The following is a 72,089-nucleotide window of genomic DNA, read 5'->3' on the forward strand; positions in this document are numbered from 1 at the left end:
AGGGAAGGACAATGTAAGTAACAAATGCCCACAATGTATATATATATATATATATATATATATATATATATGTGACGTATCAAGTGATGGTTAGTAGAGGTCGATAAGGAAGAAGTGCAGAACGGAATAAACAAGGCGTATGAGCCAGGACACGTCTCCCGCATCTAGCGTCACACGAGTCGACAGGATGAAGACCTCGCAATCACTTCATCGCCCGGCCATCATCATCGAAGACCTCAGCGAGACGCAGTGACCGAACGCGGACCACAGAAGAACACGGACCCACAAGACCACCAAGCATCATGACAGCAGCATCAGATGACCTTCCCATTCCCAAGTACACCGGAGCAGCGGACGATGGACCTGTGCAGGACTGGTTCGTCCTGTTCAAGCACCACGCAACCGCTGCATCTTGGTCGGAACGGGAAATGGTTACGAACTTCAGCGACTACGTCACCGGTGAGGCATTTATATTTTACCTCACCCACATATTCGACAACGATGAGTCTTGGCAAAAGATAAAACAAGAAATGATCGTTCGGTTTAAAATATACGATGACGACTACGACGAAGACTTGCTTGTAACCCACCATCCACAGACAACTGCACTCAGTCGTCAATTTTACAGGCAGTCTTCAACCATTCGAACGCACAACAAGATTCGACCTCTGACAAAAGACGAAGTGGCACACGAGTTCAGTGGCAGACGGCAACGCGTATTTTGGGAAAAACACAGCCATCGAGCACGCCTCCCGTCTGCACGAAAGTCAGAATTTGCGAAGTCATCGCTTCAGCATATGACCCAAGACGTTGCCCAACCACCTGATGCCATTCACTCTTCATCTGGCATTCGTGGTCCACCACCTGCGTTTTCATCACGCGGTTCTTCAAGCGCTCCTAACGCTCACCATTTGCCTTATAAGGACGCCGTATTTATGGTAGATGACCTGGCGCATCGGGAAAATACCCTGTCGAGCCATGCTCCTTCCACACGGGTGCATGCATCGCCATCCAGTCCATACACACTCGACAGTGGAAGAAACATCGAAGGCTCCAACGCATCGAACGTCGCACGCTGCAATGCGCAAGAGCCTCTTATAGTGAACAGGGTAGAAGAAGCTTCTGAAGAACTTTCTACCAATTCTGAAGCATTATCTTCATTGCCCGAAGTGCATGACAACAGCCCACAAACTACCAGCTGCCGACTGGGCCCCACATCAAGTTGTGAAGAAAACGAGCGTGATGTTCGAGAAGGAACCTCACCGCAATGCGTTCCACAGCAACATCAGCAACGCCAGCAAAAGCAAGTCCAAGAATCGCAGACACTCCAACGGATACACCAACAAGGATGACAACGCAAAGTCTGCCTCTTAAAACAAATTCAAGACGTCAGGCATCTTTGCATAAGGGATCGGCGCCAGAAACGCATTTGGCACAAAATATCAAGACTTCGCCTAAGATTACAGCTTCGAAACCTCAGGAAACACGGAACAAGACAAGAAGTCACCAGTTCTACAAGGCAAAGATTCAGACACCATCCCATCAGTTCACGACAACGGAGCCGACGCCACAGAAAATACGAAAGAGACTGAACGTTATAATCAGTACAACGCATGAACATAGACATGATTCCTTGAACTTCAGTTCTTGTATACGCAGGCTGGAAGCACTAATTGTGTCTCAGCCGCGACACCGAATACAGCGCGTACGACAGAGGATTCTGCGTCTACGACATTCGACCTTGAAATGCTCCAAGGACTTCCAACCTTGTTCGTCCCTCGCAGCTGCTCAAGTCACGTCATGGTCATTGCAGTTTTGCAAGACGCGGTTACCTTCTCCAGAACGCCACAGCCAACCTCGCCCACCAGAACTCCCCCATTCAATGGACTGCTGCACTCTTTTCTGAAGTTTTGCGAGTTTACGGAACACCACGGCGCCATGAAACCAATTGTGCATTTTGACAGTTGTGACTTCCCAACCTCTCCTTGTTTACTTTTTCTTGTGCGTAATTCATGCCTTCTTTCGGGGGGAGGGGGAATCGTGTGACGTATCAAGTGATGGTTAGTAGAGGTCGAGAAGGAAGAAGTGCAGAACGGAATAAACATGGCGTATGAGCCAGGCCACGTCTCCCGCGTCTAGCGTCACACACACACACACACACACACACACACACACACACACACACACACACACACATATATATATATATATATATATATATATATATATAATATCAGCTGCTGATTGAGGTAAATTTGCCTCTCCACTCGCGCAAGAGTTGGTACGCCACTGGCAGCGCAAGGTCTGTGCCGCAGCCGTTATGCTCGACATTTACGGTCACCTGTCCTTTCAGCTTTACGGGCTGTCCTGTAATAGTTTTGAACGCAGCCTTCATTCTCTCTCTGGCTTGCTATTTGCAGAAACCATCTTGAACGTACTTTCAGGCATCCTTGTGACAGCTGCGCTAATATCCAAAAGCATAAAAAATAGGCTTTCTTTCATTGAGAAAAAATACTTTGTAGATTTGTTTTCAATCTATAGCACACATCATAATGTTATATGTCTGAAAATCGTGCAATTCCTTGCCTGTCGCTTCAGCGTACTTTACAGGATGGTTTTTCTTTTCTCGGTACATCACTTGCAGATGCGCTGTCTTAGAAAATGCGGGGCACTTCGTCTTGCGATATCAGAACTTCTCTGAGTCGTGCCCTTTCCCGTAGCGATGATAGGTGGTCTTCACTTGACCCCTTTTGTTGTTACGTGATGATCGTCCTGTTTTCGCTGCTATTTTTCTTTGAACCACAGTACTATAGTTCGAGTATTCTGCTTGAGATTGTAGTTTCATGGTCTTCTTGGCAGCAAGTTGCTTTTCAAAAGCAATTTTGCATGGTTTTGCAAGGGTTACGTTTTCCGTTGCGAACAAAATCTTTTATGTCTTGTGATCGCGTAATCCTGCCACTGGTCGATTCCTGAGCGCATTGTTTAGAAACGGCTTGAACTCGCAAAACACACCGAATGTTGCAGTTCTGTCATGAAGTTTTTGACGCATTCTCTTTCCCTCTGCATGCGATTGTTGAACTTGCAACGCTCGGCGATTATAGAACACGCAAGATTGTAGCGACGTTGTAGAACTTTCTGTATTTTTGCTAAGGTTTTCTTTGTAGGCCTGTAAGAGACTAAACTTTTCTGTAGCTCCCCGCTTTCTGCACTTCCTACTACGTTGAAGAACAGTCTCAGCTTTTTCATGTCCAAACTTCATTAGGTGCCACAAAGTTCTCAAACCTCCCGAATTATAATTTGATGTCATCAATTCTTGGGCTAAACTCTGGCACGCTTTAGAAATTTTGCGAAGCTAGTGGAACCACCATTTTGAAAGGCTTGCTTTCTGTTATTGGCCAGTCGTCCGTTCCGCTTCAACCGCTATGCCGGTACTTGCTTCAGGATCGTACTATCAGTCCCATCTTCGTCGCCAGTTGTTCTATCGCTGGCAAAAGAACGACACGAGCGCAGGAACCAGGAAGCAACGAGTGCCTCTTTATTCAGTAAAGGCTTCGCTTTTATAGTGCTCATCATGAGGATGGCCTTACATCATAGCTCGTTTGATAATTGATATACCGGCATTGTTTTTGTACTTTTTTTATTTGCAGTAGCCCCTTTTTCTTAATACTTGTCCTAATCAACGTTTTTCAAAGTAGTTATTGCATGAGCGTGTATTTCTTCAGAATGAACTACCTCAAGCACTAACGTGTAACAAAATAAATAAGCAATAAAAGGCTCAATCATTACTGCTTCTAAGCCAACTGCGCTTTCACGTACACTGACAAAAATAAAAGAAGGTCGACGCATTTACTGAATATACAGGCCCGTGCGAATGTCCAGAGGCCACTGAAGGTGATGTACCTGGAGATGTCACTAAGTTGACTACGTGCGTACCAGGCTTGCAGAAATTCTCTTTTTTCCTGTTCTGTTGACAGGCCAGCGTTCCATTGCCCAGGACACAACTATGTCTCAGCAGTGTTGGTGTGAAAAAGATAGAAAGAAGGGTTTTATTCTAAGAGAGGACGTGAAGGCGAACATTTGAACAGGTTTACCTCTATGGTCGGGAAAAGACAGCTCCCATCTTCTGCCCCCCCCCCCCAGAAACTGCAGTCTGCCTGTAGCAGTAGGACTGAAAAGAAAAAAAAATGCAGCAGCAGGTTAGTACTGTCTCTCATCATCAGCACAGAAAATAAGGTTATATTTCGAGAGGATGTTCTCTCTTTTCTCTCTTTCTTTCACTTCCATGTCCCCTCCATCTTGCAATGTTGAGCCAGGCTGCCGAATGGGTTATCCCCCACTTCCACAGAAATGTCGACTGCCTCACGACTCGTTTTGCAAGCAATCCTCCCACTTCTCTTGCATTCCTCGTCCCTAGTCTCATCAGTTCCCTTTGCCCCTCTCTTTTTGTGTCCTGAAAGCACCACTTCACTCGAAGAACCGAGTATATTTCTAGATTAATATCTGACATACCGCTTATACAATGAAAACAACTTTTTCATCAATAGGGGCCTTAGGATTGTACGTGTACTTTTTGACGTTATCATGTTACCGGATACCGGCTAAAATATGCGCATGCGCGGGTCTTTGCAAAACACAAACTTTTACGTTTCTTGCCAGGTCGGGCTTAAAAAATTACGTTTCCCGCATTATAGGCTTTACGTTTTCCGTCTTATCTCGCAAATCCACCTATTTAGTAGAAACTCGTGGTATGCGCATTGCAGGAACTCGACCGTCGAGTTGAAATGCGCCGAAGTGCGAGCACCAATACCCATTACATTGTTTCAGTGGTATTACCAAAGCTAGAAGGGCCTAGGACATAGACACCGTAAACTTGCAAACTACCAACAAGGTGGATAAGTAGCGCCATCTAGCGGTGCAATATTGAATTAGGTGACCACAAAGTTTTAATTGCAGAAACATCGGGCATTGTACTCTTATGCAAGAGCTGCGCAGTGGGGTTATTGCAAATCAATTACCTTTCGAATAACTTTCACCTCAAAAACATTACCCGTAAGCCAACGTGTTCATGACTGTGGTTGCATGAAGTGTCACAATATGTCGAGACCATCGTTGCAGTAGCCTTGTATATTTCACCCTTTCGCGCATACGAGAATACTGTGCGTGATAAAAAAACGTCTCGTGATTTCGCCACAATGATGGTTCAATCATATGGAAGGTGAAGGCAGTTAATATGCAGTTAGCATCACCATTTATAGTTTGCGAAAACATGAAGGTATACGCTTTTACGTACGCACGTAAACGTTTACGTACGGGGAGCTAAAGCTTTGAAAGATAATCGTTCCGGTCAGACGGTAAACGCAGACGGGTATCCGGTAACATGTTAACGTAAAGTAAACGTACTCTCTGATATGAGTGCGTGTAATCGTTCTAAAAGTCTGTACCAAGAACATTGCCTTACCTCAATTTATATAAAGGATGATAATATTTGATCTTTAGTGGTTCAAAGGCCATTTGATCGCCAAGGAGCGCCTTTTCTTAGGAATAAAAATGTGGACAATGATTTCTATATATGGCTGTATAAGGGTGTTAAAATTCCTCGCAGTAAGGCAGGTAAAAATATAGAAGTAATAAAATCATGACCACGACGTGAAATGCCTGTAGTGTGAATGGACGACGAAAGTTTGGGATGACCAAAGTGCACATGTATGGCATTAGCACAAGTGCCTCGATCGTCCACGTCCTTGCATCGAAGGACCGCGAGGCAAGTGCTTTGCTTAGTGTAGCCACCACAGCGAAGACCTCTCTGGAGAGGTTGTGCCACGTAAGGCCCAGGTATAAGGCATGAAGGGTACGGGCGTCTGTCAAAAAAGCCAATGACGATTAAGGTGAGAAAAGTGGTTCCCCACCGACGAACATTGCAGGGTGAAATAGTATGCGTTGTCAGTTGGTTGATGGGAAATGTTGTCTTTGAGCGCGTCCAATTACTTACGCTGTACTAAAATGTAAACTACGTTGAGTGCTTCTCCACACCTGTCGCACAAAGGTGGATCACCACCAGATAAAAAAAATGCATCTGCAGCATTTGTTTGTCCTGTTCTTAACCTTGTGAGTATTACTTCTGTGTGGTGTGAATTTGTTACTTCGGCCAATGACGAAGTGGTGGCTTGATAAAATATATTTATTACATGTGTGCGTGTCCCATGTGCTTTGCCAATAACCCCTGCTCATGACGAAACAAGCGCTGAAAATACACACACTCAGAGAAGACACAGACAAGCGCTTACTAGCAACTGAAAATTTTATTTCGAAGCGAACACTAATAAATACATCCACGTATGTACGTCATTCCCAACTTCCCCTGTCAACATCAACAACGTGATATAACAAAATATGCACTCCCATATTCGATGGCACCTAACCGCAAACACGTGTCAAGAACTAAGAAAAAAAAACGTAAAACAGAAAAAAAACAGAAAAAACTGAAAAAACGTAAAACAAAAAAGCACTTGGTTATGTGACGCCCAAAAAAGCAAATTCCGCATCTGTCAGTAGAACTGACGCTTGACTGACACAACTGTCCCCTTCTTTTCTTATTCTTGCTTTTTTTCTGTTTGACGTTCTTTTCTCTTTTTTTCTATTTTAAGTTTCTTTTTTTAGTTCTTGACACGTCTTTGTTTCCGGTTGTGTGCCATCAAATATGGGAGTGCATATTTTGTTACATCACGTTGTTGATGATGACAGGGGAAGTTGGGAATGACGTACATAAGTGTAATGTATTTATTAGTGTTCGCTTCCAAATAAAATTTTCAGCTGCTAGTAAGCGCTGGTCTGTGTCTTCTTTGAGTGTGTGTATTTTTAGCGCTTGTTTCATCATGAACCTTTACCAACACGCCCTACTGGCAGTCCTTCTCAATAACCCCGGAGCTTTCGTTTTAGAAAATGCTTCAAGTCAAACACAGGAATGGGTATCAATGTATCGGCAGTGGTTTCGTTGGTGGATTCAGCTAGGTGGTCCACTAAAACGTTGCCTTGTATTTCGCGGTGCTCTGGCACCCTGCAGCCTACCACATGTTGTTGGGATGGGAATACAGTGCATAAAAGCGAGTAAAGTGAGACAAGAATAGAGTTTTTGTGCTTTTTGAGAGTTTTCATAGCTTTCACTATGTTAGGAAACCTGTGTATAATATTGCTTTCTGTAGTTTTATTTTTTATTGTGTTGATGGCCGCAACTGTCGCGAAAGCTTCGCTGGGGAAAATGCTTGTACCAGAGCGCAGAACGTCACATTCCGAAAAGGATGGGCAGAAGGCTGCGTACGACACAGAAGTGTTGGACTTTGAGGTATCCGTAAAGAACTCAGGACATGTGTATTTATGTTGTAGTTCCAGGAAGTATGCCTGAATATTTGCAATGGGCACGTGTTTCGTAGCCTCTAAACAAGACACGTCGCAATCTGTCGCCTGCTACTAACACAGTGGCAGGCATGCTGAGGAAGCCATCAAACAGTGTTCCAGTGCCACTCCGGTTTCCCTCGCTGGGCCCCTTACACTTACGCAGTACGACTGTCTCTTGGAAGGCCGGTTTTTAAACACAGAATAACTTAATAAACAATTGTATCGGGCCAGTTGGTAAGGATCCATCTTGCTAGGAAGCGCAGCCACTATTACAAAGAAAGCACAACACAAGTGCTTAACTTCAACTAAACGTTTATTGCAAACGTCAGAGTTTATAAAGGGGGTGAAAAGAGAAAAAAAAGGTAGACAACAAAAAACACACGTGCCAGTCCAGTACATTACTATCCGTTATCGTCTATCACACCATCCAAAAACATAGTTCTTTCCGAATGAGCGAGATAGAGGGTGCACTAACAATATAAAAATCATCGCGTGTCATTTAAGCCGCTTCTACTATCAAACGGGCTAACAAATCTCTGTCCCGATACAGCACGCACGTGTTATCAAAATAAGGCACACAACCACGCTCTTTACAGTGGATCGCTAAGTGACCATCACTACCCTTCTGCACTTTATTTGGTGCTCTTGTCGCCTCTCATTAATGCATCTTTCAGTTGTTCCCGCATAAACAAGACCACATGAGAAGGGCAGTCTGTAAACAACCGACTGCGCACACTCAACATATTTATTGCGATGCTTAATTTGGCAACATTTCTTTTCTTTTGAAACAGGACAACTTTGGTGACATATTCTGGACAGTTTTTCAGGAGCAGACATAACCACTCAGACGGCTACCTTATTAGCAATATTTTTAAGATTGTATGCCACACTATGGATATAGGGGACAACAGCCGTTTTACGCTGCTGCAGGGAAGTGTTAATACGATGCCTATTTTGTTTCTTTAGGTCCCTATGTAGCGATTCAGCGACGCTTATAACCATTCGTTGCGGGTAGCCTGCTGCCTTCAGTCGCAAAACATGTTGCTCAAAGGTCTACTTTATGAGGTGGAAACAGGACTTCTTCAACGAATTAAAAAGGCACATTCGTGCAACAGACCTCTTCACTACTTTGGTATGGGCAGAAAAGAAAGGCAACAACGGCTTTTTTCTCATGGGCTCATAAGGCCAACAAACGTGGTCATCTTGAAATTGCAACGACGATCTAGAAACCTGAGCGTATCACCATAGGGCACTTCATGTGTTAGTTTCAGAGGCTGACAAACTGTCTCAAATTCTCCAAGTGTCAAAACAGCAACACTTTGAAACTCTTTGGCATTAACGGATAACGGATAGTAATGTACTGGACTGGCACGTGTGCTTTTTGTTTTCTACCATTTTTTTCTCTTTTCACCTCCTTTATAAACTCTGACGTTTGCAATCAACGTTTAGATGAAGTTAAGCGCTTGTGTTGTGTGTTCTCTGTAATAGTGGCTGCACTTCCTTGCAAGACAGAATAACTTGACAAGTCACTAATTGTAAAATGTAAAGGGTGTTCCTTGTCTGCGTTCACCTTGATATAATATTTATTAGACATGTAACCTCTCTGCTGGTAAAGTGACTATTCCTTCGGTTCTATGTACAGGCCTTCCACAGGGCTAGCGCAGAAAGCTCCCGTAGAGGGCGGATGCCTATATGATGAACAGGATCAAGCATCCTCAGGGTAGTAGGTGTCGCAGACTGATATGTTATTGCCCCATAGTACAGGCGAGTACGGGTGGGGCTTTTATACAAGTTCATCCGAAACCCCTTGTCACTTCTCCACGTATTTTGTGACAACACCTTTAGAGAATTCGTGGCTTTTATGCACTTGTTTTTGAATACTTTATGTGTGGTAAAAAGTAGCTAATAGTTTCCAAGATTAGGCCTAAAAATTATGTTCAGTATTAGCAGAAAGATCTTGCCCATGCACCTAAAAATCAGGTTCGAAACGAATGCCCCTCCTCCTGATGAAGACGACGCACGCACTTTTCTGTGCATAAAGTTGGAACACGTTCTCTTCTCCTCAATTGCAAACACTGTTCAAACGGAGCTGAACCTGCCGCTCACACAAGACCAGATTACAAGACTTGAAACCAAGCTGGACGTCATCGACATATGCGCAGTCAAACGTACTGCGAGGGATAGATAGGCGCAAAAATTCATTTTGATAATGAAAGGTGTGCAACTAAGTACACCATCTGGCGGCACTCCTGTTTTTTGGACAAATGTTTGGGAAAAAACGTTGACACTTGGACAAGGAATGTCCGGCTTGACAAGAAACTTTTGATAATGGTAAACGTTGTGCCACGCAAGCCAAGTTGGGACAAGTCTTTTAATATTCCGAAGTGCCATGTTGTATATTTGCCTTTCTCGTATAAAGTAACAAGAAAAGAAAGTAGTTTTTGTGGACAAAAGCGTCTCCCATCTACACTTATATACAAACAAGGTGGTCGATGACAGGCCTACCCTCTCAAAACTCGCAATGGCATTGGTCGAGCAAATTGTTTATTTCAAGTAATTCCGTAAGTCGGCAGTTCATGAGTTTTTTTTTTCAAAAAGTTTGCGCAGGTAAGTGCAATGGGCCTATAACTCGGAACTGAAAAAGGGTCCTTGTCCTGTTTAAAAATTGGAACAGCAATAGCGTTTTTCCAAGAATTAGGGATAGCGCCAAAAATTACATAGGTTTGTACAAGCAAAATAAGATTGTTTGCGTTTCAAGTGTTAACTTTTTACCATTTCATGCTCCACATGGTCAGTACCTGGGTGTAATCGCTGCAAAAGTTCAGTGTTGTTGGAGCTCAGCTAAGCTGAAAGCTTGGTTGTATGCCTCGTACCTTGTACATTTGTGTCCAAATTTCTGTTTTTGATTTTTGTTTTGCATTTTTGGAAAGCTTCGGTATAGTGTGAAGAACTGGACACACGTTTGAAGCGCGGGCCGAGCAAGCTCGCCTGACATTGCAAGCTGTCACGCTGTGTGTTTACAAGTGGGAGTTAGTGTACTCGTCTTCTTGCTACCCAACCAACCATGTTCCAGACTTTACCCTCCTGCGTATATGAATTGATACTTGATGAAAGCTTGTGCCAGCTTTCCATTCTCACCTGTCGATGCGTTCTCCTGCCTTGAGACTTTATTTTCTTAAAGCTGTCAAGATTTTCGGCTGTTTGTGAGTTCCGAAGGAACCCGCATGCCCTAATCTGCACCTTTCGCGCAATTCGACATTCACCGTTCCACCATGGGACGCCTCTCTTGATGGCCAGTGCAGATGTTCGCGGGTTGTATTTGGCTCCTGCTTCAATAGGAAAAGCTGTGAAGTACTGCGCAGCTTCATCTATGCTTAACCCACATATGTAAGTCAAACCTAAACGAATATTGTTGTGAAACTGTTCCCAGTCGGCTTTGGTTGTCAGCCATTAGGGAACACGTGGAGAACATTCGTATGGTCTTGGTGTACTTAAAAATACAGGAAAATGGTCACTTCCATGGGAATTAGTAATTTTCATTACAGTACGGGTATAAGTGAAAGATATACAATGCCCCCCCCTCACACCTTCCTACCAAGATTACTGTGGCGAAGCTAACCCAGACCTGGACCGCCCATTCACGCTCAGGGAGCTGGAAGCTGCCTTAGCCACTCAATCTACCCGCTCGGCACCCGGTGAGGATGAGATAACATATACTACATTACGTAATCTCCCCGACAACGCGAAGGAATTTCTCTTACACACATTCAACGAAGCATGGAACAGCGGCTGTCTTCCAAGCTCTTGGACATCATCTCTAATTTGCATGATTCCGAAGCCCGGCAAACCTCCATCTCCCTCTAACCTTCGCCCTATCTCTTTGACGTCATGCGTTGGCAAGACTCTTGAACGAATGGCCTTGACTCGGCTGTCTGATTTTATTGAGGCGAAAGAGTTTTTCCCTCCTTCTCTTATTGGCTTCCGACGCCACGTTTGTGCGCAGGACATGTTCCTTGTTCTTCAGCATACTTTTCTTTCACCTTCTCGTAGTCAGATCCATGCGCTTGTAACCGTAGATGTACGGAAGGCATTCGATGGCGTGAGTCATGACCACATACTCGCTCAGCTCTCCTCCCTGTCATGTGGCTCCCGCATGTATTCTTACATCCGATCATTTCTTTCCAATCGAGTTGCTCGCTTCAGAGTCGATACTCATTTGTCTAACCCACACTCCCTCACCCGCGGCACTCCTCAAGGTGCCGTACTATCTCCTACTCTATTTAATATGGCTATGGCCCCCCTTGCCTCCCAACTGTCCCAAATACCTGACCTCCACCATATTTTTTATGCAGACGACATCACTCTCTGGTGTACGTCTGGATGTCCCGGCCACGTGCAGGATACTTTGCAACGTGGCCTGGACCTTATCGCTTCCTTTCTCGCTACTGCTGGCCTGTCCCCTGCACCGGAGAAATGTGAACTACTTTTGCTAAACAGGTCTGCGTACCAGTGCTCCCACAATACCCTCATCTCCCTACATCTTTCTAGCTCGCTCATCCCCACTGTTCAGCAATGCAAAGTTCTTGGCTTCCCTTTGCACGCGACAAAGAACGCGCAGGCCCTACATCACGCTGTGAGGACTTGCCATTCGGTGACCCACCTCCTGCGACGCGTTGTCACTCGGCAGTCGGGGCTCCACGAGGCTCATGCGTGCCGGGTTGCACATGCGCTTGCCCTTAATAAGTTCTTGTACTTTGTACCCTACGTTCATTTCACCGAAACGCAACTCAACACACTCGAAAGAGCTCTATTAGGCCTCTACAAGGCAGCTCTAAACCTCCCTCTCACTACCTCTACCACTAAGCTCTTTGCCACAGGCCTCTTCCATTCATTACGTTCTCTTATTTCTCTGCACCACGACTCTCAGATTGCCCGTCTTTCTCCCACTCGTCAAGGCCAATGGCTATTAGCCCAAGCTGGTATCCCTCACATTCCCGTTTCCGTTCCCACCTTGCCTTCTGCCGCTAGCACCGCTGCTTCTAACCTTCGCATCCTTCCCCTCCCATCCAATATGTCTCCCGTTCTTCACGCCGGCCGGCGTCATGCGGCAGCACAGCATCATTCTCCTCCTCTCTCTACACAGGGAGTTGCCTACACAGATGCCTCATACATGGCTCCTCGGGGCTCGTGTGGCTACGTTATCTACCATCCACACCTTTTGGCACCTGACACGCACACCAGCGGGCCATACTTACACCCGCCAAATGTACTTTCGCTCGAGGTCCTTTCCATGGTCCACGCCATGCAGTCATTTTCCTCCCTCCCTTCTCTCCCCGAGTACACGATTTACTCCGACTCTCACTCCGCCATCCGTCACATACAGAACAACACGTTGCCTTCTGCTCTTCAACAGGAGGTCGAGCGAGCGGCCTCTGCTCTTCAACCCTCCACTGTCTTCCTCCGCTGGGTTCCAGGGCATTCGGGTATTAACGGCAATGAGCTAGCTCATCAGCTTGCCCGCGATATATTGCACCGGGCACCGTTCATTCCCTGGCCCACACCTTCGGAAGACAGTGAGAGCTGCGCGAATAACGATGGGCAGATCTCCTTGCGTCACACTATCAAGGAGGTATATCTCCAGCTCCGGCTCGACAAGCGTCTTTACCCTCCCCCTCATCCATCACTCACGGCGCTCGAGGCTCGAACTCTACGGCACATCCAAATGAACTGCTTGATAACCCCCTCTCGCCTTTTCCTTTATAAATATAGGTCTAACCCCTGCTGTCCTAATTGTCCCTCCCCATACGCTGACCTGTCACACTGCCTGTTTTACTGCCCAACTGCTCAGCAATCCTGCTATTACCCTCCCCAATCCCTTTCCATCACCTCCTGGCTCGACTGGATCGGCGCCGAAGGGGAAGAAGAACAGCGTCGACTGATCGCACAGGCGGTCGAAATGCTCGGCCTGTAAATTTGGCTGAATAAAAGTCTATTACTACTACTATACAATGCTGAGGTCTACAGATGAGAAAGTTTTGCTGGCGAGGTTATAGTACGTTGGCTCTTTCCAGTTTAATACGCAGACACCAGAAGAGAAGAGAAACTGTTTATTAAGACGATATCATGCATCACAGTGAGAATTACCCCAAGGACCGCAATGTGCTTTCAGGTCCCCAAGGACCAGATAAGGTTCAGGTATAGTTTGTCTATGAAAGAGTAGAAGTCACGTTTTTCGAGACGATGGTGAGGAGGTATGTATAGAGAGCAGACGGTGACAAGTATGTTTAGAAGAATTGCTCGGAGAACCACCACCTCAAGGAATGTCTTAAGTGGTTAGTGCATACACACTACTCCTTGAATAACTCTAATGGCCACGTCAGCAGATGACGGCACACCATCGTCTCGGCCCTTTCGGAATATGAAGTAAGCCCGCAAAAAAGTTGTATTGTGAGATTTTATGTGCGTTTTCTGTACACACAGCAATTTTTCTGAGCGTTTGTATAAGAGGTCTTAGACATTGTCGAGGTTTCTAAGCAATTTTTTGACGTTATAGTTTACGTCTCCATATTGAAAGTAGAGTAGTGCTGTGTGTACGTTAAGGGTGTGGCTTGTTTAAGCTGAAAGTTTGAACTAAAGTAACAGGGCTATCATCAGGCCCTGTTATCAGTTTTTTTGTTCTTTTGGCGCGCTCTTAGGAGCTGCACTGCTCTTTTGGCCCCAGGGGTAACGTGGTGTCCATTGCCTCTTGGCAGGCACTGGATGCCCGCACGTGCAAGCTGGTGGATCGAGTTTTGGACCTCACCTGGTGAGGTGAATGCTTTGGTACCTGACGACCCTGGAGCCACCGGTAGCTGTTCGAGAGTTGGAGGGGCAGGTTGGGCTGCTAACGCCAAGGGGGGCAGGTGCCACAGCCAATGACTCGCTGCTAGTGGGTCGGTGGTGTAGTAAGGGCTGGTGCAGTGCTGTCCTTTGCGCATCGCATCAGCGTAAGGTGTGATGTGAAATTGTGAGGACTTAATACAGGCTTAGCGGAAAGGAATGTTTTCTTTGTACTTCAATGTGATTATGCATTTCTCTTTCTGCCAGCTTAGACATGAACGTGAATAAGTGGAGTGATTGCTATTACGGTTGACACAGTGTGCTGTGTCCGTACAGTAGTCAGATGTATGACTTCCTCCACCGCATTTATCACAAGTTGATGACCACGGCAACTCAGCCATCAATGACAAAATCTTTGGCATTTGAATCAACGTCTTGGATTTGGAATTCATTGCCTAAAAGGTAATTCAATGTAACCTGTTTTAATTGTTTGGTGAAGTACATTGGACGCAAATGTGAGGATGAGATGTTTCATTGGGATTTACTTTTCTTCTCGTCTAATAATGAGTCACTTTACGTTTGGGACGTGTTGGTCTTCCTAATCCTTCTAGCAGATTTGCTTCAGACAGATCACATATATCTCTCTTCGAAACAACTCTACGTAAGCTGTTCATGAATCATTGTAGTGTCACTGAAATTGATATGCTGCCAAGTTATACGACACTCTTGAGCTTCTGATACTGCTTTTTCAATAGAAGTTCAAGAAGGAGGTCGCCACTTGCCGTGTGGTCACATTGTAACCTGGCCCAAAGGCCTCGGTCAAGAAGTTTGCAACAATAAAAGGAGAGATGATCTTTGCAAGTTTACAAGCCTTGTCACTGTGTAGGACATGAAATTTCGGAAAGTTTTCTATTCGTGGAGTAAGAGATCGGAGAATGTCTTCGGTGCATCAATTTTGTGAGAGTAACAATCAAGGAGGTCGGGGAATGGATCTGTTTTCATTATAGGTGTGTATTTTGGCAGAAATGGCGGCCACCTACCATGGAATCCAACTAGGGGACGCTGCTGGACTTAATATTCAAGGCTGCAGACGCTACCCAAACAAAGCCACTATAACCTAATATATTTGTCTAAGAAAAAGCATATATACGACGGTAACCCAAGCCGCCTTAGAAAACGAAAAAGTAATTGAAGAAATTGGAAGACAGAACAGCGGAAAAAGAAGATAAAAAAGAAAAAGGTAGGAGAGGGTGAAAAGGAAAAGGCGACTGCCCATTTCTCCTGGGTTGGTCAGCCTAGGGTTGCCGACTACATGACGGGTCTGTTGCCTCTGCTGGAGAGCTTAAAATCAAAACACGAAGCTTCCGCTCAAGCCCCAGGATCCCCTTTTCAATGGACATGGCTAAAGCACGAACGGCGGAATATGGGAGGAGATCAAAATCTTTCCGTTAGCTCGTGTCCGTGGTGTCGCTGCACGCCAAACGCCTGCTCACCCATGCTTCTGCGGGGCTACCTCAATTCACTACATTTGTAAAGAATTGACGCTGATCTCAATTATTCGAGTTTATTAGTTCAGTTGACACGATAGATCACACTAGACTTCGAACTGGTGTTCACATATATGAAAAGTGGGCACAATTACCTTTTATTTACTGGCTAGACCAAAGAGAGGTTTATTATGGTAATTATTAATTTTTGCATAATCAGCCCATTATTATGCTATTTTCCAATATTGCATATCTAAACAACACTCGAAATATTGCATTGGATTGATTCAATTTACTGAAGTTATGTTAAGAAAAAAGACGTAGTCGAAACAATACATTATCGAAATTCTGCTGACCTTTTACAGACATCCTGTAAAATTTGCAAATTATTGATCACATCTTTGGTTTATTAACGTAGCGTTACCAAATTGTAGCACTAGCTGACGAGAATAGCAGATAACTCAAGAAACGCTCACTCACCAGTTTTACTCCGCACCAGCAACCGCTCAACACTCGCGAGATCACAACGTGCCGCTCGCTGCTCAGAACCTTCACACGATTAAGGTTTCTAGAACTCCCTTCAGTCAAATACAACCTTCGCTGCCGCTTGTAGTCGCCTGTGAGATCAAGAAAGTGCAGAGAACGACTTCTTTTTTCCAGAACGTGGCCGAAGGCTTCGCAGAATCCTCACTGCACCAGCTTGGTCTGCAGCATGTTGGTTAGTGGAGAACGGCCGCCCGGCGGCGAGGATGCCTACTTCATTCCTCCAACAGCCAATGAAAACTGCTGAGTGACACGCCGGAGCAGCTGGAGAGCATAGACCAAAGCATAAGCGAAGGGCTCGAGCAGTTGCGGAGCAACTACAGGAGCATATTCAGGGATAGGGCCCCGCTTTTTTCCGGTTTCCTTCGGCCGTCACCCACTGGAGAAAAACGGTGGAAAACGCATGTATGCTCATGTACATATGCTCCGGTACATTCCGGTTTGACTTAGGTCACCGGAGCACAGCGGGAGCATAATCGCCCAGATCCTCCCATCTGGGTTTATTTTTCTTTACAGTGTTATGAGTGTAGTGCTTCTGTAGACCCAAGCACCGACCTCTAAGCCATAAGCAAAGGACTTACCAGGGGACTGAAAAAAACTACGACAGGGCCACAGGTTGGACAAGGCAACAGATACGAAGCAAAGGAGGACTCCGTATTGACACGTCCAACAGATGCACTACTAGAATCGGAACTTGGCGCTTCACTTACGTCGCTAGTTTAATGGTTATTTCAGAAAAGTCAAGAGATGCGGTTATCGGAATGGACTTTCTTGCAGGCGAATGGTGCAGTTACCAATTTACAGGGAACGTGTGTATCTTGTTCAACGAACTTTGTCATTGCGCCGTTTGAGTGTGAAATACGAGTCGGTGTGCTTAAGATCGTAGACTACAACGTAACACTACCTCCAAGGTCTTTCATCACTGCCGTGGTGAGGAAAATATATTCAGCGATGCGAAAGAATGGCTGAGAGTACCAACACGCTCCTACTCTAAGAAGGAATTAGTGCCGCTAGCGGCCATTGCGAGCTGGGATCTACCCTACGCGTCCCCGCTGACGTGAGTTGCCGACACGTGAGGTTATGTCGGACCTGGACTCCTATTGCAACGTGGAGCGACCCGGGTGAAGGAAACGATGCTTACAAGTTGGGGGTACGGAAAAATCACAGCTCTTCCACAAATACGGAAGAATGAACGCGGTAGCAACAAATGAGAAGGTCAGGCGCAAAATGGCATACAGTTCGAAACATGCCCCACGTTTCTCAGGCACAAATAGCGCTGGAAACGTACTCACAGGTACAGATTAACGTGAATAAGCGTCTCAGTTGTTGCTTCACTCTGAAAATCACGCCCTTTTCGCAAACGAAGACTGTTGAACAATTGCAGTTACATTTGTGCGCCCGGATATTACAGTAAATTTGTTCCGGTGAATTTCCGGCGCCAGCCAAGACGTACGATTTTCATAACCGCGAAATTAAAGCGTGTGAACGAGCGTTCGACCCCCTTCTTTTCGCGGAGCAAAGCACGCATGGGAGATGAGAGTGCGCGCTGAAGCGTCGCGACGATGTGGCCACGTGCGCTCATTGCGCCATCTTGCTGGTAGTGCTGACATAATGAGTTTCCACGAGATGCACGTCAACAGCGGTAAGTGACAAATATAATAGATTGCCGTTTCAACATAGAGGGGTTTACCTCTCCGTGGCTAAGTAGTTAATGCCTCGCACTCACGTTTCAGACTTCCCTGTTTCAATTCCACGCGCCGGAGTCTTTTTATAGATCTTTTTACTTTTTCATATATACAGATGCGTATACATACACGGCGAGTGACGGCGACACCGACGCCGGCGGCAAAATATAGCTGAGAGTGTCCAAATAATCTAAAACAAACAGGTTTACTGGGACTATTTACAATTATTAACAACATAGCAGGGTAGAGTTTTGCAAACAACGAACGTGGTGGTTGAACCGGTAAACCAGGGTTCAGAGCACCTTTCTGCCCTTTGCAGCGTCGTTTAAACCCTACTTGGCTCCTTCTTGTTTTAGGTCGTGAGAACGCGCCCTGGCTATGCTTCTTATTGACAGATTATCAGCGACGAACGAAAGTCTCAGCAATGCGTTCGGCTGCGTGATATTCTTATCACCGATTTTTTATCACCAAAATATTTTTATCACCGATTTCGAAAATTAGGTGCAACATAATTTGAATGAAACTGTGATTGGTCGGTTGAATGACTACTCTGGAAGTATAGATTTCACTCCTTCCAAGATTGCATCACTCGCCGTAAAAGTGTTAGACTCCATACTCACGTTAATCCATATCAAGGCAGCACTATCAATGAATCAGAAGTAGAAACTTGTGAGCCTCATTCGAAAATGCACCTCGTGTTTATCAACGTCGTCGGAATTCCAGAGAACGGAATCATTCATGGACCTAAGCAAGAAGAGTTTCCAAGATATTGAAGAGTATAACTTGGAGACAGTAGCACACATTCTACCACTGGCCTCGGGTTTTGCATTTAGTTGCGACGCATCGTTTGCTCGGGGCTGCGTTTGTTCGTTGGCGACCACCCACTTTCCAGCTGCGCATGCTCAAGCTCTTCCCTGTCTCCTTGCGTAAGCTCGAGGACAGAGGGGAGTTCTCATGGTTTTTGCTACCAATTATTCATACCAACTGACCCAGCTGTCTACAGCCAAGCATGTTCGCTGGGCTAATATGCTGCCTGGCGTCTTCAAAGATTGTAATCAGGGCTGTCAGTCTTTTCCTGGCTTCTTAGCCACAGACGAGACAGTTGTCTGGCTTCTTCGGCTGCTGAAAGTAGGCAGTGACGTCGAGGGTTTTTTCATTGGAGGCGTTCGGTAGCATGGCGTCGAGCGTCGTCGCCGGGCACTATCCGTATGCAAACATGTACGGCTCACTTGCGCCTTTTTTTACATAGAACGATGACATTCCACGTGCTGTGTTTGACGTCGACGCACATACGTGGCGATCGGGTCAACGATAGTCGCATTGAGACCCTCGGTGAAGCCATTCGTCAGTGGGCGGTAGGCTGTGGTTCTGTGGTGAGTTGTTTGGCTGTATATAAAGATGGCCTTGGTTAGGTGCGCAGTTACGTACGAGAGGCCAGAATGAAAGCCAACCACAGCGGTAGGCTGATGATGTTGCAACTTCTTCGTAGAAATCTTTCTTCTAGTACATAACGTTACAGTCACTCACTGAAAGGCGACTTTTAACGCGAATATCACTCACACCAACCTGAAGAAAACTATAACCAACAGGAGTAAGATTGCTGAGTGTGCAGGCTGGCTGAAATGCCTGGTACTTGAACAACGGTGCAAAAGATGGTACTACGAAAACCGACACCTGCAACGCTGCACTTGTGTCACTGGTCCCGTTAATTTGGTAGGCGATCACCGGGGTAATTCCAAGGGCCGAAGTATCGGCTCTCGAACTTCACCACGAAAACGCGGCAAATTAGAAGTGACTTTATTTGGCGTGCCAGCAGACGCCGGTTGTGATCTAAAGAACGAGTCAGAACCGAGAGTTCATAAACAAAACAAAGGTGTATTCTCAAGTCTGGCAGATTAAAAGATACACAAACATGCACCCTCAGCAATAATTCAGTACAACAATTAACTAATCAAACAACGGACTACACAATACAACCAGATACACTTGAAGCAACGAAAAAAAACAAAAATACGTGCTACAATGCAATCACATGCATCAAACAATGAAGACACTTAAGGACCAAAGAGTTCGCAAACTTAGTCCAAAATTCTTGGAACAATATTTGAATGATACTCATTCAGGAGTCACTCACCCAAAGTGCAGCACTGTCATTGATCCACTGGCCTCGAAGTTTTTTTCCAGGAAACCTCGCGTCTTCAATTGGCCGCACTCCAAGCACCAAACTTCCTCGCCGGTACACGTCAGCTTCCCACGCGCAACTGCTGCAACATGTCTTTGCTGGCTTGTGGTAAACACAATGTTCTGTTTGTAACTTAAGCCTTGAGCCCTCAAGTGGAAACTCTTCATCACCTGCTTTGTCACAGAGGACAAAAGCCTTCACAGACACTGCGGAATGACCCTACGCAGACTATCACGAAACTTTCTTCATATCTTGCTTACGCACACTGGCGTAAGCTGTCCCTATCTTCTGTCGACGTACACTGGCGTAAACTGTCTTCATCTTCTAATTTCCCTACTCCGCTGCTCTTTTAAATACCTTTCGCGCTAGATTCCAGTAAATTCTAATGGTTTCGTTGGCCAAATGCAGAGCCAAGGCTGGGGAAAAAACGAGACGTTTCGAGAGCCATCTGCGACACATGGCGCAACTCTGCATTACAACGCTCCTCTCCTTCGAGATCGTTGCATGGTTTTTTGGTGTCTGATGTGAGGAGGTTGGTTGGCGAAACAACGCTTCCAAGAGGAACAAACGGCGCACCCGGGGAGTTTTGAATAATTCTTTTTCTTCTTTAACATTGACCTTTAGTCGTTTCTCTGGCGCTTAGTATAGTCACTGTCGCCAGAATTTGACGGCGCGCTCTTTTCTGAGTGCTCAGTTGTGACACCGCCCCCTCTGAGAAAATTATCTCATAACATTGAAAACCACACAAATGAGCGCGAACAGTCTCCACACATAGGAGTCTGTAACATAGTCCGTCGCTCATGACGCGTCACATTCACTATAGAACACTCAATGAAATTGCACATAGCAATTCATTCTCACAAAACATCAAGTATGACAACAAGTATTTTTATTTTTTATTTATTTATTTGTACCCTCAAGGCCTACAGGCATTTCAGAGGGGAGTGGGTTACAAGGTTATACACAAAACTAAAAACCAGCAAGAAAAGTAGTAAGCAGATAAGTACAAACATACATGGGCCCTAATCATACAATGTTAACTAGTGCAGCACGAAACTGATGGTTGTCTTCGATTGCGGCGGTCAGTCCGGGAAGGCGGTTCCAATCTAGTGACGTCCGAGGAATAAATGACTGAAAGAAGGCATTGGTGTTGCATGATATTGTTCCTATTTTGTGTCGGTGATCCATACGAGAAGAAATATATAAAGGAGGAGTAATTAACTCACTGAATAGGGGCGAATTATGGTAGTAAATTTTGTGAAAAAGACAGAGGCGAGAGTGTTTGCGGCGCGAAGTTAGAGTGGGTAATTGAAGCAAGTTTTTCATGGACGTGACACTTGCCGCACGGGTGAAATTACCGAGAATGAAACGTGCTGCGTTGTTCTAAACGAGCTCAAGTGATGTCACCAGATAGTCATGGCTCGGGTCCCAAATGGATCATGCATATTCGAGTTTAGAACGAACCAATGATTTATACAAAAGTGTTTTTAAAGAGGTAGGTGCAGAAAAGAAGTTGCGGCGAAGGTATCCAAGCAGGCGATTAGCATTATTAATAACGGTATTAATATTAAGCGACCAGGTAAGATCAGTTGTTATGTGAATTCCTAGGTATGGGTACGACGTCACAGGTTCAAGAAGTGTGTTGTTAAGGTAATAGGAACCCGTCGAACGGGCTGTTCTTGAAATGCGTAGGACTTTGCATTTAGTTGTATTAAGTTCCATTAACCATTGCTCACACCAGTTAGAAATTGCATTGATGTCCGATTGCAGTGCCGTAACGTCGTTATCGTTGTTAATTTCTCGAAAAATAACACAGTTATCTGTGTTATTAACACAGTCAGGTACAAGAGTACAACACTTAAATAACACAGTCAGGCACATGAGTACAACACTCCATCACACATTTCAAACAATACAAATGTACAAAACTCTGTCTTTGCAACAATTGTACAATCCTGTACATCACTTCACCGCAACAAACACTCTTACACTTATGACACCGCGTAACAACAGCAATAACACAACACAGTTCGCTCAATGCTGTCAGACCCTTCTAAAACATTCAAACTCGGCTAAGGTAGTCGGCACCAACGTTCTCGCCTTCCTTGATATGCTCGACTCGGGATTGATATTCTTGCAAAAGCAAGCTCCACCTCAAGACTCTGCTGTGTAGCTGTTTAGCCAAATTTATGTATTGGAGTGGCTGGTGATCAGTTTGACCAAGAAAAGCACTCCATACAAATACATATCGAACTTCTGTATCCTGCACACCAGAGCTAGACATTCTCTTCTATGGTGCTATAGGTTGTCTCCCGGGAAGCCCCGCCACGGTGGTCTAGTGGCTAAGGTACTCGGCTACTGGCCCGCATGTCGTGGGTTCAAATCCCGGCTGAGGCGGCTGCATTTGCGACGGAGGCGGAAATGTTGTAGGCCCGTGTTCTCAGATTTGGGTGCACGTTAAAGAACCCCAGGTGGTCGAAATTTCCGGAGCCCTCCACTATGGCGTCTCTCATAATCATATTGCCACGTTCCATTTCACAAGTTTTTGTTATCGTTCCAAAACACCACACGATTCTCGGCGCAAACCGCGCCTGCAGGTTTCGAGAAGGTTCCAGACTGTAGTAGATCATTTCGATAAGATCACGCCCACTGTGCGAACGGTACAGATTGTTCTGGAACCTACGCCACCGCCAGCGATAACGCTAGAACATTCGACGGCAAGGGTATAAATGCCGACGCGCTTCGCCGCTTGTCAGTTGTTGATCGAAGGCCGACGCTGCGTTCGCCGCTATCAGTCTGAGACTGCTATCTGTGCAAGACTTCTGCTGTAATTAGACTTTCCCTTTACCGGGCACAGGTTCGCCCAAATAAACAGTTAAATCCCAACACGAAGTTTCCTGTCTTTGGCCACGTCAAGACCTCGTGACATCTGGTGGAGGTGCTGCTTTGTTCATGTACCGGACGCCACCGTCAAGCCGTGAGCCAAGCCCCCGTCGCGGAGAAGACACCGACGCCAACCAAGAGCAGCGAACGAGCCGCCGACAGCAAGATCTCCCACCGGAGTACGGCCTTCTACAAGACAAGGCGTGGAAGACCAAGACCATGACCTCGACTGCAGCGACAATGACAACCGGAGCGTCCCAGCCCGCGATCGTCATTCATCAACCCAGGGAATCACCAACGTTCCATGGCTCATCGTTTGAAGACCCGGAAACCTGGCTAGAAACATACGACCGTGTGGCCGCCCTCAACCACTGGGACAACAAAGAAAAGCTCCGTCATGTGTACTTCTACCTGGAAGACACCGCAAGGACCTGGCTAGAGAATCGGGAGTCCACGCTCCGAACGTGGGATGTCTTCTGCGGCGCATTTCTGCAAACGTTCGCAAGCGTCGCTCACAAAGAGAGGGCCGCTGCCCTACTCGAGACCCGGGTTCAGCTACCAAATGAAAAGGTTGGAATTTTCACAGAGGAGATGACGCGCCTATTCCGTCACGCTGACCCAGACATGCCTGAGGAAAGGAAAGTTCGTTTCCTCATGCGTGGGGTCAAACAGGAGCTCTTCGCGGGACTAATGAGGAATCCACCGAACACCGTCCAAGAATTTGTATCCGAGGCGACCACCATCGAAAAAACGCTGGACATGCGCACCAGACAGTATAATCGTCGCCTGACCCCAGAATGCGCTGCTGCTCAAGCCAGTGACTCCGACGACCTGCGTGAAACGATCCGAGCGATCGTGCGGGAAGAGCTGCGCAAACTGTTGCCTTCGGCGCAGCCTCAAGTGGATTCGATCGCCGACATTGTGCGAGAAGTCTGGCAATCGCTTCGAATTCCCGAAACACCACCGCCCGAGCCAGAAACTATGAGCTACGCCGCTGCAGTGCGCTACAACGCTCCTCCCCGTCCACGCCAAAACGCCGCCCCGTCACACTTCCGTTGCCAGACGACACCGCCACCCCAACCGACGTCCTACCATTCCCCAGCGGGCCAGCGCAGTGCACCGAGGAAAACGGACGTTTGGCGTGCACCTGACAACCGCCCGCTCTGCTATCACTGCGGCGAGGCCGGACACACATACCGCCGTTGCCAGTACCGACAGATGGGACTGCGTGGCTTCGCCGTCAATGCACCGCGTCCGCAGCCAGGAGATCGGCCACGTGACATCGCCGACTACCTGGCAGGAACTCAATGGACACCACAAAGTCCTTCCCGTTCGCCGTCGCCCAGCCACCGCATGTCATCGCACCCCCGGCAGTACTCTGGCCCAACGCGGGGCCGGTCTCCTAGCCCGTATCCGGGAAACTAAGGGCAGCAACCGATGGAGGTGCGGTTGCTGTGCGACGAACTACCGAAGATCCTCCGACGACGACGCCGACGCGACGGAGCTTTTAAACACAACACCAACCAGGCAAAGCCCTGATGGCAAAAGCTTACTTACCGAAGGTGGCCGGACGACGCAACATGGAAGCAGCGGAACAAGCCGACGCAGCCGTGACCCGACGCCACGCCCTAACTGTAATGCGAGACGGCGAACTAGCGACCTCGACGTTCTTATCGACGGCCACAGTGTGACTGCTCTCGTCGATACTGGAGCCGACTATTCTGTCATCAGTGGGTGGTTCGCCGCGAAGTTAAAGAAAGTTAGGAGAGCTTGGAAAGGCCCTGAAATCCGCACAGCCGGAGGTCATCTCGTAACGCCTGCAGGAATCTGCACAGCGAGAGTCACCATTAACGGCCGTATTTATCCTACAGACTTCGTAGTCCTACAGCGTTGCTCGAGAGATGCCATCCTTGGCATGGACTTCTTATGCCTCCATGGTTCTGTCATCAACCTAAAAACAAGGTCGATAACGTTATCCACAGAAGAAGCACTACCGCCGCGCACGCCGTCAGGACACCATGCCTTGAATGTGCTTGAAGAACAAGTCACCATTCCGCCTCGCTCAAGCGTCATTATTTCCGTCGGCGCTCCTAAATCACATGACTTGGAAGGCGTCGTTGAAGGCAGTCAGCATCTGTTGGTCACCCGAAATATTTGCGTCGCAAGAGGAATTGCGGAGCTGCGGGGAGGCAAAGCAACGGTTATGCTCACGAATTTCAGCAATGAGTACAAACATGTGAACAAAGGAACAACGGTCGCATACATCGAAGAAATTGTCAAAGCCACCAGTGCTTTCGCCCTCGCCGATTCTGCGGAACCTGCTCAGAGGAACCAAGCCCCTCCCATAGCTTTCGACGTCAATCCCAGACTTCCGAACGATAAGCAAGAAGAGCTCAAGGCCCTGCTGCCATACGAAGATTGCTTTTCGTCGTCATCGAAAATTCGGCAGACCCCAATCACGAAACATCAAATCATAACCGAAGAAAATGCCAGACCACTCCGTCAGAGTCCGTACAGAGTTTTGACGCGAGAACGTGAGGCAATGAAGAGACAAGTTGATGAAATGCTGCGAGATGACATTATCCAGCCGTCCAAGAGTCCGTGGGCATCCCCCGTCGTGTTAGTGAAGAAAAAGGATGGGACCCGACGTTTCTGCGTCGATTATCGCCGCCTGAACAAAATCACAAGAAAGGACGTGTATCCTCTCCCCCGAATAGACGACGCACTTGATCGGCTCCATAACGCCAAGTACTTCTCGTCAATGGACCTCAAGACTAGCTATTGGCAAATCGAAGTCGACGAAAGAGACCGAGAGAAGACGGCGTTTATAACACCGGACGGCCTCTTCGAGTTTAAGGTGATGCCCTTGGGCCTTTGCTCAGCGCCTGCAACTTTTCAACGCGTTATGGATACAGTACTGGCAGGATTGAAGTGGCAGACTTGCCTTGTGTACTTGGACGACGTCGTCCTGTTTACCTCGAGTTTCGACGAGCATCTTCGGCGCCTTGAAGCTGTACTTCAAGCCATCAAGACGTCCGGACTCACACTGAAGCCAGAAAAGTGCAGATTTGCGTATGAGGAGCTCTTAATTCTGGGGCACGTTATCAGCAAGTCTGGAGTTCGTCCCGATCCACGGAAAACAGCCGCTATCGCCGACTTCCCGCCGCCCACTGACAAGAAGGCCGTGCGCCGATTTCTAGTCCTGTGCGCCTATTATAGGCGGTTCGTGAAAAACTTCGCCCGCATCGCCGATCCTCTCACTAACCTTACCAAGGCCGACTCGGAGTTCAAGTGGGAAACGCCACAGGAACACGCTTTCCAGGAGCTTAAACATCGCCTTCAGACACCTCCGTTATTTGCCCATTTCGACGAATTCGCCGAGACAGAAATACATACTGACGCAAGCAGCGTAGGTCTTGGCGCTGTTCTTGTGCAGAGGGCTGACGGACATGAAAGGGTTATTAGTTACGCCAGCCGATCGCTATCCAAAGCAGAAGCAAATTATTCCACAACAGAAAAGGAGTGCCTCGCCATCATCTGGGCTGCGTCGAAATTTCGCCCCTACCTCTACGGCAGGCCCTTCAAAGTTGTGAGCGACCACCACGCCCTGTGTTGGCTAGCCACCTTGAAGGACCCTTCAGGTCGCCTCGCACGATGGAGCCTGAGACTTCAATAATATGACATTACTGTCATTTACAAGTCCGGCAAAAAACACTCCGACGCTGACTGTCTGTCTCGTGCGCCTGTCGACCAACCGCTACCCGACGACCCGGATGACGACTACTTCTTGGGAACGATATCTACCGACGACTTCGCTGAACGACAGCGGGCCGACCCGGAACTTAAAGCCCTAATAGGATACCTCGAAGGCAGGACCGCCGAAGTCCCGAAGGTATTCAAGCGCGCACTTGCGTCGTTCTTTCTACGAAACGGTCTTCTACAAAAGAAAAACTTTTCACCGCTTCGAGCGAAGTACCTCCTTGTGGTGCCTGCAGCTCTGCGACCAGAACTCCTGCAGGCCCTGTACGACGATCCGACGGAAGGGCACCTCGGTGTTTCCCGCACGCTCGCGAGGATACAAGAAAGGGACTACTGGCCACGGCTTACCATCGACATCACTCGTTATGTGAGGACATGCCGGGACTCTCAGCGACGCAAGCCACCGCCGACAAGGCCAGCGGCACTTTTGCAGCCAATTGATCCACCTTGCCGACCTTTCCAGCAGATTGGTATGGACCTACTGGGGCCGTTCCCGACGTCGGCTTTCGGAAATAAGTGGATCGTGGTAGCTACCGACTACCTCACCCGCTACGCCGAGACAAAAGCCCTGCCAAAAGGCAGTGCATTAGAGGTAGCTAAGTTCTTCGTCGAAAATATCGTCCTACGTCATGGCGCCCCGGAGGTGCTTATCACCGATAGAGGAACGGCATTCACTGCCGACTTAACTCAAGCGATCTTGGCATACAGCCAAAAAAACCACCGCCGGACGACAGCGTACCACCCACAGACCAACAGCCTCACCGAGCGGCTTAACAAGACGATCGCCGACATGCTGTCAATGTACGTCGATGTCGAACACAAGACGTGGGACGCCATTCTTCCGTACGTGTCCTTCGCATACAACACGGCGGTGCAGGAGACGACACAGATATCTCCATACAAATTGGTCTACGGAAGGAGCCCGGACGACGCTCGATGCCATGTTAATCAACGTCACCTACGAAGAAAACCTTAATGTGAGTGAGTACCTTCAACGCACCGAAGAAGACCGACAACTTTCGCGTCTCCGTATCAAGAATCAGCAGACGACCGACAGCTGTCATTACAATCTTCGACGACGCTTCGTAGAATACCAGCCCGGTGAACGTGTTTGGGTATGGACGCCGATACACGGACGTGGACTAAGTGAAAAGCTTATGCCACGGTACTTCGGACCGTACAGGGTGGTTCAACGTCTCGGCTCACTTGATTATGAGGGTTTCCCCGACGGCATCACGCACTCTCAACGACGCCAATTGCGACCTGAAGTCCATGTAGCGCGCCTCAAGCCGTTTCATGCACGTTAACAAACTGCAACAGTGTGTTTTCTATTATTGTTGTATTGTAATTTATTCATTGTACTTTCTTGCATTATTATTGTACCTTCATCTTTAGTGTAAGCATCGAGACGATGCCTTTTTTCAGACGGGGGCAATGCACGTTCCATTTCACAAGTTTTTGTTATCGTTCCGAAACACCACACGATTCTCGGCGCAAACCACGCCTGCAGGTTTCGAGAAGGTTCCGGACTGTAGTAGATCATTTCGATAAGATCACGCCCACTGTGCGAACGGTACAGATTGTTCTGGAACCTACGCCACCGCCAGCGATAACGCTAGTTCATTCGACGGCAAGGGTATAAATGCCGACGCGCTTCGCCGCTTGTCAGTTGTTGATCGAAGGCCGACGCTGCGTTCGCCGCTATCAGTCCGAGACTGCTATCTGTGCAAGACTGCTGCTGTAATTAGACTTTCCCTTTACCGGGCACAGGTTCGCCCAAGTAAACAGTTAAATCCCAACACGAAGTTTCCTGTCTTTGGCCACGTCAAGACCTCGTGACAATATGGTGGTTTTGAGTTTGAGTTTGAGTTTATCTAACCATGTGTCAAGTACACGAAAATACACTGCTTACGTGGTTTGGTGCGAAGGGAAAAAAGCTGCATTTCTCAACTTGACTGGCCCCTTCACCCAGAAAAAAAATTTTAAACTACAAGTTTACAAAAAGTTACAAAACTTACAGGCAGCGGAAAACGACAATACAAAAAGAAACACGCATGTGACCCATGACAGCAAAGAATAGAATCACAACTCTAAAATACACACAAAAATATTCATAACAAAGCAATGCATGAAAGAATAAAAACTGAATAACCATTAGAGAAATCACCCAACATTCATTTACAACATAATCAGCACATCCAATTTAACATTTCAGTTTTAGACAGTATACGCAGATTATCAGTTGTTTCTATTTGTTCATCACACTTGGAAGGCGGTAACGTAATGTTTCAAATCCATAGTTTGTGCGAGGACAAGGTACGTGCCAAGTCTCCGTAGACCGAGTAACGCGACTGGCAGGGTTTGGTTGCAAGGTGGCCAAGGTGCGTAAAAAGATGCTTCCTCTGCGTATTTCTTATTTAAAAGCTGACAAAAGCTGGTATTCGTAATAACAGGTGATTCTAAAAATTCCATATTTTGCATATATTGAAGCAGTGTGTGCGTTATAGGATACACCTTCAATACACCGCAAGGCCTTTTATTTAACATGACCAGGTTCTTTAGAGATGCTTTAGAGCCTGTAGACCAGACAAGATGACAATAGTGTAAATGTGAAGAAAAAAGAGCATTGTACACTAATAATTTTTGTTTCACAGGTAGTATGTTCTGGCATCGACACAACACACCTAGAACTTTACAAAGTTTGTGACTAATGTGTTCTGCATGGTAATTCCATGTCATGTGTTCGTGAAAATGGACACCGAGAGTTTTAACTGTTTGACAAAGTTTAATTTCAACGTTATTAAGTATTAGTTTGTGAGACGTTTCAAATGACTTGGCTTTCGCAAGGTTTTGGGACGTTAAACCCCACATCTCAATCAATCAATCAATTGTCTCCCGGAAAAGTAGTTAGCGACTGGCGTTATAGGGTGGAGGATTCTTTTGTGTGACTGCAAGAGCACAGCCCCGAGTCTGGTGTCGAAAGTGTCGGTGCGGAGGATGAATTCCTTGATAAGGTCTGGAAGGAGGAGCACAGGAGGGTTTGAGATGCATTCTTTGAGTCTCGCAAATGCTTTCTTGTGCGTCGTCGTCAAGTTTACCAAGTTAATTTCACCCTTGTTGGTCAGTTCAATGACAGGGGCGCTGATCTCGGCGAAATTTGGAATGAACTACCGGTATTAGCTGGTCAACCCGAGAAATGCGTGTACCTGCCCCTTCGTCTTCGGGGCGGATGCAGCTAAGATTTTGTCGAGAGTTTTGACCAGTGGAGTAAGCATGTTTTTTCCAATGTGATGACCGAGGAAAGCAATCTCATTAATTCTAAACTCACACTTACTGGGTCTCACGGTCAGCCCGGCAGCCTGAATTCGAGCGAAGAGCTGCCTGAGAGTGGATAGGTGTTCTAAGTCAAGCTTGTTATGAGCACGTCGTCGTAGTAATGTTCAGCGCCTGGGATTCTTTCGGTGAGTAGTGGTATAAACCGAGCGAAGACGGCGTGTGCCGTTACAATCCCGAAGGGCATGTAGCAAAAGTGGTAGATAGAGGATTTTGTGGAAAACGCAGTCTTGGGTTTCGACTGCTGGGAGAGGGGGATTTTCAGTAGCCTTTAACAAAATCTAACTTAGAGAAATGACTTCTGTTCACAGCACTGGCAAAAACGGCATCTGCTCAAGGCATGGGCCTGCATCTGCTAATATGACGTTATTCAGGCGCCGGAAATTGACTACAAACCGCTTGGTTTTGTCCGCTTTGTCCGCAAGCAGCACTGGGGAATGATAGGGCGACTTTGAGACTTCAAATATGCTCAGTGTTTTCATTTGCTGTACCTCGGCCTTGACGTCCTTAGTCGTAGCAAAAGGTGACGGGTACTGTTTGACGTGGACTGGGGACTCCGTCGTTGACTCGAGGTGGACTTCACCCAATCTCTCTTGCCCAGGAAATTCGAAAATTTGTTTTAGTGCACTAACATTACTTCAACCAACGCCTACTTTTGTTAGTTCGTCAAACTTGGGCAGATTTTGATGTCCGTGATCTCTTTCGTCTAAACAAACTCTAGCACCAGGATTTCCTGTTCATCCCCATCGTCAATATTCCCTACGATGGCTTGGCATTGATCTGGCGCATCTTGGTTCGTTTCACGCTCTGCATACTTCTTCAGTGTTGGCATAGAAAATCTTCAGCCTTTTATACGACCTAATCGAAGTCCTCAATTGTCACCTGAACTTCGAAAGGCCCTTTCCAATGCAGCAAGAGTTTGTTTTTGTCAGTTGGAAGTAAGATAAGAAGCTTATCTCCTGGTTGGAAGGTTCAATCTCTTGATTTTTTATTGTAGTGTTTAGCGTAGCGGGCTCCCGCCCTTCAGAGTTCTTGGCGAGCTAGGCAGCACGTCTCTTCTAGACAATTTCCGAGATCAATTACGTACTGGTAGGTTGTCTTCAGCTCATTGTCCATCTCTTGGTTCGGCCAGACTTCCTTTAAGATTGCCAGGAGTCTTCATACAAGTCGGCGAGAAGCCGAGATTACACTTTTCATCTGATCTTCCCCATGGCATACAGAGATATATGCCCGTGGTGTGGAGCCACCCCAACACTCTTTCATATTACATGGGAGTGTGCAGAGCACGACAGAGAACCCGACTTCAATGTCACATGGGAGGAATGGAAGGCGTTGCTTTCTAGCCCAGCCCGGGTGAATCAGCTGTGACTGATCCACAAGGCTGAACGAATGACTCACGCCAGTGGGGCCCTGTTATAGGGGCACCACCTTGACGGACAGACTTTGCCCTTCACCCTGTATATTCTTCGGGGTACTGGAGTTCTAGCCTGTCAGGATTATGTACACAATAAAGTTTTCTACTAATACTACTTCTACTGTCTGGGGAACCTTTTTGTACACGAACAGCATTAGACCGAGGAATCTGCACCAGTTTTTTGGTTTTTCCGCGCACATTTGTTTAAGCATAGTCTTCGGGGTGCCAACAAATTTTTCCACCATACCGTTGGCCATCGGGTGGTAAGGAGTGGCATGGAGTTGGCACATCGATTGAAGTTACGTCGCTTTCTTCATTTCTCAGACGTAAAATTCGAGCACCGATCACTAAGGATTTCTCTTGGTACACTGAAACGGGTGAACATCTCAACGAGCGCTTCTTTGACTCGTTCGGTCTCTATGCTAGGTAGTGCTACGGCCTCCGGGTAGGGCGTGACGCAATCGACGAGGATGAGGATATAGTGGTTTCCTTGACCAGATGGAGGCCGGATGGGGCCTAGTATATCAATAGCTACTCTTTTGAAGAGGTTGTCTGTGACAGGAGACTGGCCCAGTAACACAAGTGGTGCCCTTCCTTTAGGCGCAGTTTGCAGGCAGATATCTCAAGACACCACGAACCGTTTCACATCAGCTGTGACCCCTGACCGAAAGAATTCTTCCTTAATTCGGTTCTTGGTTTTATCGGCTCCGTGGTGTCCAGCCATTATTCAAGCGTGGGCTAGCTTCATAACAGTCTCCCAATGGTTCTTCGGCACCAACAGCTGCCGTATCCGTCAACCACTCCTATCCATGTAGTACCTGTAGAGCAGCCCACCTTCCAGCTTGAACATTATCGCGTGATTACTATTACGGCGTTTGAGATTCTTGTCGATCTGCGCAAAGCAGGGTTTTAAAGTCTCGTCCTGGATTTATTCATGGGCATATCTGAGGCTCGGGTCTTCCTCGGAATCGGGTGAAGGGAGGGGCTGGCATTATTTCGACTGGGCTTTGGTGTGTGCTCGGGTCACAACTGCAATGACGTCTTCTTCGGCCGGGGCTGGTTGGTTGTAAGGTTCTGTAACCGATGCTGGATTTATCTCTGGGTCCTCTTCCAACGGTTCGGGTTGGTCTGGCGAACGGGCGCCCTTGAAATTCCCCAGGATTACGTCTTATAATGGATCATCTAAGCATAAGGTAGAAACAGTACCACTGTAGAATGACGTTTTTATATCTTGACCTTGGATTCAGGCACCCTCATGACTGAATGGTCGATTGTGCAAACCAGGCTGCACTTCCCCGTGAGTTTGCTTTCACAGACTATGTCTCTTCGTGCTATTACAGTGGAGCACCCAATGTCTTTCGAAACGTTAACACGCCTTCCCGCCACTTTTCCAGGCATCACAGGTATTCTCTCGACCAATGGTTTTGAGTGTGGAGCCATCACAGCATTGACCACCGGAAGTTTCTTCTCATTCTTGAACTCTACGAACCCGTTGCTGACGTCATCATCATCGGCTTTTGGTGACGCCTGAACACAGGCTACTTGGTGTGTTTTACTGACTCCGCTATGACATGCGTCTGCCTTGTGTCCAATCTGACCACATTTGAAACATTTTACAACAGTAGGGCCACAGAACACCTACAACTTTAGAGCACGGAAACTGTACCTTTGGGCTGTTGTATCAAAATAACATGCAAATATGTAGCGGTGGCGTACTGAACTTTAATACCGCGAGGCCAGATGGCGCTGGTAGTACTATCATCATCAAAAAACAGACGCATTAGACGCATTTTTTTGCTGCACGGGGGGGGGGGGGGGTCGTGGCTGGTTCGCGCTGTTTACTTCCTCTGTTTTTTTTTTTCGTTGCCCAATCGCGTTTTGCGTCTGTAATTATCGCCAGGGGACCTAGATGGTCACGACTGGCAAAAACAACGCCAATCAAGTAAGGTTTGCATCGTTTATTGCGAGTGTCCAAGCCGGTACAATCAATGCATACGGTCGGGTCCGAACAAAACAAGTCACTCATACATATCGAAAGCTTTCAACCCATGTGTAAAGACTCTTGAAAGCTAACAAGCATATGCATATAACTGAACATCAAATTGCTGAATGAACGTCGCTCTCACCCTGTTGCGACGCTCGAGTTTAATAGCGTGGCTTCAGGACAAGGTTTCGATTCTGCCGTCAGATGCGGTGCTTGCCCTGTAGTGTTTGTCTTGAAGCAAATGCATGATGTGGAATCGGGAAGGAAACTTGCACATTGCCGATAGATAGCTCCCGCAGTTAGAGCAGTGTAGTTTTGCTAAATTTGTTAAATAAGCAATCGCGAATGCGTGCGCCTCTGAATCATTCTTGCTCTGCAATGCTACATAGAGTTCTTCACAATTCTGCAATGTCGTGTCGAAAGGGTAGGCACAACTTTTATCACTCAGCCACGAGCTTATATCATAGGTATTATGTATTTAGAGGATGGCCTTAAAAATATTTCAGGCTTGCTACATTTATTGTTAGAGTTAAGTTACACAGTTACCACAGCTAGAATTTCTCGTGGCAGGTAATGACCAGTCTGCTGAGTATGCAGCGAACATGTATGCTAAAGGGACACTTATGAGGTGTGTGCTTACAGATCGAAAAGGCCCAATTCTATGAAAATAAGTTTCAGGTATCCATTGTACAAATTTGTTGTCTGCACATCTTTGTTGGTACTCTTACATCACACTATCTGCTTAGCCCTGAGCACAATCTCTTTTTTATGCATAGGCATATCTATAGAACTTGAGTACTCTCGTGCAAGAGCACTCCTGAAATCAATTGGTGGTACATGATGTGAATCTGTCCGAATACTGGATTAATAAAGGTCACATTTATTGCACACTTGTTATTATGTTTACTTTTTCAGTATACTTGTGTTTTAAAATGAATTTGCTTTCTCCCTGCTACTTTTAGAGGTTAGGACTCGAAATACGTACTATCTTGCAGTGTGGCTGTAGATAAGTGAAGATCATGTATGTTTCAAGTACCTGTGCGATTTCCTAGATTTGTTTTCATAACCGTAGTGCACAGAATTTCACTTCTTAGTGGTAGACTCTACAGTTATGACAACTTAATTTAAACAGAAGCAGATGTGTACAAAGAAATCTGGAACGTTTTTCTGCAAAAAAAAAAACAAACAGTACCACATGCAATGAACACAATCTTGCTCTTCATGACAGCATTCACATCTTTGAGGAAGCTTTGCTGCAACTGCTTCTCACCTTTATGATTGATTATTTTAGGAGCCCATTGAACATATCTGCAAAGTTAAAGCAATTGAGTGCAGTCTTATAAGCTTTGGCGCATCTTTTTGTAAACTTGTATGAGCTAAACACAGTTAATTAAGACAAAACAGTTGTGGGTGTTGTTGGTAAACTGTCACAAGGCACAACTAAATGTCGGAAAGCCTGTTAATGCCCATCACTGTGGGTGTGTTCATTATGTAGTGCAAATAATTTCCGACAATTCACATGCCGATTATGAAGTGATGGTGAGTCCTACAGTAGTGGGCAAATTTAGATTGATTCTGTCTTCCAGGGGTTCAAACAAATGACATTGAAGCCTCACAGGAGACAAGACTGCTTGTCGAAACATTTTCTTTGACCCCTTATTTTAACATGTTTTTCATATTTTCAAGCTTCCATCTTTTAGAGGCAGTTTCGTTCACCTGCACCAATCCAAACTGGTTCACAGCTGTGCACGAGAAGTTCAGAACCTGTGCGACAGGAATTCAGCGGTGCGGCATCAAAAGTGAATGACAAGGTGCCGACAAGGTGGAATCCTTATTTTTGCTCACTTAATTTAATGAGATGCGAACATCTTGGCAAAACACGCCGCTTTTAGAGGGATGGGTACAGCACCTACGTCTAATGCTATGTTGTTTGTTAAGCTGCACGTGTGGCTGCACCAAACCAGCGCCGTCAGAGCAGAAGGTACAGTGTCATGAAATAGTTTTGGGCTGTACCTCTCCTGCCCTTTTTGAAATGAATGGCAAGATTTAGAAGATGCCATTGCTACGCCACTGAAACGAATGGCGAGGTGCAGCACTTTGTAAAATGGATCATGTGGTGCAGGCGAATCGAACAAACCCTTAAGCACACAAGCGTCTTAGCGTTTCACCCCCATCGAAATATGGCTACAAAGGCTGGGATCAAACAGTGTGTTGTTGAGCTCAGCAGCGCCACACAATCTAATGGTGTTACAGTTTAAACAATATTGAAGTGTAGATTCCATGCCACGGTAGGCAGGCAATGCTTGTAGCCAATATAAAGCACCTCTCCAAGATATGCGCGGTAAAACATTCACAAATACAGCATTACATGTGTGATGATCTGTTGTAGTGGGCATTCAGGTGTTTCAACGTGCTTGCAGAGTGGACATTCGGGGGTAGTGATCCTGTCATTGCATGGCAGTCTGTAAAAACAAGTAACATCACCAGATATCAATGCATAAAGTTAATGAATAATCAACGCAATAAATTTTCCAAAGTAAAGAAATAAGCTCAGTTAATTAGTAAACAGCAGTATTTTATACATATATGTAGTGGTACCTCATAACACGTATATCACTCGGGGCTGCTTCTTCGCAAGGCATGTCATGTAGCAGGTTCCTTGCCCATTGTACACATTCGCTTCCATGTCAGGTGGGCCAGGAGGCTGTGGCAGAAAAAGAACTATTTCTCATTTATATGACGCTTCCTTTGTCACACTGTAGCAAAACCAGACCCATAATTATGTGATGTTTCTTCAACGCAACTGCAGTAAACTAATAACTAGTAGGTTTTTTGCACTAATATATGGGCTAGCTAAGAAGACACATGTAAGGCGACAGTGATATATTTGCCTTCTTTTATCGCAACGGCCTGGTTGGTGTTACCTAGTGATAGAATTTCAGAATTAACTATTGAGTCAGCGACTCGTTCCCACGTGAAGCCATGCACGCCGCAAGTAACGCACGTTTTTCCGGTTACAGATTGATATGTTCAACAATTTTTATATTTAATACTGCAATGCGCGGCCACCGTGTGACGCCTACGCAGTCATTGCCAAAAAACTACATATGTTGAATTGAACCAACTAGCGCCGCAAGCAACCATCCTTAAATAACTGAAGTGGTTTCTACTCACTGGCCCGGGCTTGCAACGGGTATTCATCCAATAAAAGCTTCAACCATCGCTTCGTTCCCTGAAAGTCACTCGATTTCCCTTCGCGAAAGCATTTGATCGAGTCAAAATAAGCAGAATCAGAAAAAATGTGTTGGTCGGCAGAGGCTCGAAATATTTACAGCGAAACAGAACAGTCCGAGACACCTCCGAACGTACCGCGAGCCGTTACCTGCCGTCGCAACCGTTGGCTGCTGCAAACTTTGAAATGAGGATAATGATGTCGATAGGCTGCTACTGACATCAAGTCAGCTGAATCAAAAATTATTACAAAGAGTTCATGACGCAGCACATGTTTAGGAAAAACTACTTGCTAGAAGAGCAAAATGTTTTTATGTATAACGGTACGCAAACATGTAGTATTTTTTTTTGCTGAGTACATGAGCACAAAAAAAATGAGCTCACATAATATATACAGCATCAGGAGGTCCCAAAGTAAGAAACTGTCAGGGGGACCTCCTATCGTTAATGGGGTACATAAAAGGTAAGTAACAGCAGCAAAAGCTACAAGTGCGAACAAAAATAAAAAGTGTATTCAACACAGGACAATAAATAGTCAAATCGAAAAAGTTAATTTACCAGAACAACATTATACAAAACTACAAGAATACGTAAAAGCAGGAATTGAAAACGTAGTGGTAATAATGAAAATGTTTTATTACAAATGAACAAGGGGCTCAATTAACAGTATGCTTTTCATGCTATGTTTAAAAGACTGCAATGAATGAGACGACTTAACATGAAGAGGGATATTATTCCAAAGATGAACACAAAAAAAGCGTGCTGTGTATCTGCCATAGTTTGATCTGATTTTAGGTAAAAGGAAGTTATTACGCTCTGAAAACCTGGTATTGTTGTTGTTGACGAAGATATGGAAAGGAATATTATCAAGTGATACTTCGCGATGAATGAGACGCTATGTGATGAGCGACAATCTATGATAAAACAATTGTTGAATGGGTAGGAATCGAAGATGTTGATAGATAGGTAGAGAATGGCAACGGAATGGGCTAAAAGTCATTAACTTGATCGCCTGGTTTTGAAGACGTTGAAGCGGTTTGAGATGAATGGCGTATGTGTTACCCCATGATGATAAGCAGTATGATAAATGGCTAGTAATATAAGCATGATAAAGTGAGATGAGAACATGAGGTTGAAAAAATGCACGTGTTGTAATGATAATGCGGATACCAAATGAAACCCTTTTTCTAAGTGAATTGGCATGACTATTGTATTTAAGATGTTTATCGAGAGTAACACCAAGGAATTCAACATTGTCAGATGCCAGTAAAGCATAATTATCCAGCAAGACAGTTATGGAGGAAGAAACCACAGTTTGTGGGCTATGAAAGAGTACGAAAGTTGTTTTAGTAGGATTAATCTGAAGTTTCTTATTTCTACACCATGAATGCACGTTGTTAAGATCTGCATTAAGTGGGTCTTGAAGTGCGGTGAGCGTTTATGTGGTGAGTAAATGGTCGTGTCGTCAGCATATAGCAAACACTTAGAAAACGTAAGCGTATTAGGTAAGTCATTTATGAATAGCAGAAATAACAACGGACCTAATATAGAACCTTGGGGAACACCGCAGTTAATTAGTTTAGTCGATGAAAATTGACCATTAAGATATACGAACATTTAATTATGAAACTTGGCCCCGACGAAGGCACCTCTACAAGAAAGTGCAATAGCGCGAGTGGTGAGAGAGGTTAGTAGATCCACTCAGGGTGTTTGAAGCAGAAACGCGCCACGGTTAATTTTTTCGCCCCCTACAGGTGAGCACTTGAACTTCAGAGTTTCCGGGGCCTGGTAGGGCTCGTAAAGTTAATTCGGCAGTTGTTTGCGCGATTACCCACTCGGTTACACAGAAAACATTGCGGAACACTCTCCGGTGCATGCTTCTTCTGCACGCGCGCCGATTTCTTTGAATTTTCGGGACATTCCTTCTGAACCTTGGCCAGATTTGGGCCAGCTTGCGCTTCTGAGAAATGGTCGGACGATTCCAGCATGTCTTCAAGGGACTTAGCTCACCTCTCTTTCAAGCGCAGCGACAGGCTTGGGTGGCAACTGGTAAGAAATTCTTCTCTAATAAGGAACTTTCCAAGCTCATCGCACTCCTGTGCTGTCCCTGAAAGTTCGATCTGTCTGTCAAAATAATGGGTAAGTCGGGTGGCGTACTGCGTAGCCGTCTCACCATCAGCTGGTTTTCCTGTCCGAAATCTGTCCCGGAAACCTTCCACGGTAAATATAAATCTGTTCAGTAAAGCAGCCTTCACTTTTACACAGTTAGCTGCATCGGTTGGCCTTAGCCTCCCGTACACACTGAATGCATCACAAACTAAATCAGGTACTGAAAGCAGTAGACCATTGATGTTCCGACCTATTCTGGCTCCTTGCAATTGTCTCAAATCTGTGAAGGTACGCGTCAAGGTCGTCCTTCCTTTCATCAACAGCTACGAGCAGCTTGTTTGGGTTAAAACGGAAGCCATGATCTTCCCTTTCGCTGGTTTCAACTCTAGCCTAGACGGGAGTTTCGCTTCGCTGTTGCAAATGGAGCAACTCGAGTTCCATCTCGTGCTGCCGCTGCCTTTCCCTTTCAGCCACCTCCACTTCTCTTTCTGCTTTCCGCTGGCGCTGTTTTGCCTCTCTTTCTTCATTGCACCTCTCGGTTGCCAACCTCTCCCTCTCCAACTCAGCTGCTTGTTCCGCTTTGGCTCTTTCCACCGCCAACCTTTTCTTTCAGACTCAGCTGCGTTTTCTTGTTTGGCCCTCTCTGTTTCTTCTTTTTTCTTCTGGCTAACCCACTTCCGTAGTTCAGCACCAGAAAGATCCGTCTTCACACCAAGAGCTACTAACTTCTCGAGATCCATGAACCTCGCAAATAAAACCTTGCCGCGTGCACAAAATATCTGCATAAAGTAGTCTATCGAAACATTCTCTGCACACTCGGTAACGAGAGCTCGAGCAACACACAAAAATGTTCCGAAAGCTTTATGAATGACTCGAGGCTATTTCTCACTACTTTGGACACAATGTGTGCAAAAGCATCCTGTGGCAGTTGCCAGATTAATTGTCACTGGTCTCGTTACTTTGGGAGGCAATCACCGGGCTCATTCCAAGGGACGAAGTATCGGCCCCCCGAACTGCACCACGAAAGCGCGGACAATTAAGGTTTGGTCCTATTTGGTGCGCCAGTGGACGCCGGCTGGGACCTAAGGAAGTAGTCAAGGCGGAGAGTTGATACACAAAACAAAAATATATTATCAACAATGGAATATTACACGATACACAAACATGCACACTCAGCAATAGTTCAGTACACTATTTCACCAATCAAACAACGAACTACACAATACAATCTGATACACTCGAAGCAATCGACAAAACAACAATACGCACAGCAGTGCAAAACATGCATCAACCAACCAAGACACTTGAACAGCAAAGAGTTTGCAACTTTAGTTACTCCCAAGTTCCTGGAACAATGTTTGAAAGATACTCTTCAGGAGTCACTCACTCAAAGTCCAGCGGTGTTGTCGATCCACTGGCCCCGAAGTTTCTCTTCTGCGAAACCTCGCGTCTACAATTGGCGGCACTCCAAGCATGAAACATCCTCCTCGGTAATACGTCGGCTTACCACGCGCAGCTGCTGCAATGCGTTTTCACTCGCTGGCGACAGACACACTCTTCTACTTGTTACACAAGCCTTCACCCCTCAGGCGGAAACTCTTTTCATCACCTGCTTTGTCACTGAGGACAGTAGCCTTTGCCGACACGGTGGAATGACCCTACGCACACTTGCACAAAACTTCCTTCAACTCCTGCCTACGCACACTGGCGTAAACTGTCTTCATCTCCTGTCGACACACACTGGCGTGAAGTGTCTTCATCTTCAGGTTTTCCTTCTCCGCTGCTCGCCTAAATACCTTTCACGCTAGATTCCAGGTAACTCTGATTGTTTCGTCGGCGCGATGCACAGCCAAGGCTGGGGAAAGGGCGAGACGATTCGAGAGCCATCTGCGACACGTGATGGAACTCAACATGACCACGCCCCTTCGAGATCCTTCCACGGCTTGCTCGACGGCCGATGTGGAAGATTGGTCGGCGAACCTGCGCGTCCGAGAGGAGAGACAGCATGCCCGAGAAGTCTATGGATGCTTGTTTTTCTTTTTAATGTTGACATTGAAGCGTCTCTCCGGCGCTTGGTGTTGTCACTGTAACCGAAATTCTGTGGTGTGCTTTTTTTGAGCGCTCGTTTGCGACAACATGTAGCCGAGCATTTTGGAAAAAAATACTTTTGCTTTCAAAGCCACAGAACAAGCATGTGCGAGAGGTCACTTTCCTGAAACAACGCTGTGAAAAACGCAAATAAGATATTGCAAAAAAAAGTGTGGCTGATATTTTTTGCAATGGAAACACATGGAGCTTTTGTAAGGCTACCCAACTTTTTTCTTAAGAAGCTCCAAGGATCCGTGATTAACTATCAATGCTGTTCAGTAGTTTCTGGATAGGATGTTCATCATTTTTTCCCATTATTGCGTGGGAAGGCACACATAGGCTAGACTGGCAGATGCTTCCATGAGAGGTTAAAGGAGCGCATGCAGAGAGCTAAACCATAAATACAACAGACACGTGTCGATGCATATTGTGGTTGTATAGATTTCTTTATTCAACGAGTAGTTGTGTGTATAAACTTTGCTAAGTACATACCAGGATAAGTATGAAGTCCTGATATATGCAGTCGAGGTCAGTCAGTATTGAAAAGAAAGTGCCAATATTGTTTGCACCGCCTCGATTACTCTTAGCGCGAAAGAAATTGCATATTTATATGACACTGGCTAGCGATTTGGATGCATTTATTGCTGCCCACATTCGTTATGAGCACGACGCCTTTCCAAAATAAAAATTATTTGTTGGTACCGCGCGCCGTGTCGTCTTGTTTTTGTTCTGGAACTTATGGCGTTTTTTTTAACAGAGCCAAATGCACAAAGCAAAAGTAGGTTTAATCGTGGAAGCATAAAGCGCACCTAAGTATACGTAACTTCTAAAACAGTTGGAATCACAATGGGGAAATTTTGATACTAAGGAGAACTCAAAAAGTCAGTTTATGATCATAAATGAGCCAAGCACTCAAACTTTGTAAATCAAAAAGAGCCACATTCATTACACCCGTCATGCGTGAACTATCGTGTCCAACACAAACAACATTGTTGGCCTCATCAAAAATGTGTCATTTGGCAGTTGTGTTTTAGTTGCCTTTCTGTATTATTTAAAGTGCCCAATAAGCTTTCTCTAGGGCGAGTTAGAAGCTACTGACGGGCATGCAGTTCCAAGACACAACACGAATTTTTAGGGCACACAGATTTAATTTTCGATTTCTTCTCACTTCTATGTTTTAGGTGTTATTTTATTGGTTTTGTGCTAAAGTGTTCTGCATTACACCACCTTGGTGGAACAGACGCTACGGTTGTCAGCTGTTGACGCGAAAGTGGCGGGTTCGATTCCGGCCGCGGCAGTCACATTTGGATAGATGCGAAACGGTAGAGAACTGATGACTGTGCCATGACAGTGCACGTTAAAGAACACCAGACGGTCAAAATTTCTGGAGCACTCCACTAGGGCGTCGCTCATAGTGATGTCGTCTTTTCAGAACGTAAAACCCGATACATTCTTATATATCCTGCGTTCACTCCCACTTGGTGCACTTAAAATAAAATACGTATCAATGGAACATACTGGGCATTGATCCCTTAAGAAGAAGAAGGGGTCCGGAACGGTACGGCATACAACGATCTCTAGCACTTTTCGAGGCCTTCACTAGACGTAAAGAACAAAAACACCACTGCTGACAGCCTAGAATAGCGCGCCTTTTGCTTGGAAGGACCCTGCTCTTCACGTCTAGCATTCGCCATCACGCCCTTTCGACCAATCTTGGCACCAATGGGATCACAAAGATAATGTGACGTTTATCACCTAATAATGCTGTACCGTACGTTCAAATAACATTAGACCTATTTTATGAGCTAATTCAAGCCCAAAAATAACTGTTTCAATCTATTTGAGCCCAGTTACAACTTTACTACAAAATCCGAATAATACTGGGCAACGCATATTTGAGCCGCGATTCACGACTCAAACTAAACGCTCGCCACCTGGCGGCCGCACCTGGAAATGGCGTTAACAGGGTCAACCTTGAAAGGAGATATGTTATCACGTTGGGCGCGTTGACAAGCTGCCGCATAGTTCCTCCATGTTTGCTATGCCGCACGCGCGAGCCAGACATGGAAGAAAGTGTAGTCAAAGGACCGTTGAAGTGTACTGCAAAGCGTGGCATCACGGTGGAAAGATGGCAACATATTGTTCTACCAGTTCCTGATAGTTGCAGACGACACATGACGGAAAATGGCGCAAATCATAAATATGCGCATTAGAATGCAGGTGACGCACAGTGCGGTACTTTGTTTTAATGAAGCGCTCACGGCGACTTAATCCTCCTCAGTGAGCACACCATCATTACGTAGCGCATGTTCATTTTTATCAACATTCGGGCTTCTTTAAGCCTGGAGCACAGTTTGTTTATATATAAGCAAGCGCTTCAAGAAATTTGTTGTGTCACGTGTGTAATTTTCGCTAATGCTCGTTTTATGCACAGGTCACAGTGCTACCGATTCTGAAATTAAGCTGTGGTCATTTTGTGCATATACACAAGCACACAAACGCGTGCAGGAGAACGTGCGGTAGCATGTATGTATGTTCGTGCGGACAAATATCACGTCCGTGGATTCGTAGCATGCGTAGTGTGCGTTCATATATCTGATTTGAATATCAACTACTGCCTATACAAAAATTAAATGTCAGGAACAAAACGACCCAATTTATTAGAAATCCAATAACATGGATCTGCGAATGAAAAGAATGAAGCACTCCTATTACAATCGAAATCGCGATTAGCCTTATCTCAAGATACACCCAGGCAAAGATGCATCCGCACTGCATTTAAGGGAACGGCATGCGTATTCAGCTTTTGACGGGATAATCGAACTCAGTGCGATACATTACGTTACCGTTACGTTACCTAAAAAAGTGTCAATGCCGTACCAGTGTTTGGAAGCTGAGAAAAAGGGTTTACTACTTTCGGGAAGGCTCGCTACGCATGAACATTTGCCTTCTTCAACCTCAAGCTTGCTACACAGGCACTTCAAATTGAAGTAAATCGGATGTGGTTTGCCTGAGAAGCTCAATGTTAGCGCGCACAGCGCGACTATTTCCTCTGTTTCACCAGTAAAACTCTTTATGCCGATTAGAATGATGTGATCCACTGCCAGCACCCTTTCACCTCAGATGAAGCATCGTGATCTGACGCAACAATCAACGTATTCGGCACAACGCCAAGCAAAAGTGCCGCGCTGACTCAGTTCAGCGTAGCTATCTTTGTTTTTTCGATCAGTGTTGCCAGCACAAGAAGCGTTTTCTGGAGTTGCAAATTCAGGTTTGAAGTACATAGGTGAGAGGAACATACTGGAAAAATATTTTAGCAGGCCCGACAATGCTGTTAATGAAATGTGTCTTTCTCTTTTTCAGCTAAAGTGCACTTGCTTCTTTTAGAAAAAAGCAACACGTTTCAAATACTACGGCTTTACTGAGTCATCGAATCTCTGCACATGCGTAACAAAACTGTCACGTTTCAACTCAAGGATCGGGAACCCTTTCAGGTGGAGGGCCACTTTGAATTAAGCCGTCACAGTGAAGGCCTGACGGAGAGTGGTGCGGGGGTGGCTTAATGCGAACACAAAGAGAAAGAATTCGGAGTTGGTAAGATCACGCGTTGCGCGCGCTTCAGGAGTTGAGCGGCGCCGACACTGTGGACAGTGCGCCGCTGCTTGCCGCGCGATCGCGCTGACAGGCGAGACGCTGTTGCGGAATTCTTCACGCTAGCGTACGGGTACCTTTCCTAGCTGTCACCGCCGTTGCGAGGGGTAGCGAAGCCGATCATGTTCGCGAATGGCGACTTCAACACCAACGACTTGCGAGTCAGGAAAGCACAGCGCAAGAGTCGGTAGTGGAAGACCAGTGACACCGCCGAGGTGCGAGTCAAGAACACCGATCGTGTTCGAGAATACAGACGGCGCACGGGTAGCATTTACGAGACGCGAGCTAAAAAAGTCGACGCAAGCGTCTTCAACGTGTCTCGCCTCCCGTGTCTTAGCGTTTGAAACAAACGTTTATTAAGTAAACGCTACACCGAGTTTCGCTTCAAACCATTTGCTGTAACCCATTGAACGACGCGACCCAAGCTCTCAAGTGCGCATGTGCACAATCTTACCCCCCTTCCCTCTCCCCCTTACTTTCCTATATATATTCACGAGTGTGAATAAAACTGGCCGTTCTTTTCTGTTGGCATGGTCCGACTGTCACGTTTACTGCTGGAGCGGCGTGGCCGCCTCCCAACTAACAGTGGCGACGAGAATACCCACCGATACGTGTAAGCCGGGCGCCAGCGGCGAGACCAAGACGAAGACACCCATCAGCCCGCCCGCAGCCATGGCCCTCAAGCTTCCGGATTTTGCAGAGGAGACAGATAAGTGGCAAGCGCATCTCGTTAAGATTGACGCCTACTTCGAAGCGAACGAAGTTACGAACGACGCGAAGAAAAGGGCCTTGTTGGTGGCTGCGTTAGGATCGAGGACCGTTGAAATCCTTTGCGGCAGAATCGCACCGCGAAAACCAAGCTCGCTGAGTTACGAAGAAGTTGTTTCAACCTTGAACGAGCACTATGATCCGTCCCCTAACGAGATATCAGAAAGCTTCAAGTTCTTTCACCGAAACCAACAAGAAGGGGAGTCTGTGCAGGCGTTTATCGTCGAGATTCGCAAGCTAGCGCATAACTGCAACTTCTCTTCAATGTTGGAGCGAATGCTGAGGGACCGCATCGTTTGTGGAGTGCGCTCGAAAAACCTGCAGAAACAACTATTAGCCAAAAAGGACTTGACGCTGGCAGAAGCGGAAGCTCTAGCTCTAGCAGCCGAAAGCGCGGAGTTAGGGTCACAACAGATGACCGGGCAAGGTGACGCCGTTGGGGTGTTCAACGTGCAGCGTAGCAGGCAACCCGAAATCAGCAGGAGCGAACGGAGCAGCTTATCGCAGCACTGCAGCTGCTGTGGCAAACAGGGACATCAAGCCAGGGAATGCTCATTACGACGGCGCAGGTGCTACAAATGTGGGCGACAAGGTCACTTGGCGCGAGTATGCTCCCGGACAGCCACCACCAACAGAACCTTCGCGATAACAGAGTGTTCAGCGGAAAGTGAAGATAACGATTGTAACGCACTACAAATATGGTCAGTGAAGGGTAATGGAAGCCTGGTTCCGCCCCTACACAAGCAGGTTACATGGAACGGAGTGCCACTGAATATGATAATCGACACAGGTTCACCTGTCTGCGTAGTGCCTAAAGCGATATACGAAGCCTATCGTCATAAGTGGCCACCGCTTTGTAAAGCCGCATTAACTCTGTCATGCTATCTTGGGAAGATACCAGTGCGGGGCATTGTCAAAATGCAAGCTTCCTACAAGTCTGCAACAGTTGACTGCGATCTCGTTGTGTTAGACTGCGAAGGTCCTAGCCTTTGCGGCCGTGACCTGTTACAGATGCTCGAGACACAAGGGGCACCGCTTCTTCACATCGCGTCACTCTCATCGGACGGGAAGCTGGAGAGTCGGACAGCGGCACCCGTGCTGGAACAGTACGCAGACCTTTTTGCGGAGGGCCTGGGAGCCATCAAGGGACCACCAGCACGGCTTCATATAAAGGACGGAGCAACCCCAAGGTTCTGTAAGGCAAGAAAAATTCCATTTTCTTTGCTAGACAAAGTGTCCGCCGAGCTAGATCGACTCGTGGCCGAAGGCATTATTACGCCAGTTTCCTATTCAGAATGGGCAACCCCGGTGGTGCCAGTGCTGAAACGTGACGGAACAGTCCGCATCTGTGGCGATTTCAAAGTTACTCTAAACCCAGTATGTGAAATGGAAAGTTATCCTCTACCCGTAGTGGACGACATTTTCGCTACGCTTCGTGGAGGGCAGCAGTTCAGTATCTTGGATCTACGTGATGCCTACAACCAAATTCTTCTAGACGAAGATTCGCGCAAGTTAGCGGTTATAAACACTCACAAGGGCCTCTTTTGTTATAACAGGCTACCGTTTGGGATAGCCTCGGCCCCTGCGATTTTTCAACGAACAATTGAGCAGGGGCTGCAAGGCCTCCCAGGGGTTCAAGCGTACTTAGACGACGTCCTGATAGCAGATGCGAACGATAAGCCAACTGCGAACCTGCAAGCAGTCTTGCAGCGGTTCAGGGAGTACGGCGTGAAGCTCCGCGCGGACAAGTGCCGAATAGGTGAGGAGTCAGTTACGTATCTAGGACACAGAATTGACGCGGCCGGGTTGCACCCGTCAGACAAGAACATCGAAGCAATTAAGCTGGCACCGACTCCTCACAATGTCACGGAATTGCAGTCTTTTTTGGGCATGCTAACTTTCTACAATAAATTCTTGCCTAATCTGTCCACGCTCCTGAGTCCCCTATACCTTCTTCTGGAAAAGAAATCGAAATGGTCTTGGGATGAGCGCGAAAACGATGCCTTCCGAAAAGCAAAAGCCGTTTTGTGTTCCGCGCCTGTGTTAACTCACTTCGATCCCGCACGAGAGCTATTTCTGGAGTGCGACGCGTCACCCTACGGTGTGGGAGCGGCACTATTCCACCGAATTGAAGGACAGTATCAGCCCCTTGGATTTCGATCCAGGACGCTTACTGCCGCAGAAAAGAATTATGCACAGATTGAACGTGAGGCGTTGGCTCTGGTTTATGGCGTCACGCGATTCCGAGATTATCTGCTGGGCAGACAGTTCACGCTTCTAACCGACCATCAACCACTGTTGGGTCTCCTAAGAGCGGATCGTCAGACGCCGGCTATGGCCGCTGCGCGCATTCAGCGTTGGGCCATCATACTTGGTGCCTACCGTTATCGGTTGCAACATCGACCGGGTAAACTCATGTGCAATGCTGATGCTCTTAGCCGTCTACCCCAACCGTTGCAGGAAGAAGTGGACCAGGAGGACGAAGCTCAAGTTCTGACCCTGGACCAGTGGGATCAGCCGGCCCTGCCATGGAAGGAACTCCAGGCACTCGCCGTCGCGGATGAGGTACTTTTCCAGGTACGCAAGTATACCCGGGAAGGTTGGCCGAAAAAACTCGACACGGAAACTACAGAAATCGCCGATTTTTACAAAAGGCGGCATGAGCTGTCTGTTAGTGAAGAACTTCTTTACTGGGGCCATCGCTTTGTAGTGCCGACAGCAGCACGCGGGAAGTTGCTAAGGCTACTGCATGAAGCCCACCAAGGAATTTCCACCATGAAGGCGAAGGCCAGATCGTTATTTTGGTGGCCCGGCGTAGAACAAGACATCGAGCGCGTTGCGGCGACATGCCAAAACTGTGTGCAAGCGTTGCCGATGGCTCAGGCAAAAGAACCAGTAAATTGGCCCGAGACGCACGAAAGGTGGTCGCGGTTACATGTGGACTATGCGGGACCAGTAAAAGGGAAAATGTTACTCATCGTTGTCGACGCGCACACCAAGTGGATTGAGGCGCTTCCCGTGTCGCAGGCCAACTCGCATAGCACAGTCGAGGCCCTCAGAACGATATTTAGCCGTTTTGGTATACCGCGCACGGTGGTTTCTGACAACGGGACGCCATTCACGGCACGAGAGTTCGAGCAGTTCATGGAGCGCAATGGCATTGCGCATATTCGAACACCTCCCTATCACCCCCAGAGTAATGGACTAGCAGAGCGAGCCGTGCGCACTATCAAAGATGGCTTGAAGAAGATAGGCGGCACTTGCCTCCTCACCTCACTGGCACGTGTATTGTGCAATTATCGGAACGCACCACACCAGGAGGGTCCTTCTCCCTCAGAGAGGCTATTAGGATACCGTCTGCGCACAAGAATGGAGATGTCTTTTCCTTCCAGAGTCTATCCTACCAAAGCTGCGAGTGACCCAGGCTGGAATTTCGCACCGGGAGACTACGTGTACGTGCGAAATTACGGCGCCGGAGACAAGTGGTTCCCAGGCACAGTGGAGGCTACGCGTGGCACTCGCCTCCTGGAGGTAAAGACTGTGGATGGCCTTGTCCGCCGCCACGTGGATCAAGTTCGCAAGCGGAGCCCAGATGAAACGCCAGCAGCCGACGACATGTCGAGGCCATCTACACCGGTTTACCCAGGGCCGGTACAACTAGAAACAACGGCGCCGGCTACCTCTCAGAGTACCCCAGAATCGCAACCATACGTACTACGTCGCTCCACACGAGCCAAGAAACCGGTCGTGCGTTTTGGCTACTAAGGGGGAAGAAATGCTGTAACCCATTGAACGACGCGACCCAAGCTCTCAAGTGCGCATGTGCACAATCTTATCCCCCTTCCCTCTCCCCCTTACTTTCCTATATATATTCACGAGTGTGAATAAAACTGGCCGTTCTTTTCTGTTGGCATGGTCCGACTGTCACGTTTACTGCTGGAGCGGCGTGGCCGCCTCCCAACTAACACCATTCTTCCAGCTTCCTCGTCGATGCCCGTTTCAGCCAGGCCAAGGCCATGCGCACCGCTACTGCTTCGCATTCCAACAGGGTTCGTTTCGGGTAGATGGCTATATTTATGACATGTTTTGGAACGTCAATTTATTGTATTTTTCAGGTTTAATTTATTAGAAAATTGACACTGTTGTTATTAGGTTTTGTTGTACTACAAATTATTTGAATAGAATAAATAAACTATTTGACTATAAAAAAGATCACAAAACAGATAAATGTTCTACTAGAAAATAGATGTATTTTGCTATACATGTAACTATTTTTCTGTTGTTCTACATTGATCTTAGTTTCGAGAACCAAGTTTTTTATATCATTCTAAGCTGTGAATTTGCAGGCCTACCCTCCAGTTATGCCACTGCAGTCTCCTGGAATTAAGGCGTCTGTGCCGTCAATGTTCACCGACGGAACCACGTGCAGCCGAGCATTGATGACCGGCCAGTGTACATCCGGGTCAGACTGCGCATGCTCCCCCATGCACATGGCCAGGTGCAGGACGACTTCACGTGTCACCACCTGCTTGCCATGATGTAATGTATTCTTGAAGAGAAAGCCTCACCAAGAGAGAAGACATATATACTAGATAATGAAGATCGCAGCTTGCAGGTGACGGCGGGTTCTAACCAGCAGCGAGCATGTTTTTGCGTGCAGTTATTTGCTCGTCAAAGGTCTGTGAAGAACGTAAGATGCACTATTTAGCGTGCAAAGCACGAAGTGAGTTCAGCAAATGACGCTATTTTGTGAGTGGTCTGAGAACTACGTCATGACTATGCTTGGCACTCAAGTTTATTCTGGATGTTAATGATCAACAACATCGTGAGACTGCGCAACTTCTGCCGGGATCATATAGTGCCCAAATAGTAGACAGCATGTAAAAACCTGACACTAACAAGTGCCTGCTATATGTATTGTAGTTAAAACAAAACCAGAGTAATGTAGAAATTAAGGCATACATGCAATTTAACAGGTCACATTCTACCCAGCTGAACACAACAAAACCATCTGGGAATCTGAATGCTGAAGAAATCCACACACTGGTTTCTTCTCTGTGAGAAACATAGCTCAGTTGAACGAAGCTGAGGATGTGTGAGCATCTGAATCTTTTTCATCGCCTATTGTTTCTTGTGTGATCATTGTGTGTGCTTGTCAGCAATTTACTTGTTACTCAATGTTCACTGTAATATTCTTGCAAGTCCACGGGTGTACTTAGCTATATGGCATCAGTAACTTAAGATTATCAGGCTGTTACTCTTATGGGCGTTGATTTATTTGAGCGTTACATTGTCCTTGTAACGCAACATATACGTGCGACCAATTTAACCTTTTCTTCGCTGTAACAGCTCCTATGTCGTGGTGACCAAAAAGCAACTGACGCTAGAAAATAGATAAAATAGGTTTATTACTCAAATAAAGGCATAGACAGGTAAAAAATACACCAAACTTTCGTAGTATATTTTGTGTAGAAGAAACCATGTCTTCAGAGTTCAAGAATTTTGTTGAAAAGTGACAATTTTCGCTATTCACTCTTTTGCAGTATTACGAGCGAGTGGAATGCTCTTCCGTCAGATGTGGTTGATGTACGATGTATTGACGCTATTCGCCACACTTTGTAAACTGATTATTGAATGCCTGTTTTGTGATGCATATACTCTTCAGCTGTAACGGCTACTAATTGCGGCGCAGGTAGCTAATAATTAAATTATTAATTAAATAAATAAATAAATTAGGGTAACTAATAAAACATCAGGGAGGGGAAACAGCAGCCATATGCGAGCCTTCATCACCTACATGCCACTGATAAAAATTCATACTGCACAAGAGAATATCTGCGCCCACTCTCGGATAAGAGTGCTGGTGTGTGTCATATTCTGCCGCCTTACGTTAGTCGCAGTTCATCAGAGACGCTGTGCCGACGATTATCAGTTTAACGCCCCTATTGCAATTGATGCTGGCCGGGAGCTCTGTAGGCTAAGGTTCCTTTAAAGCCGCACCCACGTCCCTCTGTCCTAGGGGGTTTCGTCAGAAAGACCCTCCCTCATTCAGTGACATTGGTAATCACAATGTGCAAGTCTAACGCATTCTTACGTTGGATGCCAGAATGCACAGTAATTGTGAATGACCATGCCACTTTTGCTAGTGTCCACTTTTAGACAACTGATGGTGCTAAGCAATGGTATAACTGGCAGCAATCTTCTCTAGTTTATTTTTCGGCCTCTTGGACTTACGATGTGCTGTTCCAGCCGCGACGTTGACCGGGAACGCAGAACAATAGCTTAGAATAATAACAGAGAGCTGGGAGAGTTGAGACAGACAAGAAGTTTCACGACGCGTCTTTCGCGGCCGTGTTGGACACTTCATCTTTTTAGAAAAAACAAGCACATTCTCAAAAACACCACCTCACAAACAATTAGCTGCGCATGTACTGACATAGTAGCGCCACCTTTCAACGCAGCACACGTGTGATTTTCTGTGGGTGATCTCAGTTTAGGCATTCCGTTTTTTTGTAGGTCTAAGATAACCGGACGCACGCTCATGCTTGATTGCCTACTACTACGGATGGAAGCCTCCACAACCAAACACACTTTTTAAACTTTTTTTCTTTCCCAAAACTGTGCTAGTGTGTAAATCTTTCGTATATTTATTTATCAATTTGTTCATTTATCATTGAATGATGCGTGCATTTCAAGGCTCATACATGGGAGGGCGTACAATGTGAATGAAACTTCTTATGGCGGTATTGGAGATGAGATGAAGAAAACCAATAAAAGCAACCATAGCAACAATAACAGCCTAAAAGTGACTATTTATCATTGCATTTAAGTGTTTCAGTGAGAGAAAAGGGCAACCAAAGCTAGAAAACGTGGTAACATCAAACGATAACATAATTAACACACAGATGCTAGCTGATAAACCGGAGTAACAATTGTGCGTGCATGCGCTATACATTGCCTTTGGCTTTGTTTGTGCACAGCAACGGTAGAACCCATTACACTGCCTCTAAATGAAATCGCAGGAGCAATCAAAATGTTTCAAGTGATCGAGCACTGACGACGTCAGTCGGCCAGTCATTTCACATCTCTTGACCTACGGGAAAGGATTACTAGAACAAGTTACAGCGCGGGAAGAATCGACGTATGCATCTCTCGTTGTTAGTTCCGCAGAATTGACCATTCGGAGCTTTTAGGTGTTTCATCTTTATTTAGGTTCACCAAGTTACATGAAAGAAGAAAAAAAAACTTCAGACTACCTAATTTTTGGTGGTTAGCAAAAATTGCGACATGTACTACGAAGCACAGCGCCGAAACACTCTCCTGTTGGCATACTTAGAATAAACAAACGAGTCTGTTAGGAAAGTATGCAACCATTGGTGAAAAAAAACTGGCATAATTTACTGTTGAATACCTAACCCCCAAGAAGTTCCTTTGGGACTCCACACTTCTCCCATAGGCACGGCTATTGTTGGAAGCAATCTGAGAAGGCCTCTTTCGAAGTGGTGCTTAGGTAAGTTTTCTTAGCAGCAATATTGTCCTCTTTTATCTGAAATGGTTATCCATCCAATGTCTCCTTGAGTTGAGGAAACAGTCAGAAGTCGCAGTGGGGGAGAGTGAACCCCACACAACAATCAATCTATCATACCAGGAGTGTGAGGATCCGGTCGAACTGCAGTAGTCTGTCTTTTAGCGAAAAACGTCTGAACCAAGTGTAAGAAATGTACATTGTCATGCTGAATGCACCCGTTCTTGTTTATTGACCACAATTCAGGTCTCTACCGCCGCACAGCATCACGTAGGCAACGAAGGACATCCCAGTAATTGTCTGACCCTGCAGTGCTCTGTACCTGGAATGTACCACACCGCGGGAGTCAAATAAAGCACGCAGAATCACTTTGACGTTGGTGCGCACTTGGCGGGCCTTCTATAGATTTAGTGATGGGGAATTCTTTCACTATGACGATAGGTATTTTGTTTCCAGACGTGCCCGTACACCCAAGACTCGTCACCAGTGATAATGGCGCTAATGAACTCAGGGCGACTGGTTTTGAAACTCACCATGTCCTGTGAGACTTCAACACGCAGTTTATTTTGCTCTACAGTGAGCAGTTCCGGCACAAATTTTTCCTCAGCTCTTTTCATGGCCAAATCTTCAGTCATATTGAAATGCGCAGAGAAAGTGCAGATGCCAACTCCTTCTGCAATTTCCCAGACAGTGACATGACGATCTCGCATCACCACAACGTTCATTGCGGCAATGACCTGGTCATTTTGACATGTTGATGAACCGACTGGAGCGTGGCTTGCCCTCCACTGATGTGCGGCCGCCTTTAAGCCGGTTGTACCACTCCTTAACTAGTGTACATCTCATAGCGTCCTCGCCAAGAGCCGTTTTGATCTTCCCAATGATTTATATTTGGCTTTCGCCCAGTTTCTCGCATGATTTGATGCAGTAGTGTTGCTGCTGTTGCTGCATAGTTGTCCTTTCAATGAAAAACCGAAGAAAGCACTGTGCACTGCCTCACTCAAACGCTGCGTCTTAGCGACTGACGCTATGGCAGGCGCATGAAGGTGGAAGGTCAGCTGGTGCAAGCGCACTTGTTTCAAATCTGTCAGGTGCTCGCAAAAAATGAGGTTGGGTACTTTTCTAACAGACCTCTAAGGGCTCTGGTTTCGATTTTATCGAATAGATTGTTCGTCTTATTTTGGTGTGCGTTCCAAAATACTGCAGCATATTTTAGAATCACGTCTAATGAGCGTTTTGTACAATGCTAAGGCTCATTCACACCGAAGCCGGCGCAGCAAAGCAGAAAAGCGAGCTTTTCGAAACGGCGAGGTGGCCAGTGCGTGCATATGTACAGACTTTTCGCCTCCTATAAAGGCGGAGGAGGCGGCGGGCATCTCGCACTTTCACGCACGTGTCGCTATAACATGTTAGTGCCTGTTCCAAACATTACAGTTATTGTATAATCTACCTTTAGGTAGCACAGTTGCGCCAACGTGCGCCGTCTTGTGTTCAAATGTATTGCGAGAAAGCCACTCACCACCCGGGTAGGAGCAGCACTTCTGCTTCAGAGTACAAGGGTTGCTTTATTTATTCTTTTCGCTTTCTTTTCTTTCTATTTTTATGAACGTACGAAGGAGCTCAGTTGCTGTGGTCATACCTGAAAGCGTTAAATTTATGTTTACGTTTCTGGTATCTGGTCCCGCCTGAAAGCCTTGATTTCTTTTTTACGTTTTTGGTAGTGTTACGAAAGACGGCGACGCCAACACGGCCCTGAAGGCGCCACTGCTCCGAACTCCGCCGACACGGTCTCCAGCCGTTTGGTAGCGTGTGTTACTCAGCTTGCGACTGCTTCTGCGCAGAGCTGATAGACGACGGTGAGTTAAAGCAAGGTTTGGGTACAGCAAAGAAATAGAGGCGTTACCCCTTCGGCACTGGGGCCGACAGCTTAGAGACTCGAAGAGCTGAGATGTCTTCCCTCGCACGCTGTTACGAGGCGCACCGCCGACGGGGTTACAATGGGCGCCTCGAAACTCGCCGCTGCCAAGGACACCGGGCGCGCCGACTACGAAGGGGCTCGAACCGACGAGAGGCTTATCTCACGCATAAGTCAGTTGCTGGCGACGCGCCGCAGCGCTTTTTTTATAGACACCGGATGGATTCTTTGAGTAACCAAATGTCCAACCAAAAGCGCCACTGGCCGTGATGTCGGAATCCTCCGATGGGGCCCACTGCTGCGCGTGGTTGCAGCCAAGAACGAGTGACGTTCCCCCGCATTGCGTAAGACTCGCCAGACTGGAAGGCGAAGATAGCTTCAACGGGCTCGCGGGCTGAGGGAGCTCACGGTGCGTTGCGCGACAGACCGGCGCGGCCACTTGATGACGTCGTTGAGTTTGTCGCGTCGGGCGGGCTTGATTGTTGGCCTTGACACAGATTGCCTTTTTCAGGGGCATTGACGTTTGCTGTGGGCTCACTGGCGTAACAGCCCTTCCACCGCCAGACAATGCGCCGGAAAGACGAGCTGCTTTCACGTGGCTCGATTGTCGGGCGCGCTTGTTCGCCAGGTTCCTTCAGGTTCGCCTCCAGGGTCATGGGGAAAATGCAGCTCCAGACTCCCTTTTGTGAACACATCTGATTCTTGAGGACGGATCCCAGCTTCACTGGCTTGTCGCCGCAACTTGCCGGCCATATTCGCTCGTCTGTTCTAAAGATTTCGGTCTCAGCACTTGTCGATGGTTCTGCAACTTGTCAAGAACGGTTCGACAACAGACAACACACGATACAAGCAAATGCCCTCGGTCCCCCGACAGAACACCAGGCAAATTATAGCACAACATATACCTAGCTACGTGTCTATCGGAATTTCGTTCCCTCTTCATCAAGAGGCACATGTGCGACACAAGACTCTTAAAATGAGAACTCAAAATTTTACACATACATCAATGTAACGAAATAGAACACAACATAAAGTTGTCCCCTTGAGATCACTCTGGACGAGAACACACAGCTAAGGCCATGACGAGGACAAAAGTTTGCCCCAAATCACCAGCGTGAAACCGAAAGGTGAAGGTATTCGTCTGCAATAGCGCTTAGCTTTTTTTGTAGCAAACGTCAAAGTTGTGCTGTTGGAGTATCATGCTCCACCTCAGTAACCGGCCACTTTTAGGTGACACGTTATTCATGCAGGTCAGAGGACAGTGGACTGTTTCGACCACAAATCTCGAACCGGAGACATAACAGGCTAGCTTTTGAACAGCCCTCAGGAGGCATGCGCTTTCCTTTCAGAGGTACTGAATGCCCCTTCCTTGCCACTCAGTTTTCGACTTAAATACAAAACAGACCTTTCGTTACCAGCATTGTCTTCCTGGCAAAATATAGCTCCCATGCCGCGATCACTCGCGTCGCATTGAATCACAAATCTCTTAAATAAATCGGGTGCCATGAGAACGGGCTTATCGCTTAGGGCCTGTTTTAGCTGTCAAAACGCATTCTTCTTTTCCGAGTCCCACACCACTGTAACCGGCTCGGACTTTCGAAGTGCGTCAGTTAGAGGGCTGGCAATGCTAGAGTAGTTTTTCACGTAATGCTGATAGTATGCAGCTAGGCCCAAGAATACCTTTACCTCAGATTTTGTGGTTGGTCGTGGATAGTTCACGACGGCGGATACCTTAATTTCTGAAGGTCTACGCCGGCCAAGCCCCACAAGGTGTCCCAGGTAAGACACCTCGCCGCACTCTAGGTGACATTTAGTAGGTTTCATGGTAAGACCAGTCTCTTTGAACCTGTTCAGCATGACGCGTAAATGTTCGACATGTTCTTCCCAGTTGTTTGAGAAGATGGCGACATCGTCAAGATACGGCAGAGCGAACTCAAAGAGGCATTTATGAACGCGGTCCAATAATTAGGCCTGAAAAACAAAAGGGCACATTTTTCAATCCAAAGCTCAGCTTAAGTTGATGATACATTCCAAATGGAGAAAATAATGCGGCATAGCGGCTAGCACGCTCCGTGAGGGGGACTTGCCAATACCCTCTCACGAGGTCTAACGTGGAAATATAGCTCGACTGTGACACAGTTTCTGCTCTTGCCTCTAGGTTTGGCATCGGGTAAGTTTGGGCTCGAGTTATGGCGCTAAGACGCCATTTTTCAATAGATGGCTTTGAATATTTTCTCGGCACTTGAACAAATATTAGAGGGTACGTGTAGTCACTCTCGCCTGGTAATATGACTCCCAACTCTAGCATTTTAGCGATCCCCTCTTTCATGATCTGCTTTTGCAGATGGGGACAACGATACGGCTTGTCACGGATTGGCTCCTCAAAAGTTAGCTCAATGTCGTGTTCAATCACCGTCTTGTTTCTGAAACGGTCCAAAAACACTTTTTCAAACTCCGAAACAATCCTTCTCAGGTGCTCCTTCTGGACTTCACTTAACCTAGTATCTAGGTTCAACTGCTCCAACATTACCTCCGATCCCCTTTCATTTGCATCACTAGAACTAGAAATTTCTGCTCCCTCTTTCTCTGAAATATTCAACACCAGATTTACGACCGCTGCACGTTGAACGTATGGTATCATCAAGTTGCTGTGGTAAATGTTGTTTGTCGCCTTCCCTAGTTCACTTCATAATTGGTATTACAAAGCTTCAATAAAGTAATCTTTGGCGGGCCCTTCCCAATGAACCTCAAGCTTGTTCTTTTTGGACGGCCGCCGCAGCATTACCTGACTACCTACTTCAAAGGCGCGCTTCTTCGCCGATTTGTCTTAGTACTCTTTCGACAACACTTGTACAGCCTTTATGTGGCTTTCCACAAGTTCTTTCGTTTTTCCAAGCCTCTGAAGAAGGTTTAGAACATATGCAACTACATTAAGGTCCTCATCGAATCCCTCTCAGGAGTCGCGTAGCATTCGAAATGTTGTTCTCAAACTCCTGCCATACACAAGCTCTGCAGGGCTAAAACCAGTGTCCTCATGATCTCAACGCTAACATAGCGGGAAGAATACACGCTTCTCTGTCGCATTTCTGCTCGTAGCAAAGAGCTCTCAGTATCCATTTCAGAATGGAATGCATACGCTCTACCGGATTAGATTGCGGGTGATGGATCGAGCTATGCACTACTTTTTTTCCACTATTATCCAAAAGGGTAGAGGTAAGGCAGCTGGTGAAGACACTACCACTGTCGCATTGGATTTCAGAAGAAAATCCGACGCGTGAAAATATATATAGCAGTGCATCCACGGCATGCGGGGAATCGAGCTCCTTAAGTGGTATCACTTGTGGAAATTTTGTGGCTACACAGAGGGCAGTCAGGATGTACCGACCACCTTGCCTTCACTCTGGCAATGGCCCAACTATATCAATTACTAGGCGCCGAAAATGTTCAGTGATAATTGGCACAAGCTTCATGGGTGCCTTCCACTTGTCCCTGGATTTCCCCGCTCTCTGACAAGTGTCGCATGAGCGTACGAAGTCTTCGATAACCTTCCAGCATTTCGGCCAATAAAACTCAAGGGAAACTCTAGCCTTGGTCTTTTTTATGCCGAGATGCCCTGCCCACGCGTTTTCATGCGTCAGTTCCAATAGTTGGCGACGATACTTTTGTGGCAACAAGAGATGCTCAGACTTGCCACCTTGCGCATTTGTGCAGCTCCGATACAGGAGCCCCACTTTTTCAAAAAAGGTAACATCCTTTTTCTTTTTTTCCAAATTTATGCTTTCCATTAGCACTTTAATCGAGAGGTCTTCACGCTGCTCTCGAATAAGTGTTTCTCAATCAACCCTCGACAGCTCACTCCTACTTTCCGCTGCAGGCGAGAGCATTGTACCCCTCTCGCTCTCACTCAATGGCACCATGTCGTCTCCTCTGCCTACGGAGACCGCGCCAGTCGCTTCGGTGACGGGCCCCTTGAGTGACTGCTCAAATGACTCACATAGAGAATTTCCTGTCTGAGGTTCCGTCGACTCGCCGCCAAGGTCACACCGATTAGTAGCTTTTGAACTTGATGCTTCACCACATTGAACAAGATCAAGCTCCTGCGAAAGCTTCCGTGCTTGTGATCGCGTGGGGGCCATGTACGCTAATTTGGAGAAGAACGATTTATCCTGCTCTTTGAGAAGCTGCTCTGAGTTATTAGAGATAAGATAAGTAAAACGATCGGGAAGCGCGACAGACACAGCCACTTCGGTGCGAGGCTCACCGAACGGGCCTTCAATGACAACCGTAGCGATTGGTAAGCAAGCACTCTGCTCTTCGGCGACTTGCCTGATCCCCGCGCATTTTCCTGTAAAGTCATCCGGAGACACCAATGAAGAATGGACAACGTCCATGATTGCCGCTGAGTCTCGAAGTGCTCGACACATTTTCCCAAAGTGATTTCTCGGAGAAACGACTATAACAACCGCATGTTCTTTTCCGATTCTCGGATTGTTGCGAAAACAAACTTTTACATACAGTTTATCGCGATGTGCCCTTGCTTTTTGCAGTTGTAGCAGATTAGCAGCTTTCGTGATTCAAACGCCCGTGTGGTATCAGTGCGTTGTTTAGGAACCGCAGTCGATTTCTCTGCTTCCGTTTGCCCTTCCCCTACAGTATCCTTCTTAAGGGACAGGTCCTTCTTGAAATACCGGTGCGTAGCGGGTTTTGGTTAATAAGGTTTCTTGGAAAAGTCCTCTTTCCTTTCATCATTTTCAACGCGCACTGCCCTGCTATGCATTTTTCGGCGAGTATAATACTCCTCGGCAAACTCTGCTGCTTTGTTTAGCTGTACTTCACCAAGTAAACAATTTATGTTGGGTATCTTTGTTGACTATTCTAAGGCGTTTGACCGCCTGAATCACCGCACTTTATTTACAAAACTAGAACATTACGGATTTCGTGGCACTCCTCTTGAGTTAATAATTTCGTATCTAAAGCACAGAAGGCAATGCGTTGCCATCATGTCAGAACAATCTACACTACAAAAAATAACTCAAGGAGTACCGCAAGGTAGCATACTGGGGCCCATACTATTCAACATTTATATCAATGATATAACAAATATTTCTAATGACGCTGACTTCATAGTTTATGCAGATGACACCAGCATTTTCTTGAGATCAAGTGACATAAGTACTCTCTCGGTCATCTCTAACAGTGCACTGAAATGCTTAGCCGAATGGAGCTTCGTTAATTCATTAAAACTGAATACAGCAAAAACTAAGGCGGTCCTTTTCACCCCGCCGCAACGACATGATCTTAAAGATTTCAGATTGGAGCTTGGATCTGCTCGCATAGAACTTGCATCAAACGTCAAAACCTTGGGAGTTGTTTTTAACAATCATCTCATTTGGAATGATCATGTTGATCACATTGCCACCCGTTTAGCGAAAGCCTGTGGGGTGCTCTGTAGACTGCGCTATACTTTACCGAGGAGCGTTAAACGCATGATTTATAACGCCCTATTTTCCCCTCACTTAACGTATTGTCAGTTAGTATGGGGTGACACTACAAAAGTCAATTTACATAGGTTGAGTGTGCTTCAGAAAAGAGCAGTTCGTCACATAGCAAATGTTCAGTATGATGCCAATACTGGAGAACTATTTTCCACCCTTAAGATCTGCCCCCTCGAAAATTTCTATAACGTTAACCTCGCTTTAAAATGCCAAAAATACTTCCGATGCAACAACCATAGTTTTTTGTTATTATGCAAGCTGACTATACCTAAAGCTATCTCATATAACATAAGGGAGAGAGACAGATGGCTCATACCTTTTTCGCGAACGAAATATGGGATGAGCAGTCTGTCATACCTTGTGCCACGCTTGCTCAACGAATTTGAAAGAAATGGCATTTGCATACAAAGATCTTCAAGAAGTGCAATAAAACGGTATGTGGGTGAGCACTTATCTTCAAAGTAGTAGTGCGCGTTACGTTAAGTTATTTTTTATCAAAAAATTTGCCTGTTATACAAGCTTCTCAGTTTGTTAAGATGTTTACATACATGATGCATAATGGTCTTTATTGCGCATACAAATTTTGTACATCTCATTTGTGCGAAATAACCTGTGTATTCCATTATTCTACATTATTTCCGCTTGCGTTATGCACTGTTTCATGATTTTTCTGCTAGATGTGATAACCGAAAATGTTTAATAGAAATGTGAAATTAGAGATGTTTAAATGCATGGTAGGTTGTTTTTGGCTGTCGAGAATTGGGGCAAGGACCTTTGTCAAGCTGCTGTATAGCAGCTTTTTGTTCTTGTCCTCGTGTTCATTATCTTGCTGTAATGAATGCCAAATAAAAATTGATTGATTGATTGATTGATTGAAGTTTGTCCTGCAGCCAAAGCTTGACATCCTCGTCGATGCAGCGGTAAAATTTCTCCAATGCAATGCATTCTCCCCCTTAATCGCGAGCGTCGTAAACGCCTTCGCCCTTGAGCCATTCAATTTAATCGGCTTTAGGACGAAAGGCGAAGTCAACGTGTGGCTCATTCCCCTTTTTAGCATATCGGAGCCTTTTTGTCTGAAAGCCTCGGGTGGCAACTTATAACGCCTCAAGAGCACTTCCTTAACCTCTTCAGAGCTCTCATACGCTTCCCTAGACAAGCACATTATCACGTCGGACACTTCGCCGGGAAAAAGAGCCAACAGGTTCTGCGCCCAAAGAGACCGCTCCAAAGCATTTCGCTCCCAGACGTGTTCAAACTTGACGAGACACTTCGCCATGTCCTCGCCTACTACGGACGGTGGCAGTTGGTCTTGAATTCTATAACCGCTGACTTGAACTGTCGGAGAAGCTACGCTAGGCACCTGCGAACACTGTAGGATTGCAAATTCTATTCGTTTCAACTCGAGACGCTCCTGTCTCTCAGCCTCCTCATGCTCACGAGGTTCGCGCGTTTCAGCTTCTTCACATTCGCGAGCTTCTCGCCTTTCAGCGTCCTCGCGGTGTGCTTAATTATCCACCCAGGGCTCATCGACTTCCTCAGCCGACACTCCTTCATCTATCATAATCTCAAGGACCGCTTGCTTTCGTTTCGCACGGCCCAAGGTAATGCCGAGTTCCTCACAAATTTCGATGAGTTCCTCCACTTTAAAGTTCTCTATCGTTCACACTAGCCTCTTGCAGTTTGTCCCGGTTAAGAATCTACTTGCCGTACCCACTATAAGTCTACTAGCAAGACACACAAGAAATTTTTAACACTCCCGTGTTTACACCCTCTGCAATAACTTTGGTTTCAAAGCGCTTCGACTTCGCTTGAAACGATCAAAGCTCACTCTAATGCTTCACACAGCCCTTCTCTAAACTACTATACCCTGTGCTAGAGTAGTCTGGAGAACTGAGGGGAAAACATCAGGCACTCACCACATAGATGTCACTGACGCCGGCTGATCTCGCAGCTGCCAACCACTGTTACGAAAGACGGCGTCGCCAACACGGTCCCGAAGGCGCCACTGCTCCGAACTCCGCCGACACGACACGGTCACCAGCCGTGTGGTGGCGTGTCTTACTCAGCTTGCGACTGCTTCTGCGCAGAGCTGATAGCAGAGTGGACGAGACGATGGTGAGTTACGGCAAAGTTTAGGTACATCAAAGAAATAGAGGCGTTACAAATTCGGCAGTGGGGCCGACAGCTTAGAGACTCGAAGAGCCCAGATGTCTTCTCTCGCACGCTGTTACTAGGTGTACCACCGACGAGGTTACGATGGGCGCGAAACTCGCCGCTGCCAAGGACACCGGGCACGCCGACTGCGAAGGGGCTCGTACCAACAAGAAGCTTCTCTCACGCATAGATCAGCTGCTGGCGACGCGCCCCAGGGCTTTTTTTTATAGGCACTGGGCGGATTCTTTGAGTAATCAAATGTCCAACCAGAAGCGCCACTGGCCGTGATGTCGGAATCCTCCAATGAGGCCCGCCGCTGCGCGTGGTTGCAGCCAAGAACGAGTGACGTCCCCCACCATTGAGTAAGACTCGCCAGACTGGAAGGCGCCGATAGCTTCAATGGGCTGGTGGGCTGAGGGAGCTTGCGGTGCGTTGCGCGACAGACCGGCGCCGCCGCTTGAAGACGACGTTGAGTTGGTCGCGTTAGGCGGGCTCCATTGCTGGCCTTGACATTGATTGCCTTTTTCAGAGGCATTTACGTTCGGTGTGGACTCATAGGCGTAAGAGTAGGTAATATTAAAAACGTGCGTCAGATCGTTGAACCAGTGATACATATGTATATTTATAGTAGGCCACACAATACCTTCGGCTTCTTTTGCATTGTTTTTCTAATTTACATATAGAAAATTATTTTTCACTCTTGATGGCTATCGAGGGGGTCAGGAGCGGAATATTTTTATCGCGTTGGGCTCCTGTGTTAACTGTGTCAGTTAACCAGTTAAATCTTTGTAGTCTTCAACTGAATCCAGCTGGATAGCGATCGAGATTGGCCATGCGACTCCCGCATTATGCACGGCTCTCGTATTACACTCGTATTACAATCGTGGCTCACGACAATTGATGTGAATCGTTCTTCGACAACCTTGTCGTGTCCAACATTCTTTTCACTTAAGGTTTCAAAGCTGCATTGAATTCACGAACTAGCAGCAACACCTTGCTGATTCAAATATTTCTAGTTTAAATCCTTCCATTATTTTCAGCGTTTTAACCGCCAGACCAATTTGTATGTATGCAGCTGAGACACGATGGCCAACTCTGCGTGTATAACGTATTAACTACTGCATCCGTAGTTATTACAAATAACGCAAGTTTTGCAGTGCCGTGGATAGATTTGAGAAAAGAAACCGAGCGCATGGGCGTCTGCAGAGAAGTGGAAACGGGGCACTTGCCCCCCTCAAGCCACATGAGCACTTGCCCTCACCCATGCGAGACCAGGGCTCTCGCTCTCTTAAAGCCGCGATGCAACAATGGTTTTCACCCCCCCCCAAGAAAAAACCCCGCTGACGACAATGACCAAGCGTTTATTCCTTCCGACTGAATATTAATCTTTCTCCAGCAACACCCACTGCACTAGCGTCTAATCGCAGGGCTTTACGTAGTACAATCCAACACAGAATGTATTTGCTGCCGCATTCATCGTGACTGTCAGGCAGCAGAGCTACATTACCGAAAAGTGTGGCGACCATGACAACAGCTGTTGTCAACCCCGCTTCATCTGCCCGGAATCTGCATAGCGGTGGCTTCTCCGCAAACAAAATGAACCACCTATGACCACGTGATGGCACTTTGCGAATAGCAGCGCTGAGATACTGTAGGCGGAGTGAGTGGCGCAACTCTGCTACCTAAATGTAGCATATACAGTAACTCTACCAAACATATACACCCGCGCCACCAACCCGCCTCCACTGCGTGGCGTTCTGATTGGCTGCGGCAAAAAATTGCTCCGTTAGCGATCACTCTTGCCGCCTGGTTTTTCTCCATCCTTCTTAGCCTGAAGAGGAGGTCTCTCTCGTTTTCCGCGTTGCCGCCTCTCCGCTTGGCCGCCCCACCTCTGGTGTGAACGAGCCTTTAGTTTACCTTGATAAGAAGTGCTAATTCGTGTACGGCTTAAAAAACCTAGTTGCATAAATGCTCGGGCAGATCTCTAAATAATGCAGATTAATGCACTTTAAAGCCTCCGTTATTATTACGGCCAAGTTCTTTACGGTATTCACGTGCTTAATGTCTTCTCCAGATCGATTGTACTTAAAATGATGTGGTGCCTTTATATGGGTGATTGTGTAGCACATGGGTTTTTTTTCTGTATTAACTTGCATACTGTATTTTTGCAGAGCATTTTTCAATAGACTCTAATGGTTTGTTAAAATCCACGCGGTTCTTTGTTGTGCTAGTGGAAGTAATCTGCAAAGAGCATCACTGTAATGTCTGGTGTCATAGATGTCATTGATGTAAATGAGGAAGAGTGTTGGTCCAACTACGGACCCCTGGAGAACACCACAGAACATGTCAACGTGGTAGCACTAAGAAGTTTTAAATGAAATATACTGAGCACGATTGGAATTTTATTTTGGTAGGAAGCGCAGCCACTATTACTCGGAACACAAAGCACAAGCGCTTCTGTTGTGTGTTCCGTGTAATAGTTACTGCGCTTCCAACCAAGATGGATTCATACCAACTGGCCCGATACAATTGCTTATAGAATGATAAACAGCAATGGAATAGAACATTTTCCAGTTATTGCCAAATGATTCAAGTTTTTGCTTGAGTAACGAGTGTGGCAGCGTTATGCACATTTGTAATATACATCGTCAAATTCGCTAGCTTTTAGTCCTGTACTCCTCCTACCGTAAGGAAATAAAATGATTGTTTGATTTTTATATCTATTACTACCTTATAACTCATGTTGTGTCACTTTAGGTAGCTTCTGTACATGACATGTCTTGTGGCAGGTGTTTTTTTTTTGTACAGAGCTATTTTCATGTCAGGCCTGGGCAGCACTGGGAAGCTTCCTCTAAAAAGTTCAAATTAAACCTGTAAGGTAGTTCAATGCACGTCGTGACTTTCTGGCTGTTTGGTTGAAAGGATGTGCCCCAAAATTTATTGTTTTAACGTGACTATTTTGCGAGTATAAATGGCACGTCATAACATGAAAATCCTAACATTACTGTGATGAATCGCACAATTTTGCGCCACTGTCTTGTTGCTCTTGCGGTGGCTTTTTTAACTCTTTATGAATTATATACAACAGTCAGTATGGCGTGACTATATTGCATGACGAATATACGTAAAAGTGACTGGTATCGATGACGATTAGTGAAGTTTAGTGGCGCAGGCGCCATGAGTGGCCAAAAAGTGCCATGTCTTTTATGAGGTGTAAGCGATGATGGATGATAGTGATCACGGGGTGTATCGTGGCTTTATAGAGGCCTAGAACAAAGTGGCATATGCAAACATGAAAGATGGGTATACAGCAACGTTTTTAGATATTGCCAGTTGAGTAAGCGCGCGTGGTCACACAGACGAAGAGCGGCCCCCTCCCATATCCCGTGCAGCGTCACTGCTGCTGTCGCTTTGAGATCGGTGAAGGAGCGTCATATAATACTTCTGAATGCGAAATAGAGGTGAATTTATTTCCAGATATGCGCATTTTAGCTAAAGCAGCTAGATGAAGGCCGAATGAATACTAACCCGTAGTTTTTCTTCGGAAACTATACCTGCTATGTTTAGCGACAATACCAAATATTTTAGAACACAAATAACCCCAGAAATCCCGACCATTAGCACTGTACAACAATCCGAACCATCCCATTTCTGATTATGAAGCTGCTGAACAAATAACAACTTTTTTTTGTTCCGTGTTTACCGTTGAACTAGTCGGAAAATTGCCTTCATTCCCCAATTACAACCATAAAGTGGTGCCCGACATTTCATTCTGCCCAAATGGCGTCAATAAACAATAGACTCCTTAAAACTCTCATCTTCATGTGGAATCGATGGTATCAACGCAAAAATGCTGAAAAACACGGAATCAATTGTTAGTACACTACTTTGCCATATTTTTCAACAGTCAATATAATTGGAAGTGGTGCCGGAAGATTGTAGAGGGGGCAAGATTGTTCCAGTCTCCAAAAAAGGTTCTTCATCTCTCTACAACAGCTATCGCCCCTTTTCTCTTACTAGCGTGTGCTCCAAGCCAACGGAGCATGTAATATATTCCAATATTGTCAAGTTGTTATCCAGCAATAATTTTTTTTATTTGAGTCAGCAAGGCTTTCGCTGGCAATTTTCGTGTGACACGCAACTAGCTCTATTTTGTCACGACAACAGTTATCACCTTGATTTAAACATACGTCTTGATATCCTCTTATTAGATTTTGAAGAAGCTAGACATTTCTCGTTTGAAATTTGCTAGAAAGTTCTAGAATTTTCACGTTTAAGCAATTTTTCAAATGTATTTAACTAGATTCAAAAGGTTCTTACCAATCGTCTACAGTTTTTGCATGCTAACTCTGTCTCATCTAGCCGTTCCTCTGTAATCTCCGTCTCTGGTGTGCCGTAAGGCACAGTACTCGGACCATTACTTTTTCTCGTTTATATCGGTCTTCCATCAAACATCTCTTCTTGCATTCGCCTCTTTGCGGAGGACTGCGTCGTATACCATGCCATAAGGAACAGCCCAGATAATAAAATATTACAAAATGACCTCAACCTTATACTATCCTGGTGTGAAAAGTGGTTAATGTAATTGAACGTAAATGAAATTTCATTCTTATCTTTTCATCGCAGGCCCCATTACTAGTCAGCAGAATATACCGTTTCCGGCTCCGCAGTCTCATCTGCTGAATACTGCAAGTACCTCGGCGTCACATTCTGAAGTTACACCAACTCACCTTCCTTCACTAATATAGCCAATTCGACAAGTCGCACTCTGGGTATTTTAAGACAAGCAACCCCATCCGTCAAATTATTATTGTATGCAACGTTTGTTCGTCCGAAATTAAAATATACATGCTCTATCTGATATCCCCATCATTCTAACTTATCCAACGTTCTAAAATCAATCCAAAACCGCGTGGCACGCTTCATTTATTCTGAGTATTCTTATAATTTCTTTCGGTGTTTCCAAACTTGAAGCTCGGGCTCATCTTTCTGATCTAAAGGCATGACGTCTCACATATAGACTGTTTCACAAGTTTTATTATGCTTCCCTCGAAATTCTAGTCATCCTGCCAGTTCATCCCACGAACAGCAGCACAAACAATACAAAAGCAGTAAACCCTCCACCAGCACGAACAACAGCCCATTTTTGCTCCTTTTATTTGCGATAGCAATTATATAGACATTCCCGGCTGTATTTCGCCACCGGCTTCGGCATCAATGTCATGCGCCGTATAAGTATACGTATCTATATATGTGAAAACGCTAGAAAAACATTGTAATAGAAAAGCACTCCAGCACGTGGAATCGAGAGGGGCACCTCTGCGTCGTGAAGGCGAGGGTTTTACCACTGAGCCACCCGGAGAACATTCGTTACCGTTTACACGACAAGCTATTTATATCTACCACTTACCGCTGCTGTGTTTTCGGCATTCCTAGGAAGATGGCGCAACGAGCCCACGTCGCCACATCGCACAGCAGCGATCGCTCTAATCTCCTGCGTGTACTTTGCCCGGCTTAAAGAAGGTAAGTGACGCTCCCACGCGAGCCCTTAGCTCGCGGTGGCGATGAGGGGAAGATCGTACGCCTTGGCTGGCCTCGGGCTTTAGGTGGAACGATTCTGCTGTAGTTACCGGTTGCAAAAAAGTAACTGGAGTCATCGCAGTCTCCGTTCCCGAAAAGAGCTTGCTTTTCAGACTCAGCGAAGTAACAAATGAGACGCTTATTTGCGTGCACCCGTACCTTTGCGTACGCTTCGTACGTAATTTGCGCGCGAAAAACGCGGGGCACGTTTCGATCTGCTTTCCATTTTGCGCGTGACCTTTCAAATTATTGCTATCACGTTCATTGCTTCGCATCTGCGGCAGAGCTGTGACTTTTCTCTCAACTGCACGGAACTGGAGCCGTCTGCCTGCATCTACCGTGCACCACTCCGACCCTCATCAATTCAAGATAGCCCTCGAGTCACTTTTTTGTGTAATCAAAAATATCCATCCCTCATGCAATACCTCAGCTGGGGTCTTTGAGGTATTAAAAAAATAAAGAAGGGACATGCCTGCATCTATCAATTGTAGTATGAATTATGTGCCTGCAGTGAATTAGTGGCAGCGCCAAGGAGTGGCACAACAGGCCCGCGCCGTTCTTCCCCTCCTCCTATCCCCCCAAAATATTTCCCGCTATTGTTTACAGAGCAAAAAGTTACACTTGACTCCACTTGTCTGTCCGGCACTCACTTCAGATGAAGGTGGTGCGCCAAGCCTCCGAAAACATTCTGCCTGCGCCTATGCATCACATTGCGTTCATCTGCACCTTGAGGTTGTGGACGATTTTAAGCGAACGAGCCTGTTGTATTTACACATCGCATAAATGGCGTGTGAAATTATATTTACAAACGATTATGCGTATTTTTTAACAGCTAAGGCAAACTAGACAATCGACACATCGGTGAACTTTTAGGCTTCCCTGCAGGCACAGCTGACCCAAATGATTTCATTTTTATGCGAAGATGCCTTTCACGTACAAACTCTTTGGATTGTAGCTGAAATTATCCGTACAGTTACGAGGAAGTCTTCCAACGTGAAGAAACAAAAAAATTTAAGAAAAAACGATGCATTGTGCAATGGATGACAAACAGAGAAAATTTTGATAACTTTTCTTTGGAAAGCTATTTAGCGAATTGTATATCACATTTGACATGATGATCAAGCATGCTTGAGTGAATTATCTGTTGAACACAGTATATATGGCAAACTGTGGTGCGCTGGGCTTTCGACGTGGCTATGCCTTCGAGGAAAACACTTGCGATCCACAGCACTTCTTCAGAGCCCCAAATGACTCTGCTGCTCTCAAGGCCTGGACAGCTGTTATTTCACGAAAAACCTTCCAGCTGATAGTTAAGTGCTACACGCGCAATCTATAATTTGAATCCGAAGACCCATATAATCACTTTCTTCGAGCACATCATTGGCGGAAACTCGTCAAAATTCCACGTGGTAAGTGGACTCTTAAGCCCGGTGATTTTCCTCAAATTCGCTCGAATATTGCTGCACACTTGTCTAAACCGGCGGCATTAAAGGGTGAAAGGAAACCCCAGAAACTTAGAGAAACCACGAATTGCGGGGGCCGTGTGTTGGCAAGTGGTGGCGTTGAGTCTGACGTTATCATGGACAAAAGTGAGGGCGACGAAGATGTAGTGGCGTTCCCTGCAATCCAGAGTAGTGTCGAGAGGTAGCATCTTAGTTCCCTGCGTTTCAAGACCAAATAAAGTTCAAATCCTGGAATGTCGAGCTTATCCAGAAAGTTTTTTTTTCAAACTTGATCTACACAAATATAGAACTTGTAGATGGTATCAGCTTTCACTGTTTTGTTGATCACAGAAAAATATGCATGGGCTGTCATAGCAGCTTATTCGTTTCCGTTTCGACCGCAACATCAGCCCTGAACATCCGGGACGTATAGAGAAGCACTAGGTGTTTCTGGCTGTCCCGGGAAGACTTATGCTCACCATGCAACTGCACAAGGAAAAGTATGCGAGCATGATATAATAAAAAAAAAGATATCTACAAAACCAACAAGGCTTCACCAAACATTACTCTCGAGTACTATAAACCTAAAAAAGATGGTTATTAGGGCCACAGTACTTCAAGAAAAAGTGAACAACGCCATTCGTAAAATAAAAACAAAGCTTTCAAAAGTGTCTACTAGTCAAGTGGACGAAGTCATGACCAGCCTTCTTGGAGCAGAACAACTGATGCTGCAGAGTGAAACAATATTGAATCCAAATATGCAAGGCATTCTTTCATAATTTTTGTAAGGCGTAAAGAAATTGGCAGATGCAGTATGTTCCCCTTTGACACCATCCTACAAGCAGCAGGGCTCGATATTTTAAGGAGCAGGCAAGTAATCAAACACTAGGTTTCGTAGCGCTACCCTTTAGCTGACTTTGCTTTTGAGGGTTTCAGCACAGCACGAAGAGCGAGTTTGAAAAAAAACAAATCTTAACATATCCACGGAGTGAACGGTTATGAGTGGGGCGAAGCATCCGTCCGTCCATTTGTGCGACCCTCCATGCGTCCATCCGTCCACCCATGCGTTCGTTCGTGCGTCCGTCCATTCGTCCATGCGCTCCTTCGTCCATTCATTCATGCGTCCGTCCATGCATCTCTCTGTCCGTCCTTGCACATGTAGGTTTATCCAGTGAACACTCCAAGTACCACCACCTTGCATCTTCCCATCACATATGCAGCACATAGAAGCACCTCCTTTCAGCGGACATTCCAAGGACTAAACGAGAGGTGGAACTCACGCACTTTTTTACGGCCTTCGCTTCGTATATACTTCTCACCTTTCACTGTCTCTAATTCATGGCTATATACCAGTTCACTATATTCATGGTACAGTGGCCCAATTAACCCTCTCTAAACCAAGGGTTTACGCCAAGCAAGCATGGCAACCCTTTCAGAACAGATAATGCTCAAGGTGCATCCTTCTGACACTTGTTATTTTTAGTAAGCATCAAATTCAAGACGAATATAATTGAACAGGAAGTCACCAATCCTCGTCTCTGTAAGCTTATACATCAGAAACAACTATCTTTTTGTTTATGATTAACGTGCACGGGTTTCTTCCTCAATTGAGAAGAGTGCACGCGTGCCGCTTCACTAGTCCGGCCGTGGAAGCGGCTACCTACTATTATGATGACTATTACTACTACTAATACTACTACTGCTACTACATACAACGCGGACGCATGACCCACTTCATAGGGAGCTCCGCTCCCCCCTCCCCACTCAAAAAACTTCATCCAGGATAAGCTCAACATTCAAGATTTGGAGATTCCTTTGGTCTTGTAATGCCGAGAACCAAGTTGCCACCCCTGGACAAAACTTTGGATGGGAGGGCATGCCAGTAGCTTCGTCAACATCGCTGTTTTCCAGGTTAACGTCAGGCACATCGCCACCACTTGCCGACACACGATCTTTGAAATTCATGGTTTTTCTAATTTACCGGGGTTTCTTTCGCGCTTTGAAGGCGCTGGTTTAAGCAAGTGTGCAGGAATCTGTGGCCGGATTCGAGGAACAGCCCCGAGCTTAAGTGTTTTCCTACCACGTGGAATTTTGACAAAGTTTTCGGCTACTATGTGATCGTGGCAAGAGAGTAGGTCTTCGGATTAGAATTTCAGATCACGAATGTGGATTTGGACTGCCATCTGGATGTTTTTTCGTCTAATAGCAGCTGTTCAAGGCTTGAGAACTGCGAGGGTCATTGGGGGCTTTGAAGAAGTACCACCGATCGCAAGTATTTTGCTCGGAGGCATAGCCATTTTGACAGCCCGGCACCCGACAGGTCACCATATTTACTATGTGAAACTGCTCATTAACTCAAACCTGCTTGGTCGTCGTGTCGCATGTGAAATACAATTTGCGTAGACGGAAATGTAACCTACAAGCTGCCGCCACAGTGGTTTGAGCACGCGGACACACACACACACAAAAAGCGCGCGCACTGCGTGCCCGTGTCGGAGGGAATAAGGTGTAGAACACAAGGCGACTGGTGGATGCCACCGCTTTGTCGTCTTAGCAAAGCGTTAGAAACACTTGCCGTTTCGTGCAAGCGCTGCATGGTCAGCGCAACGGGATAAACGCTACAATTATTCGAATTACTTATGCATGTCTT

This window comes from Rhipicephalus microplus, unplaced genomic scaffold (assembly GCF_043290135.1).
Source record: "Rhipicephalus microplus isolate Deutch F79 unplaced genomic scaffold, USDA_Rmic scaffold_16, whole genome shotgun sequence".
Classification (NCBI taxonomy): domain Eukaryota; kingdom Metazoa; phylum Arthropoda; class Arachnida; order Ixodida; family Ixodidae; genus Rhipicephalus; species Rhipicephalus microplus.